Source organism: Lactuca virosa, chromosome 8 (assembly GCF_052849685.1).
Source record: "Lactuca virosa cultivar CGN04683 chromosome 8, Lactuca_virosa_CGN04683_v6, whole genome shotgun sequence".
Taxonomy (NCBI): Eukaryota; Viridiplantae; Streptophyta; class Magnoliopsida; order Asterales; family Asteraceae; genus Lactuca; species Lactuca virosa.
The window spans coordinates 115,191,554-115,263,642 of NC_136433.1; the positions used below are offsets into that span (position 1 = coordinate 115,191,554).

General features: G+C 35.7%; 4 protein-coding genes across 4 annotated transcripts; all 4 read left to right on the plus strand.

Moving 5' to 3' along the window:
• The first annotated feature begins 22,482 nt into the window (after positions 1 to 22,482).
• On the plus strand, positions 22,483 to 25,608 carry LOC145132134 (calmodulin binding protein PICBP-like). Its single transcript, XM_079066801.1, has 2 exons — positions 22,483 to 22,951; positions 23,082 to 25,608. Exon 2 carries the CDS (start codon positions 23,125 to 23,127, stop codon positions 25,288 to 25,290), a length of 2,166 nt encoding a protein of 721 aa, XP_078922927.1. The 5' UTR covers positions 22,483 to 22,951; positions 23,082 to 23,124; the 3' UTR covers positions 25,291 to 25,608.
• An 8,531-nt stretch (positions 25,609 to 34,139) lies between these two features.
• On the plus strand, positions 34,140 to 37,332 carry LOC145132233 (eukaryotic translation initiation factor 3 subunit B-like). The gene is made up of 10 exons (XM_079066940.1): positions 34,140 to 34,455; positions 34,538 to 34,628; positions 34,736 to 34,864; positions 34,987 to 35,115; positions 35,402 to 35,473; positions 35,573 to 35,673; positions 35,843 to 36,041; positions 36,120 to 36,655; positions 36,759 to 36,870; positions 36,932 to 37,332. The coding sequence occupies exons 1-10, from the start codon at positions 34,328 to 34,330 to the stop codon at positions 37,259 to 37,261; spliced, it is 1,827 nt and encodes a 608-aa protein (XP_078923066.1). The 5' UTR covers positions 34,140 to 34,327; the 3' UTR covers positions 37,262 to 37,332.
• Positions 37,333 to 38,045: 713 nt separating this feature from the next.
• On the plus strand, positions 38,046 to 39,104 carry LOC145130750 (aquaporin SIP1-1-like). The gene is made up of 4 exons (XM_079065520.1): positions 38,046 to 38,058; positions 38,168 to 38,430; positions 38,634 to 38,906; positions 38,979 to 39,104. The coding sequence occupies exons 1-4, from the start codon at positions 38,046 to 38,048 to the stop codon at positions 39,102 to 39,104; spliced, it is 675 nt and encodes a 224-aa protein (XP_078921646.1).
• Positions 39,105 to 41,947: 2,843 nt separating this feature from the next.
• LOC145130751 (eukaryotic translation initiation factor 3 subunit B-like) lies at positions 41,948 to 43,274 on the plus strand. Its single transcript, XM_079065521.1, has 4 exons — positions 41,948 to 42,010; positions 42,127 to 42,662; positions 42,772 to 42,883; positions 42,945 to 43,274. Exons 1-4 carry the CDS (start codon positions 41,948 to 41,950, stop codon positions 43,272 to 43,274), a joined length of 1,041 nt encoding a protein of 346 aa, XP_078921647.1.
• The last annotated feature ends 28,815 nt before the right edge of the window (positions 43,275 to 72,089 follow it).

Genomic DNA, 72,089 nt, shown 5'->3' on the forward strand with positions numbered 1-72,089 from the left:
TAGGTCAAAAATAGGAATATGGTCTCAAATTCACATGCAATCCTCTAATACTACCCCAACTTATAGATCTGAATGATATAAGACTCAAAAGACCATTTGAATCCATAAAGTTGCTAACTTTATGGAACTCCTTCACTCCAAAAAGCTACAACTTAAAGAAATGGGACCAAAAGCCTAGATCTAGCCATGAAATGAGATAAAGTTTGAGTCTTTGCACTTACAAAGGGTCCAACAAGGAAATAGCTGATGATTAAGGTGTTTCCTTGCAGCTTCCACCACAATGATACTTCTTCTTCTTCTTTTATTCTCCCTTAAGCAAGAAAAACACCAAGAATAACCAAATATCTCAAAGAAGTTTGGATTTAGGGTTTTTAGGAGGCTTAGAGGGGGAGAGAGGCTGAGGATGTGCAACCCTAGCTTCTCATTCCTTTAAATACCCAAAATATTAGGGTTTTGAGTCATCAGGTCGTCCTCACATTGTTAGAACTCACGCATCATGTCATGAGACCTCATCAAGATGCGGTCAACTAGTCAACAATTACTCACGATGTGACCATCAAGTCTCACGTCGTGAGCCCTACAAGAACTATAAATTTAAGGAATTAAATACCTCAAGGATCTGGATGTTACAATTCTCCACCACTTGAGTCAGACTTCGTCCTCGAAGCCCACCACATCAAAGAACTCGGGGTAATGTTACCTCATCTTGACTTCCGGCTCCCACGTCCATTCCGAACCCTTTTGATACAGCCATTGCACCTTCACTAAACCCACCACCTTATTCCTCAAGGTCTTCATCTTCCGGTCAAGGATCGCCACCGATCTCTCAATGTAATTCAGGTGCTCGTCCACCTAAATATCCTCCAATGGAACCACTGTGGAATCATCAACCAAGCACTTTCGTACCTGGGAGACATGAAAACTACTATGGATCTGACTAAGCTTTTCTCGTATATCCAAACAATACACGACCCCACCCACCCGGGCTAACACCCTAAAAGGACCAATATGCCTAGGGCCCAGCTTACCCCGCTTCCTGAATCGGATGACACCTTTCCAAGGTGACACCTTCAGGAGTACCATATCTCCAACCTGAAACTCCAAGTCTGGCCGGCGTCTGTTTGCGTAACTCTTTTGTTGACTATGTGGTGTCTGAAGTCTACCGCGGACCTGCTGAATCAATTTCGTCGTCTTATGTACCACCTCGGTACTCCCCATGACCTGCTAACTGACCTCACCCCAACATATCAGTGTCCTACACTTCCTTCCGTAGATCATAGTCCTTTGGGTTGCCCTCAAACCTAGCAATTGGACATGATGACTTTTAAAGAGACAAGTTAATTTATTAGTTGATTAATAAATCGAAATAAGAAGTTTATTAATATATTATGAAAATAATATATTGATTAGAAAAGTTATTATTTAATTAATAATTAATCAACAATTAATTGGAATTAATTTGATTAACTAAAAGTACAGGGACTGTTTGGTTATTTATTGAAAGTTGAAGAAGGAAGGATCTAGATGTTGGATTAGGTGTCTAAGCCCATAACTATAATTGGTATGTACTTGAATTGATAGCAGCACAGTCCTTTTGGGTTGCCCTCGACCTAGCAACTAGACAAGGAAATTATGAAAGGAGAGACATTAATTTATAAGATTAATAAATTAATATATATATAAATGATTTCTTAATATGTTAATGGATTAATATATTAATTAGAAATCATTATGTTTAATCAATTGTTAGCCAGAAATTAATCAGAATTGATTTTGGGGTTAAAAGAATTAATTGTAAGGTACAGGGACTAGTTTGCAATTATCTAATAGTTGAGTGGAAGGCTCTAGAACCCCCTTGGAAGAGGGTGGACGAAATCTTTAGGGGAAACCCTAATAATTTCGTCCATAGGGGCTTGGATAAGGCCCTTGGGTTTGCTTAGGCCCTAAGCAAAGGATAACTAGGGTTTCCCTTAAACCCTAGATCCCTCAGCTATATAAGGAGCCTCCTGGTTCATGTTTTTGGTCACTCTTTCTTTTGAAGAAACCCTAAGGCCGAGATTTTGCATACTCCCTCTCCCCTCTCTCTTCTACTTTCCTTCTTGCTAGTTTGGGTGTGATTCCATTAGAGGCATTACACTTGTGGTGCTAAAGCTTCCAAGAAGATCAAGATCAAGATCAAGGGAATATCAATTGTTTGCTATAACAATTGAAAGGTATGTAAACCCTAAACCCTAGTTTGTTAATTTCGAAATTAGCCTCTCTCCTCTAGGGTTCTTGTTTTGCAATTCAAAGTTGTATGTTCAATAGTTAAAACATAGATCCAAAGTAGGTTGCATGTGAACTTAGGAATTGTTTTCTAGTTTATTTATTGTATCGAAACACAATAGTGGTATCAAAGCCATTGTTGTTTTAAACTGAATTGCTACAAGTGTTGAATTGCAAATTAGGGTTTATAGCTATTAAACCCTAAAGGCCAATTTTTCGATTTCTAGGGTTTTGGATCAAAGGGTTTTTTCGAAAACCCTAGCCTCCAAAGAACCCTAATCGAAATTAGGGTTAGGGTTTTGAAAACCCTAGCCTCCTCCCTTATGAATTTCGAAATATGCTAAGAGGATAACTAGGGTTTCTTGTTTTTGGATAATTGTTACTTAATTAGATTAATTGGATAATTATCCTTACCCTATTTTTCGAAATTAGAGGGATAAGGATTAGGATTAAATTAATTGATTAATTTAATTAGATAATCCTTACAAGATTTAATAATTTGATTAATAGTTAATTAATAGATAAATATTAAATCTAGTTAATTGGTTTATTTAAATTTGAATTTAATAGCTTAAATTTCGAAATTTATATAAACCCTTGAAGTTTTAAAAAGTTTTAAAACACACCTTATATATGTATATTATAATTAAAAGTTTAATATTATATATGTATAAGAATATGGTCAGTCAAATCGCTAGTATGCCTCATTCACGAAGCTAATCTATAAGGGGGGTATAAGGAAACTGCCTATAAAATGGTAGTTGAATGGGTGTCCACTCTCACCCACCGCTTCCTTGATTAGTGGAGGGTCGTTAGCAGAACGGATTTGATAGGACAACTACTTCTCATTAGAAGTATAATGATATTAAAAGTACTAGAACATTGTTTTCAAAATCCCAACTCTAGTTACTTTAGGAAAAATGTGAAAAGTATGCTAATCCATGAAATTGCACATTATGCTTTATTGGTCGTTAGTGGAGCGTGTGTGGTTAACCAGCACACTAAAAGGCACCAATAAAGAGTAGTAATGGGTATCTCATAATTGTCATTTTGATGGAGCGTGTGTGGTTTACCAGCACATCAATAGTTAATGATAAAGACAATGAGGTTACCAAGCACATTTGCATGGTTATTCACATCTTGTTTGTGATCCTCGGCATCCCAGTCACAAATAGAAGAGCATAATCTGAGATTAAAACATGCCATTGAATAGTTTCAATGTATCTCAAAAGAATTAGGAATTTCACTTCGTTTGTTTTGTCTAATGGTGGAATTGGTGAATCGTCATTCGCCTACCTTTATGAAATTTGCACTTGGATCTCGGCATCCCATTTCTGAGTTGTGAATCTTCATAGTTGGATCCTAACCTTGATATTATATCTTTGGGTTATTCTATTAAGGTATCTTGAAATCTAACTAAAACTTTCTTTCTTTTCAGATGTCTACTCATGGAAACACTTCTACTTCATCCTCCTCCAACCAGAACTTCTCCTTGCTCAATATATGCTCCAAAGTCGTTATGGATGGCTCAAACTATAACGATTGGATGCGCAACATCAAGATGGCTCTTCGTTTCGAGAACAAAGAATATGTTCTTGAAAAGGAGCTCAAAGAGCTTGATGAGAATGAAGCTACTCCTGAAGATCTTGCTGCCTACAAGAAACATTACGATGATGCTACCAAAGTGGCATGCATCATGGTGGCAACTATGTCCCCAGAACTGCAGAGGTACTATGAGGACTACTGGCCTTTCGAGATGAACAAGGACCTTATGGAAAAGTACCATAAGCGAGCTCGTCAAGAAAAGTTCGAAGTAGTCAAGTCACTCATGGCTTGCAAGATGAAAGATGGGGAGTCGGTTGTGTCACATGTGCAAAGAATGCAACGCTACATAGAGCGTTTGGTCAAGCTCAATATTCACTTTGATGAGGAATTGGCCATTGATATGGTCTTGAACTCACTTCCTGAATGTTATGGTCAGTTTATTCTAACTTACCATTTGAACAATACTGAGCAGACCTTGGCCCAATTGCACAACTTGTTGCAGACAGCTGAGGCAGGGATGAAGGGTAAAAGTATACCCTCCACACCTGCGAGTGCCCCTGTTTTGGCTATTGGACAGGGAAAGGGGAAAAAGAGGAAAGGTCCTCCCAAGCAAAACTGGAAGAGCAAGGCTCAAGCTGGGTCATCTAGTAATGGCCCAAAGGCTAAGCCCAATGGTTCCACTCCCCATGTTTCTGATCCAAAAGAGGCAGTTTGCTTTTACTGCAACCAAAAAGGGCATTGGAAGAGATCTTGCCCACAATATCTGCAAGATATCAAGGATGGCAAAGTGAAGCCATCTTCGGCAGGTATTTACACTATTTCTGCTAATAACTCATTATCTTCTCGTTCATGGGTCCTTGATACAGGATGTGGTTTTCATATCTGTTCTGATTTGCAGGGTCTAAAGGAAAGTGAGGAGATAGAGCGAGGAAGGATAAACCTGATCATGGGAAACAGAAAGTCTTCACCAGTAACCAAGATCGGAGTTTATCAGCTTCTGCTTAGTAATGATGTTAGATTAAATTTAATAAATTGTTGCTATTCGTCTGAGATGACGAGAAACATTATTTCATTTCATGCATTGTTCAGACAAGGTTTTACATATTCTTTTAATGATTTGAATGGTTCAATTTCTGTTTATAAGAATGGTGTTTTTATGTTTGAAGCTTTGCCTTGTAATGGTGTGTATGAAACAGTGACTTGTGTTGATAGCCTAGGAAATAGTGTACTTAATATTGACTTGTCTAATAGTGTAGACAAGGCATGCTTGTGGCATTGTCGTCTTGGACACATTAACAAGAAACGCATAGCCCAACTCCAAAAGGATGGAGTGTTGGAATCATTTGACCTAAAGTCAGATGATATGTGTGAATCTTGTCTTTTGGGAAAGATGACAAAATCACCATTCACAGGGTCTTGTGAAAGAGGTGAAGGTCTGTTGGATCTCATACACACGGATATGTGTGGGCCCTTCAGATCAACTACAAGAGATGCTAATCGATTCTATGTGACTTTCACTGACGATTATAGCAGATATGGATATATCTACTTGATCAAGCATAAGTCAGAAACTTTTGAAAAGTTCAAAGAGTTTAAGCATGAAGTCGAAAATCAATTGGGCAGAAAGATAAAGATACTTAGATCCGATAGAGGCGGGGAGTATCTTAGTATCGAGTTTAACGACTATCTGAAAGAATGTGGGATAGTCTCACAATTGACTCCTCCTAGGACACCACAGTTAAATGGTGTAGCTGAGAGGCGCAATCGAACCTTGTTAGACATGGTTCGTTCTATGATGAGTCAGGCTTCGCTTCCTATTCACTTCTGGGGGTATGCCTTAGAGACAGCCGCCCACATCCTCAATCTTGTCCCTACAAAGAAGGTTGCCAAAACACCTCACGAAATGTGGACAGGGAAAGTTCCCTCGTTAGCACATATTAAAGTCTGGGGTTGTGAAGCTTTCGTAAGACGAGAGACTCACGACAAGCTAGCAGCTAGAAGTGAGAAATGTGTTTTCATTGGTTACCCAAAGCAGTCTTTTGGATATTTGTTCTACAGGCCTAGTGAGAACGTGGTCTTTGTAGCACGAAGAGGAGTCTTTCTTGAAAGAGAGCTCATATTCAAAGAGGACAGTGGGAGCACTATTGACCTTGAAGAAATTCAAGAGTCAGCCAATGAAGGAACCTTAGATGACACTAGCACTCAACCAGAGGAAACAGTTCATGTTGAACCAATCGATAACTCATTACCTCTTAGAAGATCCACTAGGGTGAGTGTGCCACCTGAGTTGTATGGTTTTCATATTACTTCAGATGGTGATACATTAATAAGTGACAGAACACTGGTAAACTTAGATGAACCAGTCACTTATAAGGAAGCAATGGCAGGCCCAGAGGCTTCCAAGTGGAAAGAGGCAATGGACAGCGAGATTAAGTCCATGTATGACAACCAAGTTTGGAATTTGGTTGATAGTGCACCAGGTCGTAAGACAGTTGGGTGCAAATGGATCTTCAAGAAGAATACAGACATGGATGGAAATGTGCACACATTCAAGGCTCGACTGGTTGCAAAAGGTTTCACTCAAACCCCAGGGGTTGACTATGATGAGACCTTCTCGCCAGTGGCTAAGATTAAATCTATTAGGATATTGCTCGCCATAGCTGCCTTTCATGATTATGAAATCTGGCAGATGGATGTCAAAACTGCTTTCCTTAATGGGAAGTTGGCTGAAGATGTTTACATGAGTCAGCCAGAGGGTTTTGTTGATGCAAAGTTCCCCAATAGAGTGTGCAAGCTTGAGAAATCCATTTATGGATTGAAACAAGCATCTCGCAGTTGGAATCTTTGCTTCCATGAGAAAGTCAAAGAGTTTGGTTTCTCTAGAAGTGAAGATGAGTTCTGAGTGTATATCAAGGCTAGTGGGAGTATAGTAACTTTTCTGGTGTTGTATGTCGATGACATATTACTCATTGGTAACGACGTTCCAACCTTGAAAGAAGTTAAGTCTTGGCTTGGAAAGTGTTTTGCCATGAAAGACCTTGGAGAAGCTGCCTATATTCTTGGGATTAGAATATTGAGAGATAGAAAGAAGAGACTAATTGGACTTAGTCAGAGCACATACTTGGATAAGGTACTAAAGAGGTTTAGTATGGAAAATTCCAAGAAGGGAGAGCTACCTATCCAGAGCAATACCAAATTGAGTAAGACTCAATGCCCGAGTACAGATGTTGAAATAGATGACATGAGTCGTGTACCTTATGCTTCCGCTGTCGGATCGATCATGTACGCTATGACATGTACTCGCCCTGATGTGGCATTTGCTTTGAGCATGGTCAGTCGCTATCAGGGAAACCCAGGTAGAGCTCATTGGATAGCAGTTAAGAATATACTCAAGTATTTGCGAAGGACAAAGGACTGGGTCCTTGTGCTTGGTGGCAGTGACACTTTGAGAGTAGATGGTTACAGTGATGCCAGCTTTCAGACGGATAGAGATAACTTTCGTTCTCAGTCGGGCTGGGTGTTTTTACTGAATGGAGGAGCAGTTACTTGGAAGAGTTCCAAGCAAAATACGGTGGCTGATTCTACTTGTGAATCAGAGTACATAGCAGCAAGTGAAGCGTCGAAAGAAGCAGCTTGGTTGAGGAACTTCATCGGGGATCTCGGAGTTGTTCCAACCATCCAGGAGCCTATGGAACTGTTCTGCGATAATGAAGGAGCGGTTGCCTTGACAAAGGAACCGAGAGATCATGGTAAGACCAGACATATCGACAGAAAGTACCATTTCATCAGACATAGAGTAGAAGAAGGCCATCTTATAGTAAAGAGGGTGTCATCTGAAGATAACCCAGCAGATCCTCTCACAAAGGGTCTGAGTAGGGCTAAGCATATTCAGCATGCTCGAAGCATAGGACTGAAAGATGATATTAGTTTTAGTAGTTAGATTAGTTTTGAAACTTGTAACAAAGTAAATGTAATTGACTTTTGGTGATTAAATAATAAAGTATTATTTATAAGTTTGGCTACTACCTTTTGTCAATTGTTTATTATTGTGTTTCATATTTTGCATGTTTTACTTCCTGAATAATTAGATTATTCAAACTCCACAGTCGCTCGTACTTTTGGAAGTAAGTAGTGAATTAAGACTGTCATGAATTGGATTGCAGATTGTCTAAGGATAGACATGGCAATAGAATTGCTGCAATGTTCATGAGTACTCAGAAATTGAGATTTGAGTATTGGATAAACCCTCGCTCAGAGTATCAATTCATGGAATTCATCACGAGTAATACTGAGACGATAATATCTTATAATCTTGAAACGAAGATATATGAGTTGTAATTTACAAAATCGGTAATACATTGGTGATACGAAACCGCATCAGTAACTTGGTGTTATAAAACGTATTGTCATGTATAATTTGATGAGTAAAAGATACAAGCATATGAGTCAACGTTTATTCGTTCCTTTTTCCCTAACAGGAAAAGCGATATCTGTGGGCCCCTCGATGATTTGGTGTTGACTTATGTGCTGGGCCCAGCCAGGACTAAATTGATGTGTTCAATTAGAAGTCCTACATCATCACAAATCAGGAATCGGGAAACATAGATTCTGGACAAAGAGATTGATTACATTCCATGTCTTATGTCTAGGGATATCTAGCAGAACGAAGGATTATATGATCACTTATCTTAGGACACGTAACTGACTGGGTCAGAGTTCGGCAGCAGCTTTTGGAAGCTACAATTTGCTGGTCAAATTTAGAAGACATACTAGCAATTATAGTTACAGACTTATCCAAGTGGGAGACTGTTGGATTAGGTGTCTAAGCCCATAACTATAATTGGTATGTACTTGAATTGATAGCAGCACAGTCCTTTTGGGTTGCCCTCGACCAAGCAACTGGACAAGGAAATTATAAAAGGAGAGATATTAATTTATAAGATTAATAAATTAATATATATATATATAGATGATTTATTAATATGTTAATGGATTAATATATTAATTAGAAATCATTATGTTTAATTAATTGTTAGTCAGAAATTAATCAGAATTGATTTTGGGGTTAAAAGAATTAATTGTAAGGTACAGGGACTAGTTTGCAATTATCTAATAGTTGAGTGGAAGGCTCTAGAACCCCCTTGGAAGAGGGTGGACGAAATCTTTAGGGGAAACCCTAATAATTTCGTCCATAGGGGCTTGGATAAGGCCCTTGGGTTTGCTTAGGCCCTAAGCAAAGGATAACTAGGGTTTCCCTTAAACCCTAGATCCCTCAGCTATATAAGGAGCCTCCTGGTTCATGTTTTTGGTCACTCTTTCTTTTGAAGAAACCCTAAGGCCGAGATTTTGCATACTCCCTCTCCCCTCTCTCTTCTACTTTCCTTCTTGCTAGTTTGGGTGTGATTCCATTAGAGGCATTACACTTGTGGTGCTAAAGCTTCCAAGAAGATCAAGATCAAGATCAAGGGAATATCAATTGTTTGCTATAACAATTGAAAGGTATGTAAACCCTAAACCCTAGTTTGTTAATTTCGAAATTAGCCTCTCTCCTCTAGGGTTCTTGTTTTGCAATTCAAAGTTGTATGTTCAATAGTTAAAATATAGATCCAAAGTAGGTTGCATGTGAACTTAGGAATTGTTTTCTAGTTTATTTATTGTACCGAAACACAATACTGGAACCTCATGGGATGAGGTGGATGAAAATCCTCTAGGTCAAGCCAAGAAGATTTCGTCCAAGGCTCCTTGGATAAGGAGATTGGGCTGCTTGGTCGCCAAGTAAATAATTCTAGGGCTTATCCCTTAAACCCTAGCTTTGGCCCCAAGATTCCTCAACTATATAAGGCCATATCTAGCCCCATATTTCGTATACTCCTCTCTTCTATAAGGCTTGGATGAAAATTGTTACTCTACCTCTCCTCTCTCTTAAGTCATCCTCTTGCTAGCTTGGGTGTGAACCATTAGAGACACGACACTTGTGATGCTTGCTTCCAAGAGATCTACAAGAAGGAATCATTGTTATTTACTACAATAACAATTAAGGTATGTAATCCTAAACCCTAATCTGTGTTTTTCAAAAACTACCTAGGGTTCTTAGGATTTCTTATTTGATGTTCTTAGTTATAGGTTTAATAGAGAAAACCTAGATCCTATTTAGGTAGCATGCAAACTTAAGGGTTTTAAGTTTATTTGTTTTACCTAAATTCTATTAGTGGTATCAGAGCGTTTGGTTTGTTTTCAATTGAATAGGTATAATTGTTGAACTAGATCAATTAGGGTTTATAGAAAGTAAACCCTAAAAGGCATGAATTTCGACTAGGGATAGGGTTTTTCGAAACCCTAGCCCACCTCCCTTGGATTTCGAAATTTATGGCTAGCGTTTTGAAACCCTAGCCTTCCTCCCCAAGTTTTCAAAAATGGCTAGGATATTAGGGTTTCCAAATTTTGGTAATTATTATTTTACTTGCCTAAAAAGAAATAATTAAAATTGGAATAAATCCTATACCCTAATTTTCGAAATTAGAGGGTAAGGATTAGGATTAAGTTATTTGATTGATTTAATTAGTTAATCCTTATTTGATTTAATATATTTAATTAAATGTTAATTAATAGATAAATATTAAATCATTTGGTTTATTTTTAAATTTAATTTAATTATTAATTTTTGAAATTTAAATTATAAACCTAGTATTTTGAAAAGTTGTAAAATACACCTTATACTATATGTAAAATTAAAAGATTAATTATTACTATATGTATACGACTAAGTCATTCAAATCGCTAGTACACCTCATTCACGAAGCCATATTATAAGGAGAGTTTAAAGAAGCGGCCTATAAAATGATCGCCATTGTGTATCCATTCTTACCCATCGCTCTCTTGTAATTTGATGGGACAATAATTCTCATTAAATGTATAATGCTATTAAAAAAATACTAGAACCTTCTTTATTAAAATTCCAAATCTAGTTACTTTAGGAAAAATATGAATTAGCATGCTAACCCATGAAATTGCACATTACACTTTATAAGTCGTTAGTGGAGCATGTGTGGTTAACCAACACACTAATAGGGACTAATAAAGAGTTGTAATGGGTATCTAATAAATTATCATTGTTGATGGAGAGTGTGTGGTTTACCAACACATCAATTGGGATGATAAATGACAATGAGGTTACCAAGCACATTTGCATGGTTATTCACATCTTGTTTGTGATCCTCGACATCCCAGTCACAAATAGAAGAGCATAATCTGAGATTAAACATGCCATTGAACAGTTTCAATGAATCTCAAAAGACCTAGAAATTTCACCTAACTTCATTTATTTTCTGGTGGAATTGGTAAATCGTCATTTACCTACGTTTATAAAATTTACAATTAGATTAAGACATCCCTTTTCTAAGTTGTGGGTTATGTATGTTTTGGTATGTGGTACTTTAGGAAACTCACTAAGCTTTGTGCTTACAGTATATGTTTAAGGTTTGAGGTACTTCTGGTTCGAAAGGGAAGAGCCCGGCATGATGGCACATCTTCCCCTCATGATTTCTGCATTTTGAATAATTATGCTCTGATGTTTTGAATATTATGACTTGGTGTTGATTTTGAACAATTAATGAATGATTTGATAGACTTTAAAAATGAAACTTTTTATTACTGTTTTCGGTACATTACGATCTTAGCATTTCTGATGTGGTTAAGGCATAAAAATGTTATCTTGATGGGTTTTGATGAACCATGCAAGAGTTGGTATCGAAATTATGGACTTAGATGGATAAAAACGGGTATTGGTTCCTATTAAGACATTTAAAGGAGTAAAGTTGCCAACTTTACGTATTAAGACTTTATTTAGCAGTAGATATGAGCTTTGGGCGTTATGGGCTTAATGGATTAAGTCATCTGGATTGAGAAATGGGGACGTACCAGTACGTTGGGCGTACTACAGAGTACGTTGCGCGTACTGGGCTAAACATGCGTATGTCGGGCGTAAGTCTGAGTACGTTGGGCGTACTCAGCAGTTGTTGACTTTTGTTGACTTTTGTGGTTTGGGCCATATTTTGACTATTAGGGTTTTAGGCTTTGTTGGGCCACTATACTTTCTGACTTTAGGCCATAGTGAGGCTTTGGGCCTTCTTGTATTTGGGCTCATATTGGACTTTGGGTGTCCTTTAGGAATTAGGCTACTATTGGGCTTTTAGTGCCATTGAGTTTGGGCCTCGGTTATTGGGCCAAGTGAGAGAAGGGTAAAATGGTATTTTACCCTGGGTGTTGGACAAATAAACTAGTTTCCCGGTTATGGTTTATGGCCTAATTTTTAATTGGGGTTTTAATTGATTGGTTAGCGCGGGGATTCTCTGGTTCAGCAGCCTGAGCATCTATTTGACAGACAACACACTGATGTGAGTTTGCTCACTATACTATAGGACACTAGGATATGTTATGTTCTTGTAGTCTTTGTGACTCTTGTTTTATGTGTTGTATGCATGTGTGCGTGTTTGCTATATGTATGTGGGGGTAAAATAGACTCGGGGGTGAAATAGATCCGGTACAACCTTATGCTGACATATGAGTTGAAATAGACTCGGGGGTGAAATAGACCTGCGGGTGAAATAGACCTTGAGGGTGAAATCGACCCAGGGTGAAATAGACCCGACACAACCTTGAGCTGACAAATATATATGGTATGCGGTATTTTGGGAAACTCACTAAGCTTCGTGCTTACGATTTTTAGTTTATGTTTCAGGTACTTCCAGATCGAAGGGGAATAGCTCGGGATGATCGCATCGAACACACCATAACTTTTCACTTAATTGACTATGATGTGTTTTGGATGATTATGAATACCTTATGATTTCCCTTTGGCTTTGATAAACATTTTTGGTTGATGTTTTATTTAATATAAAAACAAAAAAAATTGGTTTTGAGTTTTGAGACATTACAACAAAGGTCGCCTCGTTGCTCAGGGATTCTCCCAGCTTCCCAATCGTGATTTTGATGACACATTTAGTCCTATTGTCAAACCCTATACAATTCGTACTGTTCTCAGCATTGTAGTATCCAAACACTGGCCCATCCACCAAGTGGATGTCAAAAATGTATTCCTTCACGGTGACTTATCTGAAGAGGTCTATATGAAACAACCACCATGTTATGTTCATCCTACCTTACCTCGTCATGTTTGTCATCTTCTTAAGTCCATATATGGTCTTAAACAGGCTCCACGAGCTTGGTATCAGCGATTTGCTCTCTTTATATCGACCATCGGCTTCACTAGCAGTCAGTCTGATTGCTCATTATTCACTTACCACTTTGGTGCTGATCATATCTTTCTTCTTCTCTATGTGATTGACTTAAGCACTTAAGCCCAAATTCCAGATCCATTGACCAAATGTGTCTCAGAACCATACAGTCTCAAACTTTAAGACTTTGGACGTCCAAAAAGTCCTTAATACATGGTCTTAATCCATTAAGACCTTTATACCAATTGTATGGGACATTTCTAGTCATTGGGACTTCATTTTTATCACTTAGAACCCTTCCTAGGGCCTGGAAGGACATCTCAAAACGTCCAAAACGAATCATGCATTATAATGGGACTTTATGGGACAAGAGAATGCAAATAAGCTACCAAGGATAGATATATAAGAGATAGACACAAAGGTAGCAACTTTGTACCTTCTGGAGCTCCCAAAACAGATGATGAACCAAGATCTACATGCCAATCTTCCCTCCTTGACTCCTTAATGCACAAGCTTCTCCTTTAAGGCACACAAAACACACATATAAGCTCAAAATGCTCACTATGAGGATAGGTTTCTCTCAAGACGACTAAGGGAGGTTTGGAGGCTGAAAGAGTGAGTCACAATGTCCTATAATGTTGCTTAAATACCCCACAAACCCTAAAAATTAGGGTCTTGTCCGGACATACGTACGCCTGACGTACATGGGTGTACGCCCAACGTACTAGGGTGTGCCCTAATACGCGCGACGTTCTCAAATGTACGCCCAACGTACTACTCAACTTTCCAAAAATTACCAATCTGCCCCTAGGGCTAGGTCTAAACCAATATCAAGGGCCAAAATTGACTTATTAAAATCCCAAGGAAGAATTTGAAGAATACCTGAAATCCGGAATGTTACAAAGAATGTGGAAATATATTTACATTTTGTTCGGGAACGTGTTGCTATCGGACATATCGTGTTTTGCATGTGCCTTCACCTCACCAGTTTGCATATATATATATATATATATATATATATATATATATATATATATATATATATATATATATACACACACTAAGGGTCTTCCTACACAATTATTTTTGGATTTTAGAGACAATTTGAACATTTGTAAACCCCATGCTCAAACTGAGGGGGTGTGTTACTTTTTAGTGTTTTTATTATCTTTGTATAGTGTAGGGCCCCTAATGTAACATTTATACATATAAATATACTGCAATACATACACCTCTGATTAATGAGGTTTTCCCATATTCAACATTAATATATATTTTGGTAATGAACTTTTAATATATGTTTGTGTGTACAATATCAAATATGTGTAAACAACATCAAAAACAAGAATATTGCACGGGGTAACAAACTAATTACAATAAAATTAGTTACTTGAAACATAAATCCAATTATACTAACAACTTATACTAATTTCCAAAGTAGGCAACTACATAAGAAGTTGAGGTATGATACAAAAAGTGGATACATATGAAACATAAATCCAAAATCCTTTTTAATCTTAAAAGTGTTTTTGGTAATGTTGATTGGCTTATGACTTTTTGAAAAAGAAGTTTTTAAAAAGTGTTTGAGTTAGTTTTTGCGGTGTGAAAAGCTTAAAAGTCAATAAATTGGTTTTAAAAAGTGTTTGACTTAGATTTTTAAAGGTAAAAAGTGGTAGGAAAAACTAAAAAGCTAAGAGGGTGTTTGGATAAATTAGCTTATAGCTTATTAGATTATAGCGATGTGAGAAAACAACTTTTGCAAAAGTGTTTGGATTAGAAATAACCTATAAGCTTTAAGCAATGGGGGAAGCTTTTCAAAAGTAGCTTATTTAGCTTCTCCCCACCACAATAAGCTGATTTTTAATGTTTCATATCCAAACACTTAAACTTAGCTTATAGCGGTGGGGATAAGCAATAAGCTATAAGCCCTCTCTTTTTTACCTATCCAAACACCTTCTAAAAAGCCATCAAAAGCTAGGATTTTGTAGCTTTTTTGAAACTCATTTATTTTGTCTATCCAAAAAGTTGTTTGAAAAACGCTTTTGAACAACCCAAACACTTTTTTTTAGCTTATTAGCTTTTCGAAAAACCAATAAGCTAATAAGCTAATTTGAGAAGCACTTCAAAACACCCACTTATACTAATTTCCAAAATAGGCAACTACATAACAGGTTGAGGTATGCTACAAAAAATGGGTGTATCCATAAGACAAGAGCCAAAAAAAGGCTATGATACTATATTAACCTCATTGTCATCCCATGTTATTTACTAGTGTCAGAATACCAAAAGTTTATGTGACAACCCGGAACTTCTATCTCGCACACTTAGTCGATTCAATCAAAGTTAAACTTGTTTTGTTGACTTCTTGCACTTTTTGAGGGTTCGTTTAAGTGATTCTAAGCTTGAGCATGACCAAGGTTGAGTTTAGGAATGATTCAGCAAGCCGTATACTATCAAAACAAGGCCATGCACACCCTTAGAAGGAATGTACGGTCGTACACATGGGTGTGCGGCCGCACACACACACCTCCTGGCAGCACACTCCCTTCTAGGCAGCACACCCACCCTATATAAAGGGTAGACCCCTTTCCTTTCATTCCTTTAACACCTTGGCAGCACACAACACCTTTTCTCTCAAGACTCTTCAACCGCAAACCCTCCCAAGGCTTCAAAAACGTGAGTAATCTATCCCTTAGCTTGTTGTACTAGAAGAACCACTTCATCTAAGCCTTGAATCATCAAAGTTTCATCATGTTCTTCATCATATGAAGGAGTACGGCCGCACACCTTCATAAGGGTGGTCGTACACTCCTAAAAGACCCTCCAAAATGAGAGTTGGACTTCCATATTGGAGTTGGACATGAACCTAGCCTTGCTACTCCCTAGATTTGGCATTTTGGACATCATCTTGTGGGGTGTACGACCGCACACACCTATGTACGGCCGCACACACCCTTGTGCGATCACACACTCCCGTGTGCGGCAGCACACTCCTGTAAATTTGTTAGTCTAAGTTTGAGACACGTCCTTGGTAACACTCACCACAAGAAACAGAGTGTAGGACTAGTACTTATGACCATAGTCTCTTGTAGGGAGAGCGTGACTGTTATGTATAGATCTATACGGGATTGACAATCCCGCACCTCGCTGCTAGCTACAGTCAGACCGGCAGGTCTACGGGTGACAAAGTCATTAAGGATACCGGCCGTTGCGGGCCATATCCAGTCAGTTATGGTCATGACACTCACAACCTAGATAGATAACAGGGATTTACTTTTGTAATAATGAATCAAGTGAACTAACCTCAAGGTAATAACCGATTTAACTACTGGAGGGTATTGATTAGGGGTGTAAGTGAGCCGAGCTACTTGGGATCGACTCGTTAAAAGCTCGACTCGAGATCGAATTAAACGAGCCTGAGCCGAGCTCGAGCCTAAATATGAGGCTCGTTTATTAAACGAGCTCGAGCCGAGCTTCAATTCATGGGCTCGCGAGCCTAAACGAGCTTAAACGAGACTCTCTCTATATATATATATATATATACATACATACATACATACATACATACACACACACACACACACACATATATATATATATATATATATATATATATATATATATAGAGGCTCGTTTAGGCTCGATTAGGCTCGCGAGCCCACTAAATTGTTCACGAGCCGAGCTCGAGCTTCATTTTAAGGCTCGAATCGAGCTCGAGCTCGAGCTCGAGCTTCCTCAAAATTAAACGAGCCGACCTCGAGCTTGGTCAGGCTCGGGCTCGGCTCGGCTTGTTTACACCCCTAGTATTGATAGTACCTTCAGGATTTAGTTCAACACGTTTTCTTTTATTAGTTTTATTTATATAATAGGGCTAATATACCTCACTAGGTGTAACCAGGGTTTTTAAAAGAAAACTGCTTTTTCGATATAAGTATGGTAGATACTTGTACACTTCAGTTTAGAACGGATAATAAATCATCAACCTTTAGGGAAAATATAGGATTTTCACGGGATAACCCGACTATTCAAAAACGAATTGTTTAACATGTAACTTACGGATATTCATATTCCTTCCACGGCACCTTGAATTGTTCATACCTTGTATGAATCTGGAAGTCAGGGAAGGAATGGGTTTTCAAACATGCTTTTCATAAGAAAATATAGGATTTTCTTGAGGAACACTTTTCAAAAGGTTTTCAAAGAAACATTTTCCACCAAAACTAAATGCTTATGAACTCACCAGCTTTATGCTGATATTCTTCAAAACTGCTTGTATTCTCAGGGAATTAGTAGACATATACTTCCAGGAGTTCGGAGAAGACAGAGCGTTAGAGTCACGTCTTTACTATTTTACTTTTGATATGAACAAAACTATGTATTAAACAATGTAAACCTTTTTCATGTATGTATTCAATGTCTGGTTGTGTTTACTATGTTTGCTATGATACGATTGTTGTGATACTACGCATGACGTCCTCCGCCCCATAACGTTTCCGCCGTTCCGGTTTTGGGGTGTGACATATAAAGATTACCATAATAACTAATCTTCACTAATCTAAATCAATTGTATTTGCTGCAGTTGAACCAACTCCAGTTTTGCCATGAGCAAATTTTTAGTTTTAACTTTATTTTCCTTTTTGATGGTTTCCTTATCTTCTTCATGGAAAAAGGATGCAAATTATTCCCTTCTTCATCAGCTTAATTTCTTTCATCAGCAAGTACATTCCCTTCATCATGACATTCGACATAATCCCCATCAACATCACCTTGTCCTTCACCGTTATCTTCCATATTGGATTGCTCTACATCTTCATTTATATCATGTTTATATACAAAAAAATGCAAGGTAAATGGTATTTTTAAATAAGAGTTTGCAATAAATATAAATAATCAAGTAATACTAGTTCCACTCGTGGCATTTCTGCATGTATAATATGTATCATTCTATAACTATCTATCCCCTTTATTATGTAACCTGCCTCTAGCAACAACATCATATTATCTTGACCTATATTGACTACTTATGGGACATCATCATCTTCAATTTTTTTTTGGAACGACAAATACAAATATATATTAAACTACACCTAAATTATTCCACCTATGTCCACAGTGGGACTTGAACTCTCGACCTCAAGGAAGGAATGCAACACCGGATACCGCTAGACTAGAAGCCCTTTGACATCATCATCTTTAATTATTTCCCTCATCATACACCGGCACGGGTGGATGAATATCATCACCTTTCTTTTCAATTTTAGTTTCATTAACACTCTTAGTCACAACCCCTGTAACAAATTATTTAACGTTTTAACTAACAAATTCATTATTATTTTGACTAACAATCTTTTAACTTCTTGACTAACAAACTCTTTAATATTGCAAGAAACAAACTCATTATTATTTTTACTAACAACCTCTTTTTGTAAGTCAACAATTTCCAACAAAGTCTAATAATGATCATTAAAAGTGACATAAGGTTTTAAAAGACAACATGATCAAATTTTTTTTAAGAACAAAGACAAGGAACATTTATGTCAAATTCTAGGTTTTTGCTACAAGGTCCATAGATTTTTTAAATAAAAAAAAAGTACAAATTTGATTTCTTTCTTAAATGAAATGGTTTTCACAAACAAAGGAAATAACAAAAGTACAACTTAATGAACTTCATATTTGCATCAAGTTCTCTAACTGTCCAGGTATTAGGTTTAAACATTTTTTTTTCTAAAATATACTTCTTTTGAGCTGTTGTATGATTGAGGTTGAATCCAATGCATATCACAAAAGGGTTTTCTTGAGAGAAGGGGTGGTAATTGTAGGTTAGGAAGACATAATTACTAAGACCTTTGGTGGTAAGACATTGGCTCACATGAGGATAAATGGAAAGACAGATTTGCCCTTGTGTGTAGGGCATGTTATGCTTTCTAACATAGGATGGGTGATGATAATTGGAGGTAGGGACCAAATGTGTTTGATTTTAAAACCATTAGGATTTTTTGCACCATTTTCCAAAACTTGGACTATACCTATAAATTAGGTTAAACCATATGGACTATTTCTGTAATTTACTCTTAAGATTTTGAATTGAGAGAACTTGATTTTTTTTTTTGTTGTTGAGAGATAACATGAAATCGTTGGTCCGTTGAAGAACAATATTTTTTTGTGGTCATTATTATACTTATGATATCTCGGTTATTATAAAATTATTTTGCTAAAAGATCTTATGAATAATGTCCAAATTATTATACAAAAATTAAGAGTTTTTATCCATAATAGGGTCCTTGAAAAAACTATTTACCATTATAGTGTGTTTTCAAAAATATTTACCATATTAGTATTGAAGGAATGGTTTTTCCACTACGACTTTTGTTTTGTCCACCGAAAATTCATGAGTTGTCAATATTGCCCCTAATTTAAATTTTTAGATATTAAAAAGAAAAGATATGTTTCTAAGGGGCTGTTTGGTAGGGTCTGAATTTTTAAGATCAGAATTTTTAAGATGTCTGAATTTCTAAGAGGGTCTGAATTTTTAAGATCTGAATTTTTAATATGTTGTTTGGTTGGAACCTCTGAACTGTTGTGCTGAATTATGAAAATGATCATTTTACCCTTCTGTATAAGTTTTTGCTAAGTTCAAAGTTTCTGTTTATAAAATATTCAAACAAATGCATATCAAAAAATTTCTTCAATCGTGTATCTTCAACATACTCTCAGACAATAAAGGTGGTGTTTGTTTTCGAAGATGTAAATATGTTTAGTCTTTTCCATGTCGGTGAAATAAAATATGGAACAAAGGTTTTTTTTTTTTTTTCATTTCTTTAGTCTTCGTAAACAAATATTTGTTTTTTAAAGTCTTTATAAAAAAACCGAATGGTGTTGGTGGAGGCGGCGGAAGTGGTTGTGGATGCGACACAAGTAGTTAAAAAGATAAACAACTTTTGAAAAATAAACATCTTTTTTCTCAAATATCTTTCCGCCGGTAGACATTAGAGATCTCTTACGTCTACTGGCGGAAAGATATTTAAGGAAAAAAATGTTTATTTTTTAACTACTTGTAACACCCATAAAATTCAAGCCAATTAAAAAAACTTTTCAAACATTTAAAACCAGTAGTTATTACAGATTTGTTTTCAAAATAGTCTAATATCAGAGTTCATCCCAGAAACATAAATAAAACATGAGGAGCTGTACGATCACGCCTTCGCCTGAAACAATAAACTGAAACTGTAAGCCCGAGGCTTAGTGAGTTCCCCCAAAATACCAACCTTATAACCATAATCATATCATATAAACAAACATAGAACAGCTTGCGTGATGAGCCTTCAGCCTGACTGGACCGCCTCGTCGGCCTTCAGTCTATCTGGACCGCTCTCCGAGCCTTCGACACGTCTGGACCGTCTCGTAGGGCCTTCAGCCTATCCGTACCGCTCGCCCGGGCCTTCGGTCTGACTATCATACCCTCCTGGGTCTGTAGTCTATCCGGACCGCCCTGGGTATGTTGGCCTTCAGCACAAAGCAGGACCGCCTCAACCCAAACCCCCAATCAAACAAACATGTGCACATACATATCATACGCTAGCATATATAACGGTCAACTGATCTAACAGATCAAATAGCATAGCAACATCCTATAATCAGGATACCGACCTAACCAGGTCACTAACATATGTACAGATAATCATACGGATCTAACAGATCACATAGCATAACAACATCCTATAATCAGGATACCGACCTAACCAGGTCACTAACATATGTACAGATCCTCTTCCAAAGCTTAAGAATACACAAATGGAGCACACTCACACGAATTAGGGTTTCTGGATTATCAAGAGGCTGTAAGGGGAGGCCAATGATCCTTTAAATAGGGTGCAATACCCCGGAATTTAGGGTTTCATCTGCCAGCTCCTACTCGTCGAGTCCCTTATTGGACTCGGCGAGTAGGTCACTAAAACACGCGGACCAACCCGCTGCTACTCGACGAGTAGGGCAACCAACTCGTCGAGTAGACCTTGAAAACAAGAAAATTCTTATATTAATTCAATACCTGAGAATCGAGGCGTTACACTACTTGTGTCGCATCCACAACCACTTTCGCCGCCTCCACCAACATCATTTGGTTTTTTATGAAGACTTTAAAAAACAAATATTTATTTACGATGACTAAAGAAATGGAAAAAAAACCCTTTGTTCCATATTTTATTTCACCGACATGGAAAAAGACCAAATATATTTACATCTTCAAAAACAAACACCACCTTATTGTTGGAGAGTATGTTGAAGATACACGATTGAAGAAATTTTTTGATATGCATTTGTTTGAATATTTTTTGTTGGACAATATTATATTTATGATTTTATATACATTAATTTGAAGTTGTAATCTTTTACTAAATGACTAATTTTGTAATGGTTTTATTTAATTAATATATTTATAACACCTCTTAAAAAAATAGAATTGATGGTATAAAATATCAAAAAAGCAAAAAAAAAAGTATTAAATAAATATGGATCTTTTAGTTCATAAAACAAATAAACATAAAATAATAATGGTGTTAGTAATAAAAAAGATTGAAAAATAAATTTGCATATATAGTTTCAAGGGAACTAAATTTGTGGGGGAAAAACCGAAATTTACAAGATTTTAGCTAGAATTATTTTTTTTATATCTAAAAATTTAAATTAGGGGCAATATTGAAAACTCATGAATTTTCGGTGGACAAAACAAAAGTCACAGTGGAAAAATCACTCTTTTAATACTAATATGGTAAATATTTTTGAAATCACACTAAAATGGTAAATAGTTTTTTCAAGGACCCTATAATACAAAAAACTCCAAAAATTAAAAAGATAATATCCTGCCCAAACATCAAGCCGAATTTAGTTGTAGTTGGTTTAGTCGGTTTAGCCGACACAAAGAGTTTAACGTATTGGGAAATTTTCTCAAACTGACTGAACAAATGGAAGAATACCCTCACAAAAAAATTATATTTAATAAAATGCAATTACTATCACATTGCTAAAATCCAAATAACATAATCGATTTTAAAAATGAATAATTCAAAGTTATAATATCTAATATTATCTTTAGAAATATTTAGTTATTATTATTATTATACAAAGTTATTAATGTCTCATCTTTTACTTCGGGTTGCTTGTAAAATATGAATATATTACAAAAATTTTAATTGACTTAATATGTATTTTAATCATTTTCTTGTGATACATTACGAATTATTATTGTTATTATTATATTAACCATAAGTATATCAAACTCACGAAAATAATAAAAATTAGTAAACTTATTACATTAAAGTTATATATTACATAAATAAACAAAATGAAGAAAATGCTTACATAAAATAAACATCCCTTTACAAAAGGAATCTTTAACATCCGAAGAAATAAAAGTCTAGAACAGTCACAAAAGACCAAGTCAAAATGAACCCTCTTCATACAAAGTCCACATGCAACAACATTCGCTGACATTAATTCAATCTAGAATCCCAAAATAAATTCCACCGTCTATTTGGGCACAACGTTTATGACTACAACTTCCCTATCATTAAATCGGCTTCATAGTTCATACTACACTTCAAATCGTCATCTGATTTCAGTTTTAGACCAAACCCACTTGAAATCTTTGCTGGTCTTAATACAGTAGCAATCCAACCCTCTTTCCCAGTACACTTGTTTTTTTTTATTCATGTTGTTCTTCATGATTTTAAGGTGGGTTCGTCTCAAATTCATCTGGGTTGTGAAGATTGGAAGCGAATAGTTGTGGAATGGCTACTGTATCATCTTTGACCAAGGGTGTGAGAAGAACAGGGGCAAGAAATAAGTCCCAATTGGAGTGGCCTTCACCTGATTCAAACACAAATTTCAGTTCCAGAAAAGGGAGTAATCAGGTTTGTTTTCATCAATTCAGAATCCTTATGATCATGTTCATGTATCTAGAATCGGAGCAAAATGAGTTTAAAATACCAAACAGGAATAACTGATCAATAGTTTCCAATATGGTGTTGGCGTATTTGGCAGGGAGATAGTGATTCTGAGTTCACTTTATTCACTTCATCCATGCATGGTTCGAACGTCCAGTGCAACATCTTCGATTGATCGATATAGCAGTGGCATGGAAGGACAAACTCAACGAAAGAAGAAAACACTGGATAAGTCTAGTTCGAAGAAACGTTGGAGCTTCAGGCTTTCAAAGAAGAGCCCACAGTCGCCGTCGTTGAGTTTACCAGATGATTCTTCAGCCACCACACGCCACCTTTCTCCGGTTAAAGTATCAGAGGAATCGCTTCTGCGGAAACCAAAACCTGTGCTGAAAATCACTAGGTCCGGTAGTCTGAGATCCCTCAAAATCGTAAGGAGCAAGAGCAAATCATCTTCTGAATCGAAGGGTCCGACAGTAGAAGATTTGCGTTCGAACAGAGCTACATTTTCTTCGATTCTAAAGGATTCAAAGTTTGCCGAGCAAGTCGAGCCTCAGGTAGGCGTCAAAGAATCTGACGAAATTCTTCCGGTGGCGAAGTTTTGTCCGTACCAACACTGTTCTCTTCATGGCCATCATCATCACCATGAGCCACCAGTCAAACGCTTCTCTTTCCTAAAACGTCGTTCTTCAAAGGACCAAAAGGGCGTAAACCCTAAAACTCCCGCCACTGTAGATAAGCCGTCTGGTAAGAAAACAGAAGTTAAGGTATCCAAAAAGGGTTCTAATGTAGGCAGCGAAGGCAAGAAGATCGAAAAGGTTGTTGGAAAGGATGCTGATTTTTCTATTGAGTTCTACGCAAAAACAAGAACAGAGCACGTTCCAGAATCAAGCTCCGGTCTTGATGATGCAGATCTGGCTAATATGATGTTCGGTGTCAATGGCAATAATCAGAAGGAAGTTCAAAACCTTCGGATAGATGATCAAGATAGCTCGATTGTCAACATAGACAAGAAACAGGGTTCTATTAATGGCAATCAGATGAACATGTGGCGTTTGATTCAACGGCATATGGTGTCTGATTCTGATCTTGTAGCTGAATCTGGGTGTGAATTGGAGCAACAAGTAGACAAAGAAAAACGATCATGTAATGCAGCTGATGCTATGAATCAAGAGTATGAAAACAGAAAGATGTTTGTCATCAAGATTGTACGAGAAGCGATTCAGAAGGTCCTTCTTCCAGAAGTCCCTGATCAATCGATTACAAGTGAAGTTATTTCAGTAAGAGATCATCAAAAAGAGCCAAATCCAGGAGCAGATGATCTGATGACTGGTAGCCAAAAGGGAAAACCAGATGGGTGGAGTCACATAAAGAAAGTCACACTTCTGAGAAGGTTTATAACTGAGTTAGAAAAGGTGAAAAGATTCACTCCCAATCCATTATTGCCCAAATCAGCAGCCGAAACAGTGTCTTTAAGGCCTCAAACAGTCGGTGATAAGAAAATTTCCGATGATTGGATGCTTGATTATGCTCTTCAGCAGGCTGTTAGCGAACTATCTCCATCTCAAAAAAGAAAGGTTGCTTTGCTTGTCAAAGGATTCGAATCAGTGGCTCCAAAACTCGATGATTCAAAAGACTCGAGCTTGACTGATGAAAATGGTGATTATAAAGACTCTGATGAACAGGGTGTCACGGAATTTGATTCTGCAATGAAATCAGAGAAAGAGAAATACATCAACATGTGGCATATGATATACCAACACGTTGTTACTGATATCACTAGCAAAGTTGGATCCGAGCTACTTCATGGTGGTGATGATGATGATGATGAGCAAGAAGTTAAAGACCAGAGTATAAACAATGAATTCAGCCCGAGGGTTGCTGATATGCTTATAAGACAATCAGTCAACGAAATCCTTCTTCCAGAAGTTGAAGAAGATGCTTCACTATCACTAGAAAGGAAAGACGTTGACATTGATGGAGGTGAATCACAAACTCAGCAAATAATACCGAAGAACTGGAATAAGTTGAGAACGTTGAGGAGATCTATCAAGGACTTGGAGAGTTCCAGGAAACTGAAACTGAAACCAGAAACACCAAGACAATCTGCGTTTCATAAAGAAGAACAAGAAGTAAGGGAACAAGTTGATTTAAGGCGTCAAAAGAGTCATCAAAAAACGAAGGCTGAGCAATGGATGATTGATTATGCTGTTCAACACATAGTCACGAAACTGACTCCTGCTCGTAAGAAAAGAGTGTCGATGCTTGTTGAAGCTTTTGAAGCTGTCATTCCCCTTCCAGAAACTTGAAGCCAAGAGGTATCTGATCCTTCGATCCATGTGTGGCATCGCTGAATCTACCCAGTTCTGAAACAGATTTTTGCATACAATAGAGAAAGTATATACACGTAGTCATCCAGTACGTATAGATTTGTCAAATGATTGTGTTTCTCGATTTGTATACATATATAGGTTTGTTAATTTTATTACAAGTTATGATTTTCAATGACAGGACACACTGTCATTTAGCAATATATAGTTAATGGCAAAAAGTAATGACTTTAACACAACCAAATAATGTAATGATTTTTCAAGTAAATAAACGAGGACATAGTCACTTTTCTATAATTTGTCATTTTAGCAGATTTAGTTCTTGCAGAACTAAAGGGGTGTTTGGCTTAGCTTTTGAGAGGACAAAAGTCATTCTAAGAAAAGTTGCAAAAAGTCAGGTTTACCTGACTTTTCCAAAAAGTTCATTTTCCTTATATCCAAAAGTAGCTTTTACAAAATCTGTTGCTTTTACCAAACATCTTTTAGCTTTTTATATTTTCCTAAAAGCTAAAAGATGTTTTAAAAAATAAAACAAACCTGATTTAGAGATGTTAGTATTTTAGTTTGGTGGAAAAAAAAAACTGTAATTTCCAGATTCTAGTCTTAGGGCCCATGCTTGGGGAGGCCAAACCTTAACTTTAAGGGCGCTAGGGAGGCCATGGCCACACATGTTTGGGGCTACTAATACCTGGATATCATTTTTGGAATAGTTATAAAAATAGATTATATATAGATATGTATATCCGTCCCCTAAAAATTCAACAAAGACATAAATATAAGATGGGAACAAATTCTGAGTCAAAGATGGGATACCATTTAGCAGTAATATATAGAATGAACAGAATTGTACAAAGTAAAACAAAAACAATTCAATTCAAATAGAGAAAGAAAGATTTATAAAGAGTCAAAAAAAAATAGAGGAAAATGCTAGACAAGTAGTAGACCTGGCAATGGAGTGGGTTTGGGGTGAACAACCTTGATTCAAATCCTTTAAAAAATTTCAACACTTAATCCAAACCCGCTTCGTAACCTGCATGAATTTTAACTGAACTCATCTCCTTATACACCGAATCATCGTATATCCGACCCATTAACCTGACCTATTTGAAATAATAAGAAAATAATGCAACTATCCTATCCTATTGTACAAAACTCCAAAAATTTTAGGTTAAAACTGAAAACACACCTAAGGCATGAGGAAACTATAAGAATTTAATAGGGTAGAATTATAGAAGTGTTATTTTTATTTTTATTTTATTTTATTTTAATTTTAACTTTTTATTTTTTTAACAGAAAAATGATCGTACCATAATTCTTTACAATTTGTATTGCATTGTTGCTTATAAAAAAACATTGCATATAACAACTTGATGTACGATTCGGCGTTACAACTTACTTGAGTTGAGGCGCGATTTATGAGTGTGAATGTAAGATTACCGAGTGTAGACGTAGAGTTGAGGTGTGATTCATCAGGTTCCTAACATCAAACTTCCGGTTGATGATTTATACATGGAAATTTGGTTTTGGAAGTTTGGAAAAGAGGAACGAAAATGACTCCTCGAGTTCATGCATCCTTGGCAGTCGATCCCCCTGTGTAAACTAATAACAATCTAGAAAGAAAATGGCTAGGGTTTCATTATTTAAAAGATTTTGTATATTATAAAGAATGAAAAAGACAACTATAAATAGGAAAAAAAATAGTGTTAACCTAGCTAAATGGCTAAACAAAAGGCCTAATACTAAAAGATTTCAATAAACTTATTAGGTTAACACCCCCTAAAATGTATAATGCGACAAAAATAAGCATGAAGAGTTTGTTAGACAAAAAAAATAAAAGACGTTGTAGTAGATAGAGTCTTCGTAAACATATCAACAATATGCAATGTTGACGGAACATGTGGTAGAGAAATAGTTCCAAGATAAAAATGATTACGAGTGAAATGACAATCAATCTCAATACGTTTCGCTCACTCATTAAAAACATAATTATTTACAATATGTATTGCATTGTTGTTGTCACAATGCAAGGGAGTAGGCAGAGAAATATCAACACCCATATCCGTAAGAAGCCAACGTAACCAAACAATCTCACAAGTTGTGATATCCATAGCTCGATATCCAACTTATGTAGAAGATCGAGAAAAACATCTTGTTTTTTACTCTTCAATGGAATCAACGAAGCTCTAAGAAAGATATAGAAACCAATTGTGGATTTGTGATAATGAGAATCGTTATCTCAATTAGCATCACTACACTGTAACGTCCGACATGTCAAGGTAAATTCTTAACTATTTAATTCCTCTTTATTTTTTTTGGCTTAAGTCTTAGTACGTTGGGCGTACATAAGGTACGTCGGGCATACTTGGAAGGTTGCATGCGGCGGGGTAGCCCCTGGTACGCTGGGCGTATACATGCGTACACGGGGCGTACGTCAGTCATGGGTAAACCCTAATCTTTAGGGTTTGCATCCTGTTTAAACACATTAAGTCCCCAAACCTTTCAACTTATCAGCCTCGATTGCCTCTTTTGAGCTACACCTCGAAACCCTAACCCATTTCTCAAGAGATTGACCATTATATGTGTGTTTTGGTGTGTGTGGAGCATATTGAAGAACAAGAAGACTTGTAGAGAAACATTGGACAAGTGGGAGCTTGTAGATCCATGGATTATTCAATCTTTCCAGCTTATTGGAGGTATAAAGTCTGAACCTTGATCATGCTATGTCTAGATCTAGATTTGGGGAAGATTTTAGCATATTTTGGTCCCATGGATGAACCCTTGTGAGTAAATGCTACTCTAGATGTTATGCGATGTTTCTTTTGATGTTTCTGAGGTCCTTGGTCCATGAAGCTTGCATCTTGATGGTTGTAAATTAACCATGCATAAGTTAATGATCATTTAATGGAAGTAGAATGCTAAATCTATGGCTTGAGTCCCATTAAGACATGAAAAGGAGTAAAGTTGCCAATTTAATGGTTTAGGACGTCCCTAGAGGGCTAGATTTGATGTTGGATGTTAGTTCTTAACATATTAAGACCTTAAAATGAGGTTTTGGCCAACTGGGGCGTACGTTAGGCGTACTCGCCTGGGATCCCGATTCAAGTGTAGCCCTCGAGTACGTCGGGCGTACTGGTGGTACGCTTAGTGTACTCACCGGGGAGCTTTTTAGGCTTTTGATTTTGGGCCACTTTGGACTTTAGGGTTTTGGGCCCTTGTTGGGCCACAAGTCTTTCTGAGTTGGGCCTTTATGGATTTGGGCCGATATTCGGCTTTGAGTGTCTTTTGGAATTTGGGCTAGTTTGGAAATTGACCATGATATGTTAGGCCCATTAAGGGAAGGGTAAAGTGGCTTTTTTACCCTAGGAGTCGAGTTTTAGAATTTGGACTCTCGGTTTGGGTTAAGTGGCCTTTTTACCCTAGGCGTACAAAGGTGTACGTTGGGCGTACGCGTCTGGGATCCCGATTCAAGTGTAGCCCTCGAGTACGTTGGGTGTACTGGTGGTACGCTTAGTGTACTCACCAGGGAGCTTTTTGGGCTTTTGATTTCGGGCCACTTTGAACTTTAGGGTTTTGGGCCCGGGCCACAAGTCTTTCTTAGTTGGGCCTTTATGGATTTGGGCCGATATTAGGCTTTGAGTGTTTTTTGGACTTTGGGCTAGTTTGGAATTTGACCATGATATATTAGGCCCATTAAGGGAAGGGTAAAGTGGTCTTTTTACCCTAGGAGTCGAGATTTAGAATTTGGACTCTCGGTTTGGGTTAATGACCTAATGGCTAATTAAGGTTATATTATTTGTGATTTAGTGTAAGGATCTTCGATTCAGCAGCCCGAGTATGATTTTGTAACGCCTGGTTTCTGGTACGTATCTTAAATAAAGAATATTTGCATTTTATACTGGGACTCGACGAGTTGGAGGCTCAACTCATCGAGTAGGGACGGATTTTGGACGCGGATGGAGAAGCCTACTCGCCGAGTCGGAAGCCCCGACTCGACGAGTTGACCTGTCTGGGTGAAACCCTAAATTTTAGGGTTTGCAACCTATTTAAACGCACTAACTCGCCTCCCATGCAGCCCCCATCATCTCCTTTAGTCCAGAACGCCCTAACTTGTGTCCCTTGAGCTTTGTTGAGTGTGTGAGCCATTTGTGAGAGTGTTTGTGTGATTTCAAAGCTAGAGGAAGAAGAAGAAGGAGCTAGAAGGTTCAAGGAAGCAGTAGATCCAAGGTTCAAGCTACATTTCCAGCCCCTTAAAGGTATAAAGTTGCTTCCTTGACTTTCCTATTGCTAGATCTTTCCATATTTGAGTTTAGGGCCATCTTTAAGCAAATTTGTGAACCTTTTTGAGTATGAAGTGTGATCTGAAGTTGTAACTTCAGATCCAGATCCCTTCCAGCCCCTTTCGCCATAAAGTTCACAAATTTGTCATGCTTTAGCCCTTCCCTTTAGCCTAGACTTCATTTTAGACTTGGAAATGGTGTTTTTGGCTCATGATACCTTGCATGCACGTAAAGTTTGTAACTTTACGTGTAATATGGACCCTAAGAGGTCAGATTTATGTTCTGGATGCAATAAGCCCGAGTGAAATGGACTTGGTAGACTTGGACTTTGGGGGACTCGGCGAGTCGCTCATAGGACTCGGCGAGTCGGGTTATGGTTCCCCAACCTTTTCTGTTTCTGATCGATCTGGTTGAGTATAAAAGAGGACTCAACAAGATGGACTTGAAGAACGAAGAACTCGACGAGTTCAAGGATGAACTCGGCGGGTTCAAGGCAATGTCCCAAGGTATATGAATAAGAACTCGACGAGTCAAGGAAAGACTCCGCGAGTCAAGGACTAACATTCCAACTTGCATGAAGAAGGACTCGACGAGTTCAAGGATGAACTCGGTGAGTCATAGGCAAAAGGTCTCGATTCTGTATGAAGGGAACTCGACGAGTTCTTGAAAGGCTCGACGAGTAGGAGCGAAGTTCTAGGATGATAGTGAATTATGGAACTCGTCGAGATGAGTCAACCAGATGTTGACTTTGACCAAAAGTTGACTTTGACCAGGGTGTTGACCTTGACTTTGACTTGACTTGAGTTGACCCTTGAAAGGGTTAAGAGTATGAAATGGTCATTAAGGAAGGTTTTTATGTGTAGGAGTTTGAGAGGAGTTGATCCCAACATCGAAGACAGTTCGGACACTTCACGTCATTGAGGTGAGTTATCTTCCAGTAGAAGTGCGTCTAAGGCCACAATTCCGGCCCAGTAGTAGGAGCTTGTAGTTAGATGATTGTCTGTGTGATAATTGTCTGGTATGCCACTATCTGTTATGTTCTATGTGCCAGTATGCTATGATTCTATGTCGTAGTGGTAGGGGTGAAATAGTCCCCGATATCCGGTTGAAATAGATCGAAGGGGAGGCCAACACCCAGATATGCTAGGCATTTATCCAGTTGAAATAGACCGAAGGGGAGGCCAGCACCCAGATATGCTAGACAACTATCCGGTTGAAATAGACCGAAGGGGAGGCCAACACCCAGATATGCTAGACACTATCCGGTTAAAATAGACCGAAGGGGAGGCCGGCACCCAGATATGCCTGGCTAGATATGTTATTGTATGGTATGCGGTATGATGGGGGAACTCACTAAGCTTTGTGCTTACAGCTTCAGTTTTGTTTTCAGGTACCTCTTCATCGAAGGGGAATGAGCCGGCACGGTAGCAGCGCATTACACACACAAGATTTCTGCATTATGAGATTCATGGGATTGTACTCTGACATTATTACTATTTTATGTTATGGTTTGAGACATGTGACTATGATTTTATGAAATGACACGATTCGATGATGGTTTTCAGTAACAATTTTATAAGCTAATTAATTAAAAATGAAATTTTTAGTCTTGAAATTTGGGATGTTACAGATTTGTTGATCTTCATACTGAGGTGAGTTCCTTCACCGTACTCGTGGGTCAAAGGCACCAATTTCGGCCCACTGATTTAGGTTTTTAGGATAAAAGTGTCTTCGTGACAATTTCCTGTTATGCCTGTTTATGCTTGTTGTCCCGGTGACTCTTGCTGTCATGATTGTATGCTAGCTGTAGGGGGTGAAATAGACCCGATACCAGTTGAAAGAAACCGAAGGGATGAAATATACACAGTATCGGTTGAAAGAGACCGAAGGGGGTGAAATAGACCCAGTACCAGTTGAAAGAGACCAAAAGGGTTAAATAGACCCATTACCGGTTGAAAGAGACCAAAGAGGGTGAAATTGACCCATTTATGTTTTGATCATTATGTATGTATGGTATGGGGTATTTTTGGGGAGTTCACTAAGCTTTGTGCTTACGGTTTTTAGTGTATGTTTCAGGTACTTCCAGCTCGAAAGGGAAGGGCCCGACTTGATCGCACCGCATCCGCCCATGTTTTCCACATTATGTGATTTTAGGATTTTGTACTCTGATGTTATTTCACTGTGATACACTTTCGGTTGTTTTGACATGATTATTGGATGTTTTGAAATGAATTAAAAACGAAATTTTTGTCTGAAATTTTTGAGATGTTACATATGCACTATAGGCACGTGACTCAAGAGATGAAGTCGAACGAAACACAAGACTCCAGAACCAAGTGCCAAAAAGATATCTTAAAATATGAAGAATGACTCTCCAATGAACAATAGACGGAGCAATGATAAACTGGCTAACCACATGAACTTTATGGGCTATGTCCAGACAAGTAACTTGTAAGGTAAACCAAACTTCCTACAATAGTATGATATAGGCTTGGATCTGATGTTGGAGTGTACCGAGCATTAGTTTCAAGAGGTGTACCAATTGTCTTATTGTCAGTGAGCCGCACATGCTCAATTGTCTTGTTTTGGGGTTTGAAGAAACATTCGAGGCGAACATACAAGATGCAAGGTGCTTTTAGGCTGAAAATTTTGGTGAGTTTGATGATGAGATAGGAGAATATTAAGATAAGGAGGACAATCATGAGTATCCATTCAAGAACAAATGTGGTTTTGTTTGTGTTTGTATGCACTATTGCAAAACTGTTCGCAACTATTGTGATTGATGCTTCGCTTTGTTGTGTGCATTTACAAACACATAGAGGGTGGAACGTTTTTATCTATTTATTGATCAATTAAAGAAAAGAAAAAAAAATAAGAAAGAATATACTAGTTATTTCACATGGGCTGGAGATCTTCTCGCTAACAAATGACACATAGAAACCATATGGTTAAGAAAAGAAAAGTCGGACTGCCAATACAATAACAATACAACCATAGGGACCATTACAATAACAATACAACCATAAGGACCATTTCTTTCGTTTGCTCAGTAAAATTTAGTGCAAGAAAATGGAACTCGATCGGTTAAGGAAACTCGATGAAAAGAATAGATATTAGGAAGAGATTTTCTAATATGTACACTAAGGTTACATTTAAAAATCATTAATTATGAAAAGTATTACCGTAATTAAATGTAAAATACATTTATTATGAAGATTATTAATAAGTTTCATATTTAATTAGGGCGATGATTTTTCCAAGGAATTTATTGACATTTCCACGGAATAGTTAATATGTGGACAATTATGTCCCTCAACCCGTTTATACTCCCTTTTATGATTTTGAAGAGAGAAAGATCTAAACCATATATCCCTTTTTTTATGGAAAAAACTTACGATGAGAAATCTATACTTTCTTTCTCTTTTAAAAAATTTAAAGAATTGAAAACTATATCCCTTTTTTTAAATTCAAGCTCAATAATGTGGTGGCTGTCTAGCTGATACACAAGGGGCTGTGATCCTTGTATACTTATGGTGAGGTGAAGTCTCACATTGGGCTAGCTGCAGAAATCCAAATAAATCCGAAGTTTGTCCCATCTCTGGATCAGCACAAGGAAAAGAAGGGGCTGCATATTACCTTGGAGGGAATGGTGATGTGATCCTCTAATGGAAAGTAAAACGAGTTCATAATGGGTGCTGTAATCTGATTGTAGTTTTGCTTCTTGTATACCTAGCACCCACCATGCTAGCTTATTTTTAATATAATCTTTTGCTTCCATTTCAAAAAAAATCAAGTTCGAATAAAACTGGCAACTTCTTACCCCAAGCAAACTTCGTAGCAACTTTTTTTTTTGTGAACAACAAAAACCAACAATACTGGTCATATGCAGATATGGTCAATGACGGTTCTTTCATCAGGAAACAACAAGAAACACATAAAACTAAAAAAATGTAATTACAAATGCTGAGAACATTGTAATCCTTTTCGGATTAAATCCCAAGAATGTTAACCGGTTTAAAGCCTCATCGGAGAAGTCAAAGAGTTAGAGATGCGTTAAAAGGTATCATCCGCACTCAAGGCCGATGGAATTTGTAATTATAGCTTCAAATATCAAATATGCTGGTGGTCTTAACCTGAGAATTGAGATAATGGACTTTGGATACATGTCTGAAGCAAAAAAAAAAAATTAATAATAATAACAGACAACATATATGTCAAAGACCATTGGAGTACTTGGTTTCTACTTTCCGGCGTCGTTTGTGGTTGAGAGTGTGGTCTTGTGTTTTGTTTTTCAGTTTTTGTTTCCAAATTAATGTTGGGCTTTATTTAAGGTATTTTACAATTAAATAGGTTAAGGGTGTAATTGTCTTTCCATCAATGATTCAGTGGCAGCATCAAAACAATTAAGTGGAAAAATCAACGCCCATTTAATTATGATAATATTCTTTATAATTAATATATTTTATATTTAATTAAGGGCATATGTTAGAAAATCTTAGAAAACTCGATAACTATTATAGTTGCAAACTTGCAATGCAAGTTATGGGAAAGCTTACTTTCCGCTAAAGTGATCAATATATTAGGAAACTCGATCAATATATTAGGAAACTCAATCGAAAGGAAAAAAATTGCCAGGGAACCAATAACTATTATTCTTGTATTATATTTGCAATCGGAAGTTATCAGAAACAGTAATTTCGGCTCACGATAACGATCAATTGACAAAAACGAAGCATATAATGGCTATCATGGCTGACGAGATAATGGAACACATAAGAGCAGAAGCCGCTCATCTGAACATAGATTTGTCCTCCGTTGATTGGAACTCTGTTAAGCTCCCTCCCAATGAAGATTTTGGCATCAAAAGGTACTTATACGTGTTACATGGGGTGTCTCCTGTGTTCTAAATTTGAGTTTCTATGTTATCTTTTCTGTATTTATTACTTCAGTGATGATGATGACGACGACTTCAAGGAGGAGGAGTCGCTGGGAGTCCCAGACGAGTGGACCCCTCCTGAAATCAACCCCTACACACCAGAGGTAGCTACTTGAAGAATTACATTACTTCATATATTTTCACACAGCCTCTCTGTAATGTTTGCATTTATAATTCTGTATGTTGTTATGTGATGTATTAATTAATGCAGGAGAATCTGCAACAGTGGCTTATTAATGAAAAAGGTAGAGATCAGTTTGTTATTCGTTTTGGATCAGAAACAGAAATCCTGTGGAATGATGCAAGACAACTGAAAGCTGATTCTGTTGACAAACGCCCTGTAAGTTGGATTCTGTCAAAATCCTTTAAAATTCCATGTTTGATGTATTTTCACCATTCATAGGTGAGGATTGAAGGATTCAATTAATGTTACTTAAATAGGCGTTTATCCAATTTCTGCAGTTTTGGACTGAAAGTTTTGTTCAGTGGTCTCCATTGGGAACCTACTTAGCCACGGTCCACCAGCAGGGTGCCGCCGTGTGGGGCGGTGCCACCACTTTTAACCGCCTAAGGCGCTATGCTCATCAACAGGTTGCTTATGGTTATACTTTTCTTTTTATGGTTAAATGCAAGAAATAACAACATACTTTCATGTATTTGTTTTATTGTAACATTCTACTTTCATTTCATCCTACTAATTAGGCATTGTACTTTTGAGAAATCTATCTAATTATTGGAATGTTGTTCAAATACAAAATACAAGTAGGATTAAACAATAAAATGAAGTATCAATGCTAATTTCTTGTATTTATTTCAATGGTTGTTATACTTTATTTAAATCATGCATACGATCTTAAAAGTGTGTTGTTGCCTGTAGGTTAAACTCATTGAGTTCTCTCCAGGTGAGAAATATTTGGTCACATATAGCAGCAGCCATGATGATATGCATGTAAGAAGCATAATATTTTGTCTAGTTTTTTTCTATTATTACAATATATTATAACAGTTAACAATATTATTTGGTTGACTTTGATTTGCTCATAATCAGAGGGTAAACATATTCGATGTGAGAACTGAAAAAGTAATGAGAGATTTTGAGGGAAGTGGCAATGATTTTGCAGATGGAGGGGTTTTCTGGCCGGTTTTCAGGTAATCTATTAAGGGTAGTGTTTGGTATGATGGAATCTGGAATAGTTCATTCCATTCCATCTTAAAAGGAACGTGATTCCTTTCATTTTATTAATCTTTTCATTCCATTATGCATTATTTGTCTTGGACTTATGTGTTGTTGATGTGGACATGGTTGTAATTTTTGCAGATGGGGTGGCGGCATAGAGGACAAGTACTTTGCTCGAATGGGAAAAAATGTCCTTTATGTTTATGAAACAAAGACCTTTCGTCTTATTAACAAAAACCCCATTAAAGTTGCAAACATTAAAGACTTTAGTTGGTCCCCAACTGATCCTATTCTTGCAGCTTATGTTCCTGAAGTTAGTGGAGGCAATCAACCTGCAAGAGTAATAATGACTTCAGATCTTTACTTTCAATTCATGGTGAGTATAGTTCATCTTGACATGATAATATATTATTTGTAGGTGAGTCTTTTCCAAATCCCAAGCTGTCAAGTGATGAGACAGAAAATTCTTTACAATGTTAGTGATTGCAAAATGTATTGGCAAAGCAACGGGGAATATCTTGCTGTTAAGGTTGAGCGCTACACAAAAACCAAAAAAAGCACATACACTGGATTTGAGCTTTTCAGAATCAAAGAAGGAGACATACCCATTGATGCTTTTGAGCTTGACAACAAGAATGACAAAGTTATTTCATTTGCATGGGAACCCAAGGGTCAGAGATTCGCTGTTATACATGGTAGTGGTCAATTTTATCAAAGGGGGTTTGATATTAGTTTTTACACTGTGAAAGGGGGTAAAGTGTCAAAGCTCAAAACCCTTAACCAAAAACAGGCAGATGCTCTATTTTGGTCGCCTGGTGGGCGTTTTATTGTTTTGGGTGGATTGGGGAAGGGGTTTCGTGGACAGTTGGAGTTTTATGTTGTGGATGACCTTCAAACCATGGCTACTGCTGAGCATTTTATGGCAACAGACATTCAATGGGATCCTAGTGGGAGGTATATATTTCATTATATTTCCAAAAAAACACCAAAAAATATTCATTGTTTTTCAATGTTAACCAATATACACGTCTTTTGATGATTATATATATGGTGATAGGTATGTTGCGACATCGGTTACTTCAGTGCATCATGAGATGGAAAATGGGTTCACCATATGGTCCTTTTATGGGAAGCTACTTTATCGCATTCTAAAGGATCATTTCTTTCAGGTAACTTTGCAAGTTTTACATTATATAAGGTCTGAGTTTTTTTAACGTTAAAAAATTGCAGTTTTTGTGGAGACCAAGGTGGCAATTCTTGAGTCCTGAGAAAGAGGAAGAAATCGCAAGGAATCTGAAAGAATACAGCAAACAATATGACATAGAAGATGATGAAATTTCGGTGTTATTGAGGGAGCAGGATCATGAGAAGAGGAAGGAGTTGAAGGAGGAATGGGGAAGGTGGGTGAAGGAGTGGAATAGAATGCATGAACAAGAGAAGATGGAGAGGCAAATGCTAATTAGGGATGATGCTGAAGCTACTAATGTAGAAGAAGAGGAATATGATGAAGTTGAACAACTATTGGATGTTTCTGAAGAAATCCTGGATGTGTTTCCCTAACTTTTTAAACACTTTTAACTTTTTGAGATAAAATGACTATAATACCCTTAATAAACTTTCTTTTCGTGCCATTCTCTTAATTTCCGCTATTTTTTGTTATTTTACAAATGTAAGTAACATGTTTTTAAAACGACTTATCAACTTATAGCTTTTGCCACCGCATAAACTAATACAAATATTTTTTAAAAAACTCATTTTTACCACCATATAAGTTAGTAAACACTTTTATCATAAAGTACTTATTGAGTTAAATAAACATTGTTTAACTTAAAAAGTAAAATGAAATAATGATTGTGGCTTCTTAGATTACTCAATTTCTATATTTGTACTAGATATATACGCCCATTTTCATCACCAAGAGACAATCTTTATGATTTAGGACCATTATATATAGGGCATTGGCCATTTCATTATCTAACATCATCATTTACATTGAAATCAAGGATTTCTCCATTTAATCTCCTCCCTTTCTCCAACATCAATCAACAAAAGAGTAGAAACATATATATATATATATATATATATATATATATATATATATATATATATATATATAGGTTCAAGTGTTTAAAGTAAGTATTGTGTTATTGTATGCATAAATGTGGGTCAATCAAAATTTAAAATAAAAATAAATAATTAAATAAATAAATAAGGGTAAATAGGTAATTTGATAATTACTTTCCACAGATAATATCCTATAATTAAGGTAACAATTGACTTAGTTTTCTCCACCCATCGTCTTTTAAAACCGTAACCCTAATCAACCCTTTTTGACAACGACCCCATGGACACTCTTTGTAATGCTCTTACTTGAAGTGCTAGAACAAGCGGCAAGGACAGAAACCTTAGCAACTGAATCGATGCACCCGCCTCATTCAATTACCGGTGTTGGATGACTTCGAAGAGGCGGCGTTGACACCAGCAGTCAGCAGACGCAACACAGCACAGCAGGGCGCAGGCGGCAGCAAACCTTCAGTCTTCTCTATGTCTTCTCTTCTGTTCTTCTTTCGATGGGTGCCGGAGGGCTGGCTTCCATCGTGTTTGGATTGATTGCCGATGCCTTCGGTGGCGCTAGCTTCAATGCGATCGGTACAATTGCGTTTAGTATCGTCGGTGCCGGTGGCGACGATGATACACTCATGTCCACCGCCGTCCGCTTTCCTGCTCAGGTAATTTAACCAAAAATTACTTTTCATAGTCGTGATTTTTGACGAATTAAGGGTTTCCAATTCCCCAAATTGTTAGGTTACAGTTGAAATTGCGAAAACAGATCGTTACATTCAACTATGAATAGTGCAGAATTGGATCAGTATTTGTTGATTATTGGTGTTAAACATGTAAAAATAGTGTTTGGTTTCTGAATTGTTGACAGGCGATTGGTGCAGCTGGTGGTGTGATGTCTCTTTTGGAGTTGATGCCATTAGAGTACAAACATCTGCTAGAAGGACCTACTCTAAAAGTAGATTTGCATACTGGAGCCATTGCTGAGGGAGTTTTGACTTTCGTTATCACTTTTGTTGTTCTCTTGATCATCATCAAGGGTCCTAACAGCTTGTTCTTGAAGAATTGGATGCTTTCCATGGCAACTATGGTGGTGATTCTTGTTGGTTCAAGCTACATAGGTCCTTCAATGAATCCTGCAAATGTAAGTATTACAAAACTCTTTCAGTTTATAGTTAACAGAGTTCCTTGATCCCCATATCTGATCTTTGGCAAGATTTATAATTCTTTTCACCACCTGTATTTTGGATTGCAACATGAGGCCTTGAATCTGTGCAAGAGCATGATGAGGAGAGGGGAATGCCCTCCACTTATGGTTGTTTTTGATCCTGTAGAAGGGTAAGTGGGTTTTTGTGCCTAAACCTTTGGTGTTGTTGATATTAATATATATATATATATATATATATATATATATATATATATATATATATATATGTTATTGTTGCAGATTCACCGTAGAAGCTGATAAATGTATCAAAGACTGGACAATAATCACTGAATATGTTGGAGATGTTGATTACTTACAGAGCCGGGAAAATGATGATGAAATCACGAATTCCAATTCTGTTGGAATGGAATGACGAATTCCAATTCTGTTGGAATGGAATGATGAATTCCAATTCTGTTGGAATCACAGAAGTTGATGCTTGAAGAACGGACCACAAAATTGAAACGGACCACATTATTCTTTTAGAATGTATTAGTCGTTGTTAGATTTTGATGTATTCTTTCCGGTTTTGATTGTTTTTTAGTTTTATTCTTTAACATTAAATGTAATTATTAACAATTTTTACCCGTATTCTATAAGAAATAATGTATTTTTTTGTTTTTATTCTTCTAGTGATTGTTCAAGAATTTGTTATTCTACAAGAAGTTTTTAAATTCATGATCAAGAAATAGGTTCAAGAATATTTTTATTATTTATGGTTCAAGAATATTTTTAATTTTGAATATACTCATAAACATATTCTATCAGAATGTTCGAATTAAAATAATTATAATTCTTAAAATCGGATTTTTAAAATTAATAGAATCTATGATCCCTTAAAAAATGCAATTTTCCTTTATTAAGTCTATATTAATTTATAATTAATTAAGATGATATTTTTTAATTATATTTAATTCAATAATATATATTAATCACTTTCTTAAAATATGTAAATTTGATTGGCTCACATTTATGCATACAATAACACAATAGATACTCTAAACAAAATAACCTAAGCCTATATATATATATATATATATATATATATATATATATATATATAGGCTTAGGTTATTCTATTCAAAGTAATTATTGTGTTATTGTATGCATAAATATGGGTTAATCAAGTTTACTTATTTTAAGAAAGTGATTAATATATATTATTGAATTAAATATAATTGAAAAATATCATCTAATTTAATTACAAGGGTATTTTAGTCAATTAATATAGATTTAATAAAGGAAAATTGCATAGTTTAAGGGATCACAGATTCTATTAATTTTCAAAATCCGATTTTACGAATTATAATTCTTTTAATTCGGACATTCTGACAGAATATGTATATGAGTATATTCAAAAATAAAAATATTCTTGAAACATAAATAATAAAAATATTCTTGAACTTATTTCTTGATCATGACTTTAAAAACTTCTTGTAAAATAACAAATTCTTGAACAATCAATTGAAGAATAAAAACAATAAATACATAATTTCTTATAGAATACGGGTAACAATTGTTAAGAATTACATTTATTGTTAAAGAATAAAACTAGAATAATGTTGCTGAGAATCACTTTCAATTTTATGGTCCGTTCTTCAAGCATCAACTTCTGTGAAAACAAAACCAAATTGTAATTTAGATTCCAATAATGCATTAGCAAACGAAAAATAAAAAACTAAATTCCTTTGGAAAAATATGTGGATTTGTGAATTGCACCAAAACCAATAACCAAGAATTGTAGAACATGCATAAATCAGTGAGAAAAAATCCATACTCCATTCCAACAGAATTAGAATTCATGATTCCATTCCAACAGAATTGAAATTCATGATTCCATACAATTTGTGAACAAATGTCATTGATCTTCTTCAATGGTCCATAATCGATTGATTCCAACCATTCTTAGGAGAATGACATTTTGTGAGACTAATACCAGACGGGAATTACGTTCTACAAGAATACCATTATGTGAGAACACATTTATCCTCCTTATCTAATATACGAAAACTTGCAGTCCCTGCTTTTGCTTCTCTCCTTTACCAGTTGATACCAGTAAAAATTCCAAGTAGTCTTACTTGATACCAGTAAAAATAGATGACCTTAAAAAAATGGAAGAGATGCAAAATTTCATTATGGTTTTCAGGAAATTACCAATTGCATGTTCATGATTAAATAAGTAGCCTATCCCTATAATCATGGTATTGACTTTTAACCTAATTTCTCCAGTTTATATCTCTCCACTTCTAATTAATACTGATACAATGTTGAATTTTAGGAAGATGAAACTCACATATTCAACAAAATCATCAGCAATACCAACAAGAATGTCATCCACTTCAGGATCCAATCTTTCACCTGGATCAATCTGTCCATTACAGATACCCAAAAAAGTTTTTTAAAAAGTTTCAATTGTTATAACTTATATTATGTAGCACTTCATATGAAAGAAATTGATGAAAAATGCTTACTTTAGCAACGATCTCATGGAGCTTTGACTGCTTGATCGAAGTAACTTTGTGCACGAGATGCATCCTTTTGTGTCTCCCAAATCAAATCAGCATACATTGATAAAGCATTTCCATCGCTGGGGTTTGCCAGGATTGCTCGACTGCAATACTCCTCAGCCCTCGAGAAATCACCTCGCACCTGTTTGAATGAATCAATCAGATCAAAATTGGCCAATAGATCGGAAGCCAAATGAAACTTGATCTGGTAAAAGAAGAAATTGAAACCCGTGAATGATGAATATTGTAAATTACCTCTGTCAGGTATTTCGTGTAATTGCTGAGAATCAATGAATTGCCAGGGTTTGCTTCGATCATATTCTGATAATACACATATGTACAATCACTTCCATTATAATCGCCATTACCACCACCGCCTCCACAGATCTTTCCACCACCGTCGCTTCCACCAGTGTGCAGGAACTCCTATGGCCATCACGCCCCTCTGCATCGGTGGGATTGAAATTAACGATGAAGAAGGAATGGTGGATTGAATCTAGCCCATGTACACGAGACTCCAATGATCTGCACCTGGTAACCTGCAACAAAGGGTAGGCAATCAATCTGCAAGAGTAATAATGACTTCAGATCTTTACTTTCAATTCATCCTGATTCTAGTTCATCTTGACATGATAATATATTATTTGTAGGTGAGTCTTTTCCAAATCCCAAGCAAACAAGTGATGAGACAGATAATTCTTTACATTGTTAGTGATTGCAAAATGTATTGGCAAAACAACGGGGAATATCTTGCTGTTAAGGTTGAGCGTTACACAAAAACCAAAAAAAGCACATACACTGGATTTGAGCTTTTCAGAATCAAAGAAGGAGACATACCCATTGATGCTTTTGAGCTTGACAACAATACTGACAAAGTTATTTCATTTGCATGGGAACCCAAGGGTCAGAGATTTGCTGTTATACATGGTAGTGGTCAATTTTATTCAACGGGGTTTGATGTTAGTTTTTACACTGTGAAAGGGGGTAAAGGGTCAAAGCTCAAAACCCTTAACCAAAAACAGGCAGATGCTCTATTTTGGTCGCCTGGTGGGCGTTTTATTGTTTTGGGTGGATTGAGGAAGGGGTTTAATGGACAATTGGAGTTTTATGATGTGGATGAGCTTAAAACTACGGCTACTGCTGAGCAATTTATGGCAACAGACATTCAATGGGATCCTAGTGGGAGGTATATACTTGTTTATGTTTCCAAAAATTAAACAAAAAAAATGTTCATTGTTTTTCAATGTTAACCAATATACACGTACGTCTTTTGATGATCATATATATGTTAATAGGTATGTTGCGACATCGGTTACTTCAGTGCATCATGAGATGGAAAATGGGTTCACCATATGGTCCTTTTATGGGAAGCTACTTTATCGCATTCTAAAGGATCATTTCTTTCAGGTAACTTTGCAAGTTTTACATTATATAAGGTCTGAGTTTTTTTAACGTTAAAAAATTGCAGTTTTTGTGGAGACCAAGGTGGCAATTCTTGAGTCCTGAGAAAGAGGAAGAAATCGCAAGGAATCTGAAAGAATACAGCAAACAATATGACATAGAAGATGATGAAATTTCGGTGTTATTGAGGGAGCAGGATCATGAGAAGAGGAAGGAGTTGAAGGAGGAATGGGGAAGGTGGGTGAAGGAGTGGAATAGAATGCATGAACAAGAGAAGATGGAGAGGCAAATGCTAATTAGGGATGATGCTGAAGCTACTAATGTTGAAGAAGAGGAATATGATGAAGTTGAACAACTATTGGATGTTTCTGAAGAAATCTTGGATGTGTTTCCCTAACTTTTTAAACACTTTTAACTTTTTGAGATAAAATGACTATAATACCCTTAATAAACTTTCTTTTCGTGCCATTCTCTTAATTTCCGCTATTTTTTGTTATTTTACAAATGTAAGTAACATGTTTTTAAAACGACTTATCAACTTATAGCTTTTGCCACCGCATAAGCTAATACAAACATTTTTTAAAAAACTCATTTTTACCACCATATAAGTTAGTAAACACTTTTATCATAAAGTACTTATTGAGTTAAATCAACATTGTTTAACTTGTTGGATTAGTGTCTAAGTCCATAACTATTTTGGTATGTACTTGACCCGATGGTGCATGGTCCTTTTGGGTTGCCTTCACCAAAGCAACTTGATAGGATGATTTGTGGAGAAAGAGATTAATTATGATTTATTAATATATTATATGAATAATATATTAAAGGAGAAATCATATTGTTTAATTAATATTGGTCAATAATTAATTAAGAATTAATTTTGTGGCTAAAAGAGATTAATTAAACTTAAGGGACTAGAACTGTCACTTGTGTGATAGTTGAATATTGGGCTATTGGACTCTTTATTAGAGGAGTGGACGAAATCTATGGGGAAACACATTAGAAATCGTCCAAGGCCTCTAAAGGAGGAGTCCATGGGTTGCTTAGGTCCTAAGCAGTCAAATTAGGGTTTCCTGGTTAGATAACCCTAATAGCCTCACTATTTAAGCACCCATAGGGCACCAAAAACGTGGATAACTAATTCCTTAGGGTTTCTAGATGTTTTTGAGTGCCTCTCCTATTCTCCTTCTTCATCATCTTGCTCTTGGTGTTTGTGAGCCATTAGAGGAGTAACATTTGTGACTCTAAGTTTTTCAGAAGCCAATTACAACAAGGAATAGATTGTTATTGCTATATAACAATCATGGTAAGATCTAAACCCGATTCTTATGTTTATATTGATTATCACATGCTAGATCTAGGGTTTATGGCTTTGGATGATTATTGCATGTTCATTAGACAAACTAGATCCAAAGCTTTAGGGTTTGCATGTACACCATAGGAATGATGTAGTGCTCAAAACCCATAAGTGGTATCAGAGCCTAGGCTGTTTGTATGATGAATTGATGCTTAATTGTTCATTTCTTGCTTAAAAAATCGATCTTTCTGGGTTCTGACTGCCAGACTCGCCGAGTCCATGAATGGACTCGACGAGTTCCATTGTGGACTTGACGAGTCCAAGGGTCTGTCAGCTTAATTTCGCGATTTTCTTGCCTTTTTGGCTTGGGATACTTACCATAAACGTTTTTAATTAGTAAAATCCGATTTTTATTGATTTTGGGTGAATATCATTGCCAAAATAGTAGATAATTGCCAATTAATCAAATATTTGTTGCCTTATAAGATAATGTTTAATTATTTTAATTATTTGGTGAATTATCTTGCAAGTAATTGGACTAGGTCAAAATTAGATAACCACATTTAATTGTTAATTGCCTTATTTGAATTGTTGATCTAGAATGTTCCTAGTAAGTTTGAAAAGTTTCAATTTACACCCCTTAGGTTTTGTAGTTTAAATTTGGACTTTAAAAGTTTCAGTTTTGAAATTTAAATAGTTAAACCTTAATATTTTGAAATGTTTCAAAACTTGCCCTCAAGTTTTGGAATTAAAATTTTTTGATTAAAAGTTTAAATTTTTTGAAATTTTAAATTCTAAAACCCTAGTTTTGAAAAAGTTCAAATTACACCCTTATGGTTTTATTAAGTTAATTAATAGTGTAATTAAAAGAGAGTTAATAAATCCATAATGATATGGTTTATATTTAATTAAATTAAAAGTGTAATTTATAAAATTAAACCACCTAGTATTTTAAAAGTGTAAAATACACCCTATACTATATATAACATTAAAAGTCTAATATTATATATGTATAACCTAAACTGCTAGTCTTACCGTTAGTAGGCCTTATTCACGAAGCTGGTCTATAATTGGTGTTTAAGGAAATTGCCTATAAAATGGCGATTTAATGGGTATCCACTCTTACCCACTGCACTCTTGACTAGTGGATGGTCGTTAGCCGAACAGGTAGGATAGGGCAAACCCTCTCCTCATTAAAAGTATAATGAATAAAGTAACTAAATGTTTTTACTAAATTCCCAAATCTTAGTTACTTTAGGAAAAAGTGAAATTGATGCAATTCCATGAAATTACACTTTGTACCCTTGTCGAGAGAATTAGTGGAGCGTGCGTGGTTAACCGGCACACTAAGATGGGTTTGACATTGGTAGCGAAGGATGACTCGATGTTTGTCATAGATCGATGGAGCGTGTGTGGTTAACCGGCACGTCGATTAGGTGACTGTAACATTGAGGGCATCACGTACATTCACATGGTTATTCACACCTTATTTGTGATCCTCGGCATCCCAGTCACAAATGAAGGGAATAATCGAGATTAAACATGACATTGAAAAGTTCAATGAATTTCAAAAGATCTAGGAGTTTCAATACATTTAAAACTTAAATTCTTTTTCGTTTTTCATGGTGGAAATTGGTAAATCGTCATTTACCTACCTTCAAATGTTCTGCGAGTTGGATTACGGCATCCCTCTTCCAATTTGTAGGATATTGTGTTGGGTCCTAGCCTTAATATCTCATTTGGGTGTTTTATTAAGGACTCAATCAACTAAACTTGAATTTTCTCCTGTTTCATAGATGTCAAAGTCTGACAACTATGGTCTTCCTAAATCCGTTGGAAAAAGTTTTCCACATGAAGATGACGTTCCACGATTGGATTGTGGAAAGAGAAATCATGCTTATCTTCCTCCACCTCCTCCAATAATTCTCCCTGACCCACGTGTTCGAAGACTTGAAAAGTTCAAGATCACTCAAGCCCTATTGGCAAAAGACATGAAAATGGAAAGTCTATATGTGAGTCTTGGATAAAATATTACATATTGATAGATTGGGATTGTTAGGTGTCAATGTTTAAAGGAAGTTGGATGTTGACTTGGTTCTTCAGTCACTTTCCGAATCATATGGTAAGTTCGTTAGAGAGTACTATATGATGGATCACGACATGACCCTTATTGATTTGACTTATTTGCTTATTGCTCCTAAATCAGAAATGATTTGGCGCACTGGTCAGCAAATCTGTCTGGTAAATCAATATCCCAACCCTCTATGGGCAATGGTAACATTGGAAGTCCAGAAAAGTTTTCTCTATGCAAGAGAAAGGTTGAGTCTGAGATAGTCCTGTGTACCATTCCATAAGAATCCATGTGTTTCTACTGCCAAAAGAAAGGGCATTGGTTACGAAGTTGCCCTAACTACCTGAGAGATCTAAGAGATGGGAGAGTCAAGATGTATGACGCTGCTTTAGGTAAAATCCACTATCTAACTCCATTAAGTTCCTATTTGGAGATTCTTAATACATGATGTGACAAGATTACATTTCGATATTTTGAAGGATCAAAGAAAGGAAAGGAAGCTTAAAGGAAGGAGCAAGCTGAGTCTGATCGCGAAGAAATGGATTTCGATCGCATGATTCAAGGATCAGATATTAAAGCTATTACTTTAGAGTTAGAATAGATTGCTAAGTAATATTCACATAGTTTTCATTTGTAATCGCATTGTAAGGACAATATTTTTCCGCAATAAAATAAATTTTGATTTATCTTATTTATGTTTCCTTGCGATGGATTTTATGAAAAATTGGTGTTTGAATGGTTCTATTGTTAGCAATATTGTGAATAGATTTGATTCTTAGTTATGTTATTTGTGGTTATGTCAGAGATTTACCAAATGAGGAAAGATTCTCATCGCCCAAGTTTCAATTGGACAGAAACTTGGAATCATGCAACTGGTATTGTGTGATGAATGAGAACCTTCGTATTTGGGAAATTGAGATTAATTCCTTGTTCACATAAGTATGTGAGTCAAGTGAAGGACTAGGAGATCTGGTACACAATGTTGTGCACTGGTCAAGTCCACCACAAAGAACGATAAGTTTATTCGTCATGATTTACTAAAAGTCTAGTAAATGTGATTATGCTTACAAGATTAAGTGTAATTCTGAATCATTGAAAAGTTTCAATGAATAGCAGAACGAATAAGAAGAATCAATTAGGCAGAAAGATAAAAGTTTCTCCAATCTAAGAAGAAGGGAGAGTACTTTTGTATCGTGTTTATGATCGTCTTGGTTATTGTAGGAACCATATTACAATTCATCCTCTAAGGATACCTTAGTGCACTTGTTTGGCTGAGAAGAGGAATGGTGAATTGTTGAAATGGTTAAGTCAATAAGATGTATCGTACTTCGTTTCAATATCATGGTCTTAGAGTCATACTCTAAGATTGTGAATTGAGTGAGATAATATTAAGTAGGAATGTTCTTACACTTGCACATTTTGGTAAGTTGTGATGTCTTGAATAAGACAAAGACCAACTAGTACCAAATTGCGCGTAGTTTTGTCTTGGCATAGACACACACTAACTCTTGGATATTTGTTTTTTCAAGAAATGTTTCTTGATAAGAGAATCTAATATGTCAAGAGGTCAGTGGGAGTCTAAGGATCTTGAAAAGTTTCAAGATCAAATCAAGAAGTAAAACTATTAAACACTAGCACACGACTTGAGGATTGTAACCTATCGTGTTGACATAATTTTATTTCTGTGCCAATCCAGTTGAGTGATTATGCATATGAGTTCTATGAGTTCTCAAAAGAATGCATAAGGGCAAACACTAGGGATGCAAACGGATCGGGTATTACCCGTGACCCACGGGTAGCCGACCCTAACGGGGCGGGTATTACCCGTCTTAACGGGTAACGGAGCAAGGACAGATGCAGATTTTTATACCCGAAGCGGGGACGAGTCGGAGATGGGTGTGGCACTATCCGCCCCGTTTAAAACCCGATTTTATATATATATATATATATATATATATATATATATATATATATATATAATGTTTATGGGAAATCTTATTCATAGAACAAGGACAGACGCTTCAATAATCAAGGAATCGACTCCTCATTTCTTTATCCCATTCAATGATCATTCTCTCTAGACTTTTTTCCTAGAATCAAGAATTCAAATACGACAAGAATCCTTGTTCAGTTCATCCCTTGGTCTTCAATTTTACACTCTTCAAACAATCAAGCTTCATTATTTCTGGTTCAGTGCTTCACGACAACAAATCAATAATCCTTCAACTTCATCCACCCCACTCTCATCGACGGTCATGGGATTAGAGGAGAACAATCTACAAAAAGTTATAGCTTCATCCAAAAATCATGAACCCAGGTTAGTATTCGATTTGGTTTTCTACAAACGATTTTTGTGTGCCTAGTATAATCAATTTCTACAAACGATTTATTAACTCCAATCAGTTTGTAACTGATTAATCCATATATTAGCTGTAATCCATAATGGATATCCTGTAATCGATTAAACGATTTTTACTAAAGATTTCCTAGAAATTAATTTTATTGTATTATTAAGTTGTATCAGAAATTGATTAAATTGAATTTCTATATTAGATTGTATCTGAAATCGATTTTGTTGTAGCCCTATTAGATTGAAGAAGCTTGAATCTTGATTAAACTGATTATACACAATTACCGGCCTCGTTTTTTATTCCAAACGAAATCAAAGCTATATACAAAGTTATATGCCCGCCAAGTGTTCGACGATTTGCCTAACTTAGATTTAGACTACCAAAAATTGTTCTCTAGTAAATTTCATTGCATACTCAGTGTTTGATGATTTGGCCAAGTGAGATTGACAAAGCCAAAAAGAAAAGTATAAATGAACACCCATACAAAAACTAGAAACAAAACCAAGAGAACTATTTTTTTTACTGTGATTGTTTTTATAATATTATTCTGAAACTTGATTAAATCATAGAAACTTGAATTCTGAAACTTGATTAAATCATAGAAACTTGATTAAACTGCATTTAAGGAATCCTTTTTACTATGATTAAGTGTATAAATGTATTATTATTTTTTTGGCTATGATGTTAACTTCATCTATGGAATCCTTTAACATAAAATATTTATTTGTTTAATTTTTTATTGCTAGGTGCACATTCAAATAGAGAAAAACATCTTTCAAAGATTGAAGTTGTAAATGATGATGAAGTGGGTTCAAGCTTTGTGGATTTTGATACTTAGCCTATGAAGAATTATTGTTTTTATTTTAGTTTTTTGGGATAAACATTGAGAATATTGTGGGTTTTTTTTTGGTATGAAAATGAAATCTTAACTTATGAATGTTTGGATATGATGATTGTTATTATGTTTTTTTTATATATATTTTTCTGATTTACAAAAAAATGGATTTTTTTAATAAACGGATATCCATCGGGTTCCCCGAATCCGGCGGGGATTTTTCTACCCGTACCCATCGGGGATTTGGCGGGGCGGGGCGGGGATGGGTATAGGGATCGGAGTTCGGGTGTGGGGACGGGTATTGTAGTATCCGCCAATATCCACCCCCGTTTGCATCCCTAGCAAACACCTTGATCAATGAAAGTACATTGACTGGCATAGGTGAGCTGCTAAATAACTTGGAAGCAATGGTGGGACCCTTGATGGCAAGAAATTAAGAATGAACAAGTTCTGTCCATAAGAGGTTGAATTTGTCACAAACATTTTCTTACGATTATGCTTATGACAAATTTGCATGGATAGGAACACATACACCATAAAATCTAAGTGTCATAAGGTTTCTCTCCTTCATGAAAATGATTGTGAGAAAACACTTTCACTAAGAGAGATGTTAAGGAGATAGCGACTATGTAAATTGCATTCTCAAATTCGATTATGATTACGACATCCCTCTTCATAGTTCGAATTGTGAGATTTGGCAATTAGTCTGAACGTTTGGGACTTAGTAATATAAGTTCTGAATTAGTTTAGACACACATGTGAGCTATCTAAGGAAAGGTGTGTGATATTGAGAAGCTTAGATAAAGGCTTATCGAAGCACATCGTATTGGAAATATGTACTTTGAAAAGTCAATAAGTATTGACTTTTAGAAGTTCAACTATTTTCTGAATACGTGTCAAAGCTAGTGGGAGTATAAATGTTATGCTAAAAGGATATAATCATCATGTTAGTGGGAGCATGATCATTATTTTAAGTATTGCAAGTTGGCAATATTAATTATAGAAAAACAAAAGTTTCACTTTGCAAAGTTGCAGGGGTTGAAAAGTTGTTTTTGCTATAATTAAGGGAGAGAATAGTATACTTCGTTTCAAATCTAAAGGTTTAGATCGAGAAATTTTAATCAAATTTAGTCAAAAGATATATGAATGTTATGTTGAAAGGATTCAACATAAGAGAATTCTATATATATGGAAATATTTGTTGCGTTCTCACACTCGATTATGATTACGGCATCCCTTTTCATAGTTCGAATCGCGAGAACATGGAAAATAGAAATATTATAGCAAAAGACTGGTAAAGTATCATGTCATTGTAATATTCGACCGTTCTAAAATTTTCCAAATGCCTAAGGCATTAAGAGGGAAAGAGGACTAGAATCGGATTTGACTGAATTAGTTAAACAATTGTCAAGGATAATCTAAAGTTCGCCAAGGATTGGTCGCTTGTGAACAGTTGGAAGTATAGTAATGAAAGGACCATATTGACATTATTATTATTAGATATGATTCTATTAATAATGAGTTGTCATATGGCAAATATGGAAATGTTTCCTTATTGGGAGTTGGACGTTAAGAGTTTATGTGTAGATTAGAAAAACTTTTATGCAAGAAGGATGTTCAAAGGAATGTACTTTGAATGTGAGACTTCATGTCTATGGAATTGTGTTGTAACAATCTCCAATTGAGCATTTTGTAATTTCATTGGCCGAGTCTTGGTGACTTTTGTGCCATGACATTACGAAAGGACTGTTGCATAAAGCGTTAGAATCTAACATATTCTATAAGTGGCAAGAATTTGGTATTCTTACACTTGTGGTAAGGATTGGGAATTGTAAAATGAGTATGATTGAAAATGTTATTCAATTATACTATTTCACAGAGCAAGCATAGTGTGCATCCTAAGAGCATGGGAGAATTTTCGTTATAATTCAAGTAAGAAGTTGATTACCCGAAACAACAAATAATGAGTAATCAATATGGTGATTAAATAAAAGTGTTTTATTTATACTCAAAAATTTGGGACCATATAAGATTAGTATTATTCTTGTGCTTCAATTTGCATGTTTTGACTTCCTAAATAATTGAGTTCTTTGAGAATAATCGAATTATTTGAACGTTCCACAGTCGCTCATACTTTGGGAGTAGGTATGAAAGAGGATTGTCATGAATTGGTGTGTAGATTGTCTAAAGTGTATTAGACATAGCAAAAGTTTGCTACAACGTTCATGAGTGCTTATGAATATGATTTGAGCATTGGATTAAACCCACGCTCACTTGGATCGCTTCATGGATTTTATCACGAGTGATTGGTGAGACGATAATATCTTATGTTCTTGAAACCGAGATGTGTGAGTTGTATCTTGCGAGTCGGTTGCACATTGATAATATGTAAACGCACCAGTAACTTGGTGTTATAAAACGTATTGTTGTGTGTGATTCGGTGAGTAAGTACAAGCGAGCATTGAGTCGAAGTTTATCCATTCCTTTTACCCAAACTGGGATAAAAGCGATATCTGTGGGCCCCTCGATGATTTAGTGATGACAAAGGAAAGTGCTCGGCCGGGCCAGGACTGATTTGATTTGTTCAATTAGTCAGTTGTCATAAATCGGAAATCGGGAAACGACACATAGACTGGGAGAATGATTTCAATCCATGTCTCACGTCTATACGATATCTAGAATGGAGGAATATATGATTCCTTATCTAAAGGATGCGTATCTGATAAGATCAGAGTTGACAGCGGCTTTTGAAAGCTACGATTGCTGATCAGGATCTGAAGTCATACGCATAATAGTTATTAGACTTATCCAAGTGGGAGACTGTTGGATTAGTGTCTAAGTCCATAACTATTTTGGTATGTACTTGACCCGATGGTGCATGGTCCTTTTGGGTTGCCTTCACCAAAGCAACTTGATAGGATGATTTGTGGAGAAAGAGATTAATTATGATTTATTAATATATTATATGAATAATATATTAAAGGAGAAATCATATTGTTTAATTAATATTGGTCAATAATTAATTAAGAATTAATTTTGTGGCTAAAAGAGATTAATTAAACTTAAGGGACTAGAACTGTCAATTGTGTGATAGTTGAATATTGGGTTATTGGACTCTTTATTAGAGGAGTGGACGAAATCTATGGGGAAACCCATTAGAAATCGTCCAAGGCCTCTAAAGGAGGAGTCCATGGGTTGCTTAGGGCCTAAGCAGTCAAATTAGGGTTTCCTTGTTAGATAACCCTAATAGCCTCACTATTTAAGCACCCCTAGGGCACCAAAAACGTGGACAACTAATTCCTTAGGGTTTCTAGATGTTTTTGAGTGCCTCTCCTCTTCTCCTTCTTCATCCTCTTTCTCTTGGTGTTTGTGAGCCATTAGAGGAGTGACATTTGTGACTCTAAGTTTTTCAGAAGCCAATTACAACAAGGAATAGATTGTTATTGCTACATAACAATCAAGGTAAGATCTAAACCCGATTCTTATGTTTATATTGATTATCACATGCTAGATCTAGGGTTTATGGCTTTGGATGATTATTGCATGTTCATTAGACAAACTAGATCCAAAGCTTTAGGGTTTGCATGTACATCATAGGAATGATGTAGTGCTCAAAACCCATCATAACTTAAAAAGTAAAATGAAATAATGATTGTGGCTTCTTAGATTACTCAATTTCTATATTTGTACTAGATATATACGCCCATTTTCATCACCAAGAGACAATCTTTATGATTTAGGACCATTATATATAGGGCATTGGGATTTTCATTATCTAACATCATCATTTACATTGAAATCAAGGATTTCTCCATTTAATCTCCTCCCTTTCTCCAACATCAATCAACAAAAGAGTAGAAACATATATATATATATATATATATATATATATATATATATATATATATATATATATATATATATATATATATAGATCAAGCAATTACAACTGATGCTAAATCCAAGAATTCCTAGCAAATGGGATTTTCTGTCACACCCCCAAACCGGAACGGTGGAAATGTTCAGGGGCGGATGACATCATGTACATGTTGGATTAGTGTCTAATTCCATAACTATAATTGGTATGTACTTGACCCGACTCTGCATGGTCCATTTGGGTTGCATGGCATCGGAACATTTGGATAGACCGTTTATGAGGAAAAAACATTTTGTGACATATTAATATATTATAAGTTCTAATATATTAATATGAAATCATGTTATTTAATTAGTATTGATCAAGAATTAATTTGGACTTAATTTAGTGATAAAAAAGAGACTAATTAAATATATGGGGATTGATTGTGTAAATCATTCATTCTTATATATGTGGGCTTATGATCCAAGATTCCTTATGTTGGGTTTAACCCATGTGGTGATCCATGGATACTCCATGGAGGTTAAAACCCATGGAGCATAAGGAATGGCTATTAGGGTTACACCATGTAACTCATGACTTTACCCATTCCTTATGGTCCATGGGTTTTAACCTCCATGGAGTATCCATGGATCACCACATGGGTTAAACCCAACATAAAGAATCTTGGATCATAAGCCCACATATATAAGAATGAATGATTTACACAATCAATCCCCATATATTTAATTAGTCTCTTTTTGATCACTAAATTAAGTCCAAATTAATTCTTGATCAATACTAATTAAATAACATGATTTCATATTAATATATTAGAACTTATAATATATTAATATGTCACAAAATGTCTTTTCCTCATAAACGGTCTATCTAAATGTTCTGATGCCATGCAACCCAAATGGACCATGCCGAGTCGGGTCAAGTACATACCAATTATAGTTATGGACTTAGACACTAATCCAACAGTCTCCCACTTGGATAAGTCTAAAACTATTATTGCGTATGACTTCAGGAACCAACTGGCAATCGTAGCTCTCAAAAGCCGTTGTTGAACTCTGACCTTGTAGATGAACTCTGACCTTTGTCAATGACTTGTCCATTAGATAAGGGATCATATATTCCTCCATTCTAGATATCATATGGATTGAGACATGGATTATAAATCATTCTCTCTGTCCATTTGTTGTTTCCCGATTTCCGATTTATGACGACTGACTAATTGAACAAATCAAATCAGTCCAGGCCCAGCCGAACACTTACATTTGTCATCACCAAATCATCGAGGGGCCCACAGATATCGCTTTTATCCCGAAGGTAAAAGGAATGGATAAACTTCGACTCATATGGCTTGTTCTACTACTTGTTGAATCATACACAAAGGCACGTTTTATAACATCGAGTTACCAATGCGTTTTCGTGCAATCAATGTATAACCAACTCATAGTAACAACTCATATCTCTAGGTTTGAAGAATATAAGATATTATCGTCTCATGATCACTCGTGATAAAATCCATGAAGTGATTCCAATGAGCACGGGTTGAATCCAATACTCAAAACTTATGAGCACTCATGAGTGTTGTAGCACCACCTTGTCCCACATCTTAGACCTCTACAAGCCCAACCCATGACAGTCTTGATTCATATCTACTTCCAACATATGACCGACTGTGGATGGTTTGAATAACTTAATCATTCAGGAAGAATGACCTAGTTATTCTGGAAGTCAAAACATGCAAAGTGAAACACAATAATAATCGAATCCAATATGGTCTCAGAACTTATGAATATAAATAAAACACCTTTTATTTATCACCATATGATTACACATTATTCATTGTATACTGTTTCAGCTATCAACTTTATTCTTGAATTAAAAACAATAATATCACAACAATTGTATAATAGTAATCAAAGCAATAACAAACATTGTATTAATAATAAAGTGTTTACATTTTATTCGAATCACAACTTGATTGATTCTAAAAGTAAATAACAGAACAAAGACTTGAAGCTACTATGCTCCATCTTCTTGAAATTTGTGTGTGTACCTATCTACTAGATACCTGAGAATACAAGTGTTTTTGAAAGTGTATCAACATTTAAGTTGGTGAGTTCATAAGCATTTTTGTTTTAGAAAGTATGATTCCTTGTTCTTTGAAATTGTTACTGTGTTTCTCCAGAAAATCCTATATTTTCTTATTAGTTGAATGGAATGTAGTCTTAGTACCTTAAGACAAAAATTTGTATAAGTTTCTTACACTTAAAGAATGATGCTTTGAAACTATATAAATAATCGTATTTGTTTCCAGAAAATTCTATATTTTCTATAGAGATGAATTGTGGTCTTTAATGTTCCAATACCGAAAGATGTGAGTATAAATGCCATACTTAGTTTGATAACGTGTAGTTTTATTTTTAAGTAAAACTAGTTGAAGACGTGTTTGCACTGTAAACCTGTTTGGTTGAAAAGTATTGACGTTTATCCCGAAAAATCCTATATTTTCCTTAAAGCTGATTTGTAAACTTGTTTGCCTGAAAAGTATTGATATTTATCCCAGAAAATCCTATATTTTTCCATAAAACTGAGTTGTAAACTGTTTGTTTGTAAAGTAATCGTATCTATCCCGGAAAATCCTATATTTTCCATAAAACTGAGTTGTAAACTGTTTGTTTGTAAAGTAATCGTATCTATCCCGGAAAGTCCTATATTTTCCATAAAACTGAGTTGTAAACTGTTTGTTTGTAAAGTAATCGTATCTATCCCGGAAAGTCCTATATTTTCCATAAAACTGAGTTGTAAACTGTTTGTTTGTAAAGTAATCGTATCTATCTCGGAAAATCCTATATTTTCCATAAAACTGAGTTTTAAACTGTTTGTTTGTAAAGTAATCGTATCTATCCCGGAAAATCCTATATTTTCCATAAAACTGAGTTGTAAACTGTTTGTTTGTAAAGTAATCGTATCTATTCTGGAAAATCCTATATTTTCCATAAAACTGAGTTGTAAACTGTTTATTTGTAAAGTAATCGTATCTATCCTGGAAAATCGTATATTTTCCATAAAACTGAGTTGTAAACTGTTTATTTGTAAAGTAATTGTATCTATCCCGGAAAATATTATATTTTCCATAAAACTGAGTTGTAAACTGTTTATTTGTAAAGTAATCGTATCTATCTCGGAAAATCCTATATTTTCCATAAAACTGTGTTGTAAACTATTTTACTCCAAAACCGAGAAGTGTAAGTATATTACTATACTTGAAGCTGAATTGTAGTCTTAATTACTCTAAGACTGAGAAGTGTAAGTATATTACCATACTTAAAACTGGATTGTAGTCTTAATTACTCTAAGACTGAGAAGTGTAAGTATATTACCATACTTAAAGCTGGATTTTAGTCTTAATTATTCTAAGACCGAGAAGTGTAAGTATATTACCATACTTAAGTTAATGGCATGTAGTTTTATTCGTTTATAAAATCGTTTGAAGAGATTGGTTGATTTGCCTCCTGGGCATAAACCAATAGGCCATAAATGGATTTTTAAACGAAAACTCCGACCTGATGGTACTATCGAGAAATATAAAGCTCGTATAGTAGCCAAGGGGTTTCGTTAAAAAGAAGGACAAGATTTCTTTGATACCTATTCACCGGTAACACGCATTACATCTATCAGGACTTCGTTAGCCATTGCTTCAATTTACAATTTGGCTATACATCAAATGGATGTAAAGACTGCCTTTTTGAATGGTGAGTTGGATGAAGAAATTTATATGCAACAACCTGAAGGGTTTATTGTAAAAGGTCAAGAACACAAAGTGTGTCAATTAACCAAGTCTTTATACGGACTTAAACAGGCGCCAAAGCAGTGGCATGAGAAGTTTGATCAGACATTATTGCCGAATGGTTTTCACATTAATGAATATGAAAAATGTGTTTACATCAAACAGTATAATAATGCATGTGTTATCATTTGTCTTTATGTCGATGATATGCTTATTATAGGAAACAATTTGGATGTTATCAATAAAACTAAACAGATGTTAAGCTCATCATTTGATATGAAAGATATGGGAGAAGCAAATGTGATATTGGGAATCCGAATTCAAAGGAATGCAGACGGATATGTTCTTACCCAATCACACTATGTTGAGAAAATACCGAGACGTTTTGGTCATTTTGATGATAAGTCTGTCGTTACTCCTTTTGATCCATCGACTAAACTAAAGAAAAATCAAGGAGATAGTGTTTCTCAACTGGAGTACACTCAAGTTCTTGGTAGCTTGATGTACTTGATGAATTGTACACGACCTGATTTGGCATATACTGTAAGTCGTCTTAGTCGATATTCTAGTAATCCAGGGCGTGATCATTGGTTTGCTCTAGTTAGGGTGCTTCGCTACCTCAAACATACTATGCATTATGGTTTGCATTATACAAAATATCCTCCTGTATTGGAAGGATTTTGTGATGCAAATTGGATTTCAACTAACTCTGATGGTAAATCCACAAGTGGATATCTGTTCAATTTGGGAGGTGCTGCAGTATCTTGGAAATCTTGCAAACAAACTGTAAACACAAGATCTACTATGGAAGCTGAATTTGTAGCATTAGATAAAGCTGTTGAAGAAGCAGAATGGCTTCAAGGATTTTTACAAGGTATTCCTTGGGTGACGAAACCTGTCTCTGCAATTTGTCTTCATTGTGATAATATAGCGGCTATTACAAGAGCAAAGAATCAAATATATAATGGCAAATCAAGACATATCAGACGGCGTCATAAATCCATTCGCGACTTGCTAAAAGATGGAGTTATTTCCATTGATTATGTAAAGTCAAAGGAAAATATTGCTGATCCTTTGACAAAGGGCCTAAATCGCGAGCAAGTTTTGTTTACATCGAGGGGAATGGGCTTAAAGCCAACACAATGAGTTATCACTTGGCGGGAACCTAACCTAGCAACATTGGAGATCCCATGGTCTAGGTTCAATAGGCAAACTAGTTGAGGAAAACTCAAGATTAGTACACACAGGTAACTATGCTCGTTCCTATGATGATTTATGTGTGTTTCAATATCTGTTTAAGGGCTGATTTTATTCTTAATGATGTTGATAGATTACTAGTAAAAGCTTGTGGACTTTTCCAATTAGCATCACCTATATGAGATTGATGTGCGGTCGCATCTATGAAGATAATTATGGCTACATCTTCTAAGGATCTCATGAAGTAGGATTTGTTCAAGACCGAAATGAACACAACCGTAAGAATTGAAATATGTTTAGATATGATATGTGTGATAAGTATTGTTTAGATTACTATTTCATGTGGTAGTTCAAGACTTTAGTCACTATCCACTAAGTAATTCCGATATGTACTCACTATGAAAAGTTCAAGTTCAAAAGACACTTTTTCTTATGCATTTTATATCTTGTAATTATGGAATTGTATTGCTTATTTTCTATTCAAATGTGGGGGATTGACTTCGGTTTGAATCGAAAATGTGGGGGATTGTTGGTGTTTATATAATTTTGTCAAAGTTTCTTATCCCACATAGGAAGGAACATCAAACCTTGGGATGTTTAAAAGGCTTGCTCTATTAGTTCTACTACAATGGACTAAGAACTTATGGTGGGCCAGTGTGGGGTTGTAGGCTTTGAATTACTAGTGGATTACTAGTAATTTAATTATATATTAAATGGTCAAAAGATGGCCTTGGGCCTTGGGGTCTTATGTGATAAATCCGAAATTAGTTTTTATCATTATTATTTTTTTTTATTTTCGGTTTTATTCAGATAAGATTAGTTTTGAGAAGTTATCAAAACTGAATCTTGACAGTTTCATGTCGATCCTATTTATTGGAGTCAAATCTGATTTGTTGGGTTTTTTAACGATGAACGACCAAACAATTGTTTCCCTCTCTAAATAACTCCATGAACGCATACAGTAAATTCGCCAAAAATCAAGTTCTACTGCAAGAACTTGATTGAAGATAGTTGTATCCTCTATTCAGACGTCCAGATACTATTGCACTAATAGGGACGAATTTCTGTTTTAGGGCATTGCTTTGCAAGCCTCTATCTTGTTTTCAATCTGTAATTTTCATCTGTAAGTTTTATGTTTATGTTTATGTTTATTGATAAAGTTTCAATTTGATTTGTGTAATATATATACATATTTATACTGTTGATTTACACAAGTTCTAACATAACCTGCCGGTCATGCTGTAGCTAACAGCCAGGGTGCGGGGTCATCAATCCAGTATAGATCTATACACAAGTATCACGCTCTCCGATAGGAGACTCGGGTTATAAAACAGGACTTCCATGTATACCTAGGTAGGTATAACGAAGACGATGTCTCACAAATTTCCAACGATTTTACGTATTTTTGCAATAAAATCGATTGTATATGAAATTGTTACCTCTTTCGTAATAGTTATAAGATATAAAAATAATCATATTTTTATATAAACGGTTCTTTTCCATGAAAGAGTAAAATAATGAGAATGTAACCCAAACTATATCTATTATAGTTTATAATATATGTTTCATTTGAACTGATAACTGTTGTGTCATAAGATGTTCAGTATGCACATGTTTTCGCGTAATAGTTATATAAACCGTAAGAAGACATAAACAATGGTTTGTATTTTAACACAAGTTTCCTTGTGTTTTACTTGTATTCCCCCTTTTAAAACACGGAAAAAGTTATAAAAAGTGTAGGGGTATGAACTCACCTGATAAGGTGATGATTCGGGCAGCACTTCGCTTCTAAAAATGATTTTCCTTGACGAAACCGTGAGTTTTTGTTGAAAACCGGGCTTTGTGCGGGGCGAGTTTCAAACCGAAAAGACTATTTTCTCGGGGACTTCGGGTGCTCCGGGCTTTCTTCAGGTGTTAGGGGTGGTTCCCGAGGCTTCGGGGGTTTAGAGTGGCTTTGAGAGAGTGTTTAAAGTGAAAGAAGTAGAAAAATGGCAACCAAAACCGGGCAGCCTCGCATTCCTTTTATAGGTGACCGAAGCCTCGCACTACGCTGGGCGTACCTTCGTACGCGGCGCGTAGGAGCGGGGCGCGTGTCGGTTTATCCGAGGCCGGTACGTGTCGTTCATGCGAAGGTGCTAGATGGCTGACTCCGGACCAGGTGGCTCGAACGCGGGGCGTAATCTCATACGTTGGGCGTACGCCTTCAGATAAGCTTCAAAGTGTGTGCCACTAACTTAAAAAATTCATAACTTTCGCATACGAGTTCTGTTTTCGACGTTCTTTATATCCACGCGTAGGTGAGACCATACTCTAAACTTTCGTTTAGACTCCGTCGGCTAATTTTGACTTTATTTTTAATGTTATATTTTTAACAGATCGGGACAGAAAAAACCTGTTAAAAATTCATAACTTCTTCATCCGACATCCGTTTTTGTCTGTCTTTTTACCGTTAAACTACTATTGACGAGATCTTCGATTCTCGTTTAGGTTATGTCGGCTAAAAATCGCTCGATCTATAATTCGAATTTCGGGTTGTACACTTCTGTGCCGAAACTTAGAAAAATCATAACTTCCTCATACGAAGTCAGATTTGAACGTTCTTTTTATGCACGCTCTCGGTTTAACGTATGTTACAACTTTCATTTAGGTTGCTAAGGCTAAAAAGCATTCGATTGTAAACTCACTTTTTACGTCACACAGTGTTGTGCCGGTTCTGTCGCGAAACTTCAATAGGTCATAACTTTTTCGCTAAAACTCGGATTTCGATGTTCTTTATATTTCCGGAATCCTTGTCACGACCACTACCACTTTAATCATACAAATCAAGTTTATCTAACATTTTATTTTTGACGCTTATTTTCATCTTAATTGTTCTCTAACTTTATTACCTCAAAACGAGTTACAATGGTTGATCTAGACTATTACATTGTGAATTTGTGGGTACATGATTGAAGTTTGGACCTTGATTGATCTAGAATTTTTCCGGTTGTGACATTTTCCATTTCTCTTTTCTTATCCTCAATATCACCAATCCTAAATGGGTGATCGTCATAAGGTATTTATAGTATACCCTCTCATCTTAATTCTCCTCTTTATTTAATTCAAAAATTAAATAATTATATCATTTATTAATTCTATTTTTTTTTGGAAACGGAAAATATATTGATAAAAATGCCAAGATTAGCAAGAAGCTAGCCAGCAGAGAGTAACAACAAAGAGTAACAGTACAAAAATTAAGAAAATAACAGTTACAGACATAGAAAGGGAGAGATGCTACACTCCACCCATTTTATATCTTTTTGACCCCCTTATGTTTTAACCACACAAATACCAAAGACTTAATGTTATCTGCTACCAAAGTAGGCGAGGTAGTGCGTTGATTAAACATCTGATCGTTCCTTCCTTTCCAGGTCAGTCATAGCATCTCATAGCAGATTACAGTCAACACCTTCCTTTTCTTTGGACACCTACCCTAGGTAGCAGTGAAAGTGAGCAGTTCACTAACATTGTTGAATGACATATTCTACTTGAGTCTCTAAAGAAACGGTAGTAATCTGTAATCCCATGGATTAAACCATCATTTTTTATTTTTCATCATTTATCACAAATAAGGGTTTAAGGACCAATATCTAAATGTACTTTAATATTCATCATACCTCAATCAATGTTCTCTTGTGAAATCTCCCACATGGTTCTAGTCTTCTAGAAATAGCGTGGGAAAGCTATCGAATGATCAAATTAAATGAAAAGCTCGACTTTGAGTTAAAATTTAATTTCTAGAAACTACAAAAACCATATTTGACTAATCAAATTCTAGAAGCCATGTTTGTTTCATAATTCGTTGGTGGTAGGGTAGGTAACGTAACTTTAAATTATTATTTAAGGGAACGTATAAATTTAAAATTAGCCTTTAGGTATTTGGAAAATAATTATTAACTTTTATTCATTTATTAATTAGTTGATTTCTATATTATAAGGTAATCGGACATTTATAGGATTATATATTTACAACATAAAATTCTAGAAGCCATGTTTTATTTTTATGGAAATCTATAAAAGAAATCCCTAGCTTGTTGACGTAAAAGTCATCGTTAATTTTGTTTTGGCATTTAAGCCCAAAAAACCGATAAACCCTTGCAAAATAATCTGTATACCGGGTTAATGCCGGTTTTAAGGGTCAAATTACATAAACAGTCACATATGACGTTTTCGTTAATAGGGTTAAAGTTTAATGACTTTTTTGAAAAATTTTGTTTTTATATATACTAAATTAATTTGAAGAAAACTCATATTTATTTATTAAAAAACTCAAAATAAAGATATTATCTACATCCCTTTCATTAAAAAAAAACTCATTTAAAAAACACAATAATGATAATTTATATATATTTTGGATTTTTTTGTGATTTCTTTAATAAATATCATAACTAAAATAATAACTATATATCATTTTTAGCATGTGTTTTTATAATTATTATAGCTTTTATAACGTTTTTTGCAATTATTTAACTATGTTGACATTTAAGTTATGTATTGTAGGACAACTTGAACTTAATTTGGTCACTTTTAAAAAAATAAAAACTCTTTCCATTGTCATTCTTTACACCTAATTCACTTCTTTTTTACACTCAAAACCTGAATATTCAACAATAAAAGTAGCATGTGGCCTAAAAACACGCTTTATAGGACAAATCAACAAAGTCCTCTTATATTATACATGATAACTACAATCGCAAATATACCATCTATATACCCTATATAATTTAAGAGAACTTTAATTGTTGATTTATCGTATGCGTGTTTCTAGGCCACATGTTACATTTATTATTGAACTTTTAGGTCTTAAGTGTAAAAAATAAATGACATGTGTAAAGAATGGTAATGGAGGGAGTTTCTACATTTTTAAAATGACCAAATTAAGTTCAAATTGTTCTACAATAGTTAGAAATATACATGCTAAATACAATTAACATAACTTTGTTGATTTGTCGTAAGGAGCGCGTTTTCTAGGCGACATAGTGTGTATAATAGAGTTATATTTGGGAATAAAAGCCTCCGGTAAGCCTTTATTTTTCGAGTTGTCGTTCGATTGTGAAAGACTCTTCGGTAGGTTACCGTTTTATGCTAAAAGTTTTACACCAAATATCTGAAAATTCAACAATGAAGAAGCATGTGACCTAGAAATGTGTTTCTTGCGATAAATCACAAAAAAAAAATGATATATAAATTATCATCATTGTGTTTTTAATAAATGAATATGAGTTTTCTTCAAATTAATTTAGTATATATAAAAAGAAAAATCTTCAGAAAAATTCTAAAACTTTAACACTATGAAAAAAAAAATCACCTTTGTTGTTTATTTGAAATTTGGCCCTTCAAATTGGTATTAACCGTGTACAAATGTTATTTTGCAAGTATTTACTGTTTTTCTGGACTTCGTTGCAAAAAACAAAAAAAATAGTCGGAAATAACTTTTACTTTAATAAAACCAAATTTCAGGAAGTTTTTTGCAGATTTCCTTTTATTTTTACACACAGTTAATTAACCCTATTGATCCGTTAATGATAGAATACGTCCAAAATCACTCGAATTTACGAAATTTGGAAAGTTTTAAAAAGCGGCGTAAACAAAGCCAACAAGAGCCACAATGCAAGAAGAAGATCTCAATCCTTTGACTTGTTCGTGAAGCACAAGGCACAAACCCTAATTAAAGAATTACCTCCTACCTATTTAATATTTATACCCATCTGAATCTTTCTGTGTCTCTTCATCCGAACCCTCTTCCAAACACAGATTCTGCATATATACCAGTTAAATTTGCTCTGACGATTAATTAATTAATGGCTGGCCTTCAACAGTTCTACTTCTTCCCGACCGATTTCCTTGACACCATTAGACACCACCCATCTCTACTTCCTCTTACTGCTAACGATGGTGACGCAGGAGACGACAGTAAGCGCCAATTAGAAACAGTTATGGGGTTTAGAGGTTCTTTCGAAAAGCTGAAAGATAACTACAAGAACGTGAAGATTATTTCTAGTGATCCCATGCCAAGATCGGTGGTTGCGATCCTGAAACAGAAGCCCAAGGTTGATCTCTAAATCCGTTTTTCGAGTTTGAAATTCACATTCTCTGATGGTCTTATGAGTAATCGATTTCGCGTTTAGTTTCATTTCCTTTGTTTCTTTAGTCTTGTAAATTTTGTAGAATCATGATTATGTTCTTCCTTTTACGTTGGTTTACGTATATTGCGATGGATATCGGATCTTGTCCCTCGATCATGAAGAAATACATACGACAAGTTGCTACTTTTAATATATGTTCATTATTTTTTTATATGCTCATAACTATATGCCTGAACTGATGTGTTTACAGTAAAAAGCAAACGATGTGGATGTTGGGGGAATTCGAGATGAGAGTACGTTGTAGATCATATCCGATTCCTTGGATAGTAATTTTTTATCAAAATATCATATTTACCCAACTTAATTTCTAAATATCATATTTACCCTTCATAAAATTTATAAATATCATATGTATCCTTCATAAAATTTTAAAATATCATATATATCCTTTTTAAACATCAAAATATCATATATGCCCTTCTTAAATATCAAAATATCATATATGTACTTTTTAAACATCAAAATATCAATGGTAATATTTAAAATATCCTCCATCGACAACATGATAATAATCAATAACAACAAAAACTAAATAATCAAACTATACATTCTATAGAGAGGGTTGAAGATGAATCTTTTTGTTTGTCAAGAGGGCGACATACCAACAATTTAGAAGTTCAAATTTCATTATCAAAGACGTAAGGATAATATGGTTAAAATTTTGAATTATTATAATAATTCTAAGGTATAAAAAATGATTATAAAATATTAAAAACATTATAAAAAAGGATTTGGGTAAATATGATATTTTGAAGGTTTATGAAGGGTAAATATGATATTGAGAAATTAAGCTGGGCAAATATGATATTTTGAAGTTTAAAAGGGGCATATATGAAATTCTCCCATTTTTTTTTCTAAAGGTGGGTTAGTATTTGTCTCTGAAAAAACCTAAACTTTCTTGTTAGAAACTCCTAATTAAACAACTTGTTAGCCAAATGGGCTAGCCCCAACTTGTCGTTGGATAGTAACTAAACCGTGTTTATCTTTTTTTTTTGAAACTATGTTTTTCACAAATATTTTACCAAGATAAAGATGACGACTAACACTATAGGGACCATTGAAAAGAAGAATGGATTAGGATGCCAAAAACGGTTTTGGCAAGTTAATAGAAGTTATCAAGAAGTTATTATTATCTTTTTCTAGAATTTTACCAGTACACAGCTCTTTGCCTTGCATCAGATATTTATTTAACCAAGTTAAAATCACTAACTTTCCACTTCGGAACATGGTTTTCCACTACATGGCCGCCCCCTAACTTGCCCCTTGAACCCCATCCTAGGACGGCCATCTTGACCCCACATTTCACCGAACATATGTTTTACCAACCATCCAAAAAACACACAAAACCCTATAGTATGTCTCCTTGTCCATGATCAATAAACGGCTTCCTAAATCAAATACAAAAGCCTTAAAACATCTTCCAAAGAACACACGGAGTACATAACCATTATTAATTGAAGATTCCTTATATTTTCTATCCATTGCATACTAGAAAATATGGGTCCTAAAATACTTTTTAGCTCCAACTCAAATGAATCATAGTTAATATAGTGTGTTTACGAATCAATTTGAAAATATCAAACTTTGAGCCTATATGTAAAGAAAAAAACGATTTTCATCACAAAGTTGTAATAATTAGGTGTCGGAATGTATGTTTTTCAATCAGTTATTTGTAACCTCAAAGGTTAGAATTAGCTGATAATTTGATTAATGTTTATTTATTCGGATGCAGCAAAATGATAAATTGTACCCATGCAGGGAAAACACCACATATATCCATGATCATCACGTGAAAAGTAAATCACCAGATATCAAGATATCAACGGTTAGGAAAACGCACCCAACTTTAACTAGCGACATCCTTTATATGATTCAAACACCCTAACTAGTTGGCATTCATCATGGGGCAAGTATATGAATGTATGAAATTAAGTATATGACACTTATATATAAAAACAATTAGGGATGTTTTTTTAAACATGGATGTTACCGTGAAAGATTATCAAGTAGTTGTTGTAACTTTAGTGTGACATGACTATTTAGTGTAATTAGAATTTATATGAGTTCTAGAGGGCGATTCAATTTGTGATCTAATACAATTAAGGTGTTACGAGTTAGGGGTGTTCACAGTTCGGTTTGAAACCGTGCAACTGGACATCTGTTTGGTTTCCCAATTTGTATTAATCTTTAAGATTGTGACTTGTGGCTTCAAATTTTCGAAACCGTAGTTAACGGTTTGGCTTGTGGTTTCAAATTTTCAAAGGTATAAAACCAGATCAAACTGTAGGATATATATATATATATATATATATATATATATATATATATATATATATATATATATATATATTATAGTATTAATTTTTATATATAAGTAATAAAACCGGACCGGATATATATATATATATATATATATATATATATATATATATATATATATATATATATATATATATATAAGGTTGAGGGTTCAAGTCTCGTCGTGACATATGTTGAATAAGTCTCGTCGTGGGCATATGTTGAATTAAGGAGTAGTTTAAGAGTAGATTAGATTTGTCGTTTTAATAAGAGAAAAAATAATAAAATTTAAAACTTAGTAACATAATAACATATGTCTTATAAACCAAACTTAGTAAATTACTCAGGCCAATCCTTTTTTTTGTGAAGTGCATCGGTGCCTCCACTCCAATAAGCAGTAACCAGAGTCAAAATCAAATACATAAATCAGTCAAAAATATATTTTTTTGATTGTTTTGACAGATTTAATTTGGTAGTTTTTTTTTCAAAATTACTTTAATGTGCCCGACTCAAATGAGCCTAAAAAGCCCAAACCGTAAAACCAAACCATTAGTAACGGTTCAGTTTGATCCGGTTTATATTTCCAATGATTCTGCTTTGGTTTTCGATTGACAAAAAGTGTTACTAACAGTTTGGCTTTGGTCGTTTGACCTAAAAACCGAAAAACAAGACCATGAACACCCCCTAGTACGAGTACATAATTATATAAGGCGAGTTAGACTCCAACCATTACAAATGGTGGGGGTCAAGGGGCAGATCTCCTTGTATTGTCTTGCTATTATAAGTCATAGCTATTATAAGTCATAGATGAGCACATAACTCACTTTTTTTTTAACGACGAAGCCTTTATTAATACTAGTAAGATATAGAAGCAAAAAAAAAAAAAAAATTCAACTTACATAGAAGAAATAGAAATACAAGGATTGTGTAATCAACCGACCTAAATAATTATAATCATAGTGCTTCTATTTGTTAACCAAAAATAGAAATAGTATATTAATTATCAGTGTGTTGTACTCATAAAACACGATTGCAAATGAGTTTTGAAAAGAGAAAATTTATTTACTTGTCAAAGAGTTTAAGTCATGATCATGAATATACATTCATTGGAGGTAGGAATTGATTAGTCTGGAAACTTGAAAAGGTTTGGATATCCAAATTTGAGACTTTTGAGATTTCTTTGTGATGGAAATGTAGAAGACCTCCATGAGTGTTGGGATTTTCTTCCTTTCACATGGTACATTATGTGATAATTCACTTGCACTAGTAGTAAGAACTGAGCATGAGAGTGTTTAGTGTGCATATTTTCATCTTTATACATGTTCTAATTGTTGGAAATATACTCATGGTCACAACAAGTTAGTGGTATTTTCATAACATGCCTTTTGGGTTACACACAAGATATGATTTAAGCATTAGATGGTGATGTGTTTTATTTGCACTAGTTTTTATTTTATAAAGTCCTTCCTATCTAGTCTCAACTAGCCTTAAACACAAATAGGTATTGTACCTAATCGTGAAGTAATATAGTTTAAGGTAAGAAAGGGTGTCGAACACAGGGAACGAGCATGGTTTAGATCAAATAATTCAAAATGTTAATTAAATTAATAACAGAAAAGTAAAGATGGGGTTTTTGTGTAAACCAAAATTAAACTAGTTTTAACGCTCTATTAATCAAACGAAGTAAAGAACTAAATTAAAACAAAAGATAAGAAGTTTCTATGTTTGATTTATTAGAAGTGGAATGGATTAATGAGTTCATTACCAAATTGTAATATTACTAGTATCATGTTCCGACTCCTAGTGTTTACCAATTCATGAACTACTATACAATGGTCAAACACCAGTTGAACACTAAATTGATTTTAAGGATTATTTGGATTATGAATGATAAGATCTTATGATTACATATCTTTGATCAAGATAAGAAATACAAGCACATAATATGGATAATTATTGCTCTCTATGTAGCACCTGGTTCCTGGTATGTATTTAAATTTATAAATTATTCACTTTTATAGAGAAACTCGATGAGTTGGGAGCCCCAGACTCGTCGAGTAGGGATGAATTTGGACGCGGGTTAAGAAACCTACTCGACGAGTTGAGAGGCCTCAACTCGACGAGTAGGTTGGCAGAATGAAACCCCAATTTTCAGGGATTTGCACCCTATTTAAACACCTTAACCCCCATAAGTTGGCCTCATTTCCATCCTCCACTGTCCAAAACCCCAATCACGAAACCCTAAGCCATTTTTGGTGATTGTAAGCTAACTTTATGCATTCTTGGTGAGTTTGAAGAAGAAGAAGAAGCTTTAAAGAAGAGCAAGGACGTGTAGAAGGAGAGTAGATCCAGAAGTTGGGCTTCATTTCTGGTTCATCTATAAAGCTCCTACCTTGTCTATAGCATGCTTAGATCTAGTTTTAGGATGCTTTCTTCATGTTTTGGTCCAAGTATGTTGGTTTTTGGGATTTGGACGTTCCATGTGGGCAAACCCTTCAGATCTAGGATCTTGAGGGGACTTTATGGCCTAAAGGTGCCAACTTTATGGCCATGGAAGTCCCATGCAACTTTTAGACCACCTTTTTGGTCTTCTAAGCTCTATTAGGTCATGCATGCAAGTAAAGATGGGAGCTTTACGTGACCAAATTGTCCCTAGAATCCAGATCTATGACCTCATGGTCTATCTTGAAGTTTTGATGGCTTTTAGAGTTGGATCTAAGCCATTTGGAGTTAGGGTTAGAGTTCATTTCTTCTAGGGTGGGTTTTAATGGGTAAAGTTGGAAACTTTACCCTCCTAGGTGTGTTTTCGACCCAAATCTGGAATATGGGACTTAGATTTGAAGAATAATGGCTTAATGCCTTAAGAAGGCTTAACAGACTAAAAATCTCGACGAGTTCATAGAGGAACTTGATGATTTGGGTCAAAGCGTAACGATTCTGTTAAAAGGAAAAACTCGACGAGTTCAAGGATGGACTCGAGGGTTGATTTGAGATGGCCCGATTTTGTTAATAGGAGGAACTCGACGAGTTGGATCGTGACTTCAGGATTTTATGATTTCAGGAAATCGGCGAGTTGAAGGGCCAACTTGGCGAGTTGAGTCAACTCGGAAGGTTGACTTTGACTTTGACCAGGGTGTTGACTTTGACTTTGACCAAAGTTGACCCCTAAGGGGTTATGAGTATGAAAAGGGTAATTAAAGGAAATCTTTTATGTGTAGGGGTTTGAGTTGGGTTGATTTTAGAGTCGAGGATTGTTCAGCTACTTTACAGCATTCGAGGTGAGTTACTTTCCCGATAGCAGTGGGTCTAAGGCACCAAGGCCGACCCACTTGTAGGAGTTTGTAGTTAGATGATTGTCTTTGTGATAATCGTCTGGTATTCCACTATCTGTTATGATTTATGTGCTAGTGTGCTATAATATTATGTGATAGTGGTAGGGGTGGAATAGACCCCGTATCCGGTTGATAGACCGGAGGGTAGGTCGGGCACCCAGATATGTCTGACAGTATGTTTATGTATGGTTATGATATAACATTATGTGGTAGTGGTAGGGGTGAAATAGACCATGTAACCGGTTGAAATAAAGCGGAGGGTAGGTCGGACACCCAGATATGCCTAACATGGGTAGGTCGGGCACCCAGGTATGCCTGACAGGGATAGGTCGGACACCTCGGTATGTCTGACATGGGTGGGTTGAGCACCTAGGTATGCTCAGCAAGGTAGGTCGGGCACCCAAATATGCCTGAAAGTATGTTTATCGTATGGTGTGTGGTATGATGGGGGGAACTCACTAAGCTTCGTGCTTACGGTTTTCAGTTTTGGTTTCAGGTACTTCTTCTTCGAAAGGAAAGGGGTCGGCATGATCGCAGCGCATCACGCTATGTTTTCCGCACATGAGATCTTTAGGAATGCAACTCTGATGTTGTTTTATTATGACATGTTTTTACTATTGACATATTGGTTTGGATACGGGATGATACTATGGATGTTTTTAGACATTTTATAACTACTTATTTAAAAATGAAATTTTTGGTCTTAAATTTTGGGATGTTACAAGTTGGTATCAGAGCCTTGGTTTGAGGGATTCGGACACACCTTCGGGGGTATCTGGACTCAAATCGAGGGTTTGAAAGGTTTTTACAAGAAAAATAATTTGTCTGAAATTTAAAATTAAGGGTTTTGAGAAAGAACAAGGAGTGTGATGCGTGCAATCGGCCGAGCTCAAGTAAGTTTTCCCCAAGATGCACATACATGTTTGTGATGATATATGATATGATTATGAGAATTGCATGCTAGATTAGGGCTAAGGATCTAGGAAGGATGCCTTATATGCCTACTGTATGTGTATGAGAACTACATGCTAGATTAGGGCTAAGGATCTAGGAAGGATGCCTTGTATGCCTACTGTATGAGCTTATTGAACTGCATGCTAGTAGTAATTAGTCAGTGATATGATGGCCTGATTAGGATATGCTTGGTTTTGGTTACTCAATGCTCGAATGCTGCTTGCTTTGTGCTTTTAGGAGTTCTCGTTACCTTTAATTAACTAGTAAACGAATACGTTAAGTTACATATAACGAGGACTAAATAATTTTAGAAGGTTAGGTCTAGCCCTATTTCGCAGCTCTTGTCTGAGTCCAACCGTTGTAGGGTAGGACCTCTCATTCGAAGAATTATCTGGTCTTAGTAATATGTAATGGTATTCGCGAGCTAGTTAGGGAGAGATGACAGGGACTTCTTATGCAGCTGATGGCGGAGAGTGGGTCAGAGATTACCCTAGGGTAAGCCTAGGATGAGATTAGCACGGAGAGCAATAGTAGTGGAAGGGACTTGGTGAAGTCAAAGAAATCCTTGATGAAAGTACGGATATATGTGGAAGGTAGTATGGGCCCGTACTACTGAAAGCAGAGGATCTGTACTCGAGTCAAGGAGGGCTGAGATAGAACCAGGGAACTTGTAGTGTGCGTGAGGCCTCCGATGATATGTATGACCCTGACGATTGTGTGTTTTGTTTCAGAATGGTGGTGACATGTCACGAAGCGGGAGGTTTAGGGTCTGGGTCAGGTTCGGGTATGGGTTCCGAGCCATTTGATGATGGATTGTGTGAGTTAGTTGCATCCAAGATTACGAGAGACGTCCTTGAGGCGACCCCGGTGATTTTCGGGTGGATCAAGGAGGGTATCATTGAGCTGATGAAGGATCGCCTTAGGCCATTCAGGAGTGACATGGCACCTGGCCAGTCTGGTATTCATACACTCTCCTTCAAGGACTTCAGGGGATGTGAAGCACCAGACTTCAGCGGGGTGAAGGACCCCAT

Coding starts and splice junctions, on each gene's coding strand:
- LOC145132134 (XM_079066801.1), top strand. CDS start 23,125: ATGGTTCGAACGTCCAGTGCAACATCTTCGATTGATCGATATAGCAGT.
- LOC145132233 (XM_079066940.1), top strand. CDS start 34,328: ATGGCTATCATGGCTGACGAGATAATGGAACACATAAGAGCAGAAGCC. Junction 35,116..35,401: donor GGCGCTATGCTCATCAACAG/GTTGCTTATGGT, acceptor TGTTGCCTGTAG/GTTAAACTCATTGAGTTCTC. Junction 36,871..36,931: donor TAAAGGATCATTTCTTTCAG/GTAACTTTGCAA, acceptor AAAAAATTGCAG/TTTTTGTGGAGACCAAGGTG.
- LOC145130750 (XM_079065520.1), top strand. Junction 38,431..38,633: donor CCGTCCGCTTTCCTGCTCAG/GTAATTTAACCA, acceptor AATTGTTGACAG/GCGATTGGTGCAGCTGGTGG. Junction 38,907..38,978: donor CTTCAATGAATCCTGCAAAT/GTAAGTATTACA, acceptor ATCTTTGGCAAG/ATTTATAATTCTTTTCACCA.
- LOC145130751 (XM_079065521.1), top strand. CDS start 41,948: ATGAAGAAGGAATGGTGGATTGAATCTAGCCCATGTACACGAGACTCC. Junction 42,011..42,126: donor ACTCCAATGATCTGCACCTG/GTAACCTGCAAC, acceptor TATTATTTGTAG/GTGAGTCTTTTCCAAATCCC. Junction 42,663..42,771: donor CAATGGGATCCTAGTGGGAG/GTATATACTTGT, acceptor ATATGTTAATAG/GTATGTTGCGACATCGGTTA.